The sequence below is a fragment of the Botryllus schlosseri genome, chromosome 9 (genome assembly GCF_051294905.1).
Source record: "Botryllus schlosseri isolate E-star chromosome 9, Bs_hap1, whole genome shotgun sequence".
Classification (NCBI taxonomy): Eukaryota; Metazoa; Chordata; class Ascidiacea; order Stolidobranchia; family Styelidae; genus Botryllus; species Botryllus schlosseri.
Window position 1 is genome coordinate 9,137,649 of NC_137244.1, and position 71,512 is coordinate 9,209,160.

Here is a 71,512-nt window from a genome sequence, read left to right on the forward strand (position 1 = left end):
GTATTCAGAGCAAATTAACACCGAAAACGTCGTTACATATAGCCTTCAAAATACATATAGGTTTAATTGTCCATGGACACCTAAATGACTGACACCGAATGTTCCTGTCTTGGCAATTAGAACCCCAGAAGACGAATTCCATCTGGCAGGGAAAAATTATATATCTGTAAAGAGATATCAACCTGAAATCGTGTGCGTCTTTTAGTTTAGTACGATTGGGTGACAGGGATATTCCTGCTGGGCGATATCCCCGTTGAGCGATTCTATATTTTTTGATATTGCAGACAGGGGGTCAGGAAATAACATTATGCAACGAAGTCATACCAACGGGTTCGCCCGCCCGAATATGTTTAATTATTAGTAACGCGCCCTACAGTTTCCAAGAAACCTCACAATGTTCACTTTAAGTTTTGATTAGTCTGCGCACACTCAACGACTCACTGCGCTGACCCTTGGACAACAGTGCGTAACGACTTAAAAAAGGTAATAACTCCGGATTTGTTGTGCGCAACGTAGATTTTCTGTGTGCAGAGACCGTGTCAGTACTGCGCACGTGCGCAGCTTAGAGGGCACATTGCACCTCACTCAGCTCTACCGGTAAATGTGTTTACGTGAACAGAGAGAGGATAAAAATTGATCTCAATTTACATGCAATTCCCGGTGATATTGACCAATTCAATCATTAATTAGTGAATTTTTTCGCACTTCGCGCGAATAGGCGAGAATAGCTGCCTCAGTAAATGGACACCCAATGTAGATACCTAATAGGCTATCAGCAAATAGCGGACAGCCTAATGGGGGTCTGGGAGTGAAGTCCCCCGGAAGTTTGGTTTATCACCCGATGGGGCCCAGGACCAACGTTTTTAGTTTGGGGGGGGGGCTGACGAAGTGCTGTTACGGCCCTGGTAACGAATAATTGTACTTGCGGGCACGCCCGAATATGTTTAATTAATAATTACGTGCCCTTTATTTTCCTATACAACAGCTCACTCAGTGCTACTGGTAAATCTGATTACGTGGGCTGAGAGGATAAAAAGTTTATATAGCGACTTATATATGTAATTACCACCTATTCATTCATGTATTATGGAAAATTTTGGTACTTAGGGCGACCAGGCCACACAAACTTTGCTGACCATCAAAAATCAAAATCACGATATGGGGTTCGTGGGGGCGAAGCACTCAGAAGTTCGGTTTATCACGCTATGGGTGCGCAAGGCAATCGTTTTTCGGGGGGTTAACGAAGTGCTGTTACGGCTCTCCCTCTTACTCATTGTCTTTATTACATTCCTTACAATATGAAGTTGGGGGGGGGCGCTGGAGCACGATAATTTTTGAAAGGGGGCGCTGGAAGAAAAAAGGTTAAGAACCACTGAGCTAGGCGCTCAGCATCCACGGATAGCATGGAGGAGAAAAAACGGTGGTGCAGACGAGGTGACCTTACCCAAAGGTCGTATCGCATCTCCGTCGTCTAAGCTTCTCGATGGTTCAGGCGAAAAATAATATAATCTCTCTCTCTCTGTGTCTATATCTCTTTTTTTAGTAGCCTATATATTACGCGATTCACGAGGCTAATATTCAATTCCATTGGCCACCCACACCTCAGTTGTCGTAACTGTGCGAATCGTGAAATTTTTTGAAAGGTAAATATATTTTGTAACCGATAATAGTACTTGCATGAATCACTCCATTTTCACTCCGCGGGATCAGATTTACAGGTAGAGTTGCTGATAGTCTTCGAAAATTGAGCAAAACACGTAGGCTACTTATTATTCGGAAAGACCGTGTTCATTGTTCATGCTTGAGGTTCCCGGAGGTTAACTTCGGGTGGTTTTACTGTTTTGATGCAATTATCGATTCTTATTTCGTGAAGTCGGGTTAAGACTGTCGCTACTCAAAAGATATTGATATAGCTCACACGAACTACCAAACCAAAATGCTCCTTTCCCTGAGACGCACGCCATTCGAATATCGGATTACTTCACAATTAGCATTATTTTGCTCGGAAGGTCGCTGGTACCGGTGTGCCCAAATTGCAGGGACAGAACTATTCGGCACAGGCTACTTTGGCGCCCGGATATCAGTATCGAAAGTTTCTCCCAACTCGCGTTGTTTTGAGGGTCAAGTTTTATCGATGCCGATCTCGTTGGTAATGCGGTTTACGGTGTCGCAGGTGCGCTGAATCGTCAAAGGTCATGGTGTGTTCTGGGGTAAACTTGACGGCCGGTGCCGAAATGTCTGATAGTCCATCAACAGCACGTTTCACACCCGTCGACTAAAACATCTCAACGGCCTCAAGCGTGCATTTTCCCTTTGTGAAGAAGACTAACCTCATTTCTGTAAATCATGTTTCATGTTTTATTATTCACTTACTTCTATTTTGTCTATGGGGATAGTGCCTGAAATAAAAATCAACACATCCATTGGCACTAAATCGCGCGAAGAAAATTTTCTAGTAGAAATCCGACTAAAATTCTTATGTTTCGTGTTTATTTGTGGAATAATTTTTGGCCTCAAATAACGTATAGTTTCACACTGCATCTCGTACCCCCCTACTTCGATGCCTCATACCCCCAAGAGGTCCGTGGACCCCTATTTAAAAGCCACTGATTTAAGAATTACTCATTCGATTTGTCAATGATATTAATGCAGTTATTCTTCGTTGTATTTTCTTCCACGTAAAACTTTGTGGTGTTATTTTATTCAAACAGTAAGTAGGCCTGCCAAGCCTGTGAATTTCATAAGTTTACGACAATACTTGTAATAAATTTAACATTTGAATATATCAATAACGGTGATGTTGAAAAGTCAGTTATAGGCTGCAAAATTCAAATAGATGTGAATTTGCATATCCCATGCCCGTGAAAAGCAAATGATACCGCGTTCCAATCGATATGATATTTCAATGTTGTTCTCAGACACAATTTACTTCGCAATTGGCCTTATTTAACACTCGCGACAATTTATATTATCCAGCAATTTCCGCGTCGGACCTAGGTCCGACAACTACAGACTGACGGTATCTGGATTCTCGGGGAATTTAAGCGGCGATTGTCTCAGACGTTTCAACAATAAAGAATTCTCCACGAAAGACGCCGATCACGATGGCCATTATAATAATAGTGCTTATGAGTACCAAGGAGGCGGGTGGTTTGGACATGCCTGTGCCAGCAGCGATCTGAATGGACTCTTCAACAAAACTGTACACCCGGCAATGTGGTGGGACACAACCATTGATGGTTCCTACAAGCGCCTCTTCCTGCGCTACTCGGAGATGAAGTTTCGAAGAATATTCTGAAACGAAAGATAGTATTCAAAATACGCTTCGCCTGAAAAATTCAATATAGGCCTAATGGACTATTGTAAATAAATTGACCATACCCATGAATTGTTGGCTATTCGCATTAGTATATATTTCTCGGCGTGACGTCACTTTGAATTACGATTCAAAATTGTAAACTTAAAGATATCTGCTCTGAGATTGGTTGTCACGAGTGTTTATTTCAAATGTATATATATGGGGTCATAGGCGCCAACTTTTATTTTTGCATGGGATGGCGGCTGGCGCAGCCAGGGGGTCGAAACCCCCTCCTTATGAGACGCAAAATCCCGTCTTTTTAAAATGACCATTATGACGCTAATATTCTGTTGCAATTCTACAAGTCGTATTATCAGTGTTACGCGGGACCGCGACCAATTTGCGAGATTCGTCTGTGCACATTTCCCAATGTAGCGCGACGCGATCTCCCGCTGAGATGATTGCGAAATTGGGTCATTGATTGCTGCGTGCTCGGCATTCGTCGCTAGACTGAGGCACTGAGCAGTAACATCATCATCATCATTGGTTTATTAGCAATTTTTATCAGTTCAATACACCACAAAAATGCGATACAATGAAAAGACAGGAAGATGTCGAAGCGACTTGGAGTAGTAGTCTATGGAATCAGACACCCACCTTGGTTTAGGCGATGTAAAGAGGAGGCATGCACACTGAATAAAAGTAAAGAAAATAGTATAGAAAAAGTAAGCGACAACAAATAGGGCGGCATGTCATTCTTAGTTAGCAGGAGGTTCTTTCCTTTTGCATTTATTTTAATTATACGCACCTTATCGGTATCATCCTTATCGCTGACGCCTTATCAATTACATTTCATTATCCTGACTCAGCTCTGAGTAGCCTAATCGTTTGATTACATTTCATTGACTTTCCTGTAGCCTATTCGCTGTTAGTCGCTCAAACCTTTGGTTCTTAACAGTCGCTTGAAACATTTTTCTGTGCTTGTAGTTTTCAGTACTCATGATTAGGAATAGTTCGAATACGTTCGAGTTTTTTTTAATTAAAGGCTATTCTACATATCAGGATTGAAACATGAATAGCTTGAGATTGTTGCTAATTACGTCGCTACCCTTGTCAAAGAACACCTCTTTACTGAACCAATTACCTGTTTAAAAGTAATTATAATTGTAATTATAATTGAAACATGCAAGGAAGTAATTGTAATTGTGATTGTAATTGAATAAAAATATTGTAATTGATCCAACTCTGTTGCACTCGTCCATCCGCATCACTACAATCAACGCGTAAGCTATCAATCACTCAATCAATCTCACGCTAGATACTCAGCGGACGAGTCAACACTAAACACGAGATACACAATGGCATAATGGACTAAAACTTAATATGTCTTGGTGTGTCGTGGCGTGGTAATGACCAACGCCGATATGCCCATTTCTATAAATCTTGCGCATTTTTTCTTGGGGATGAGTACCCAAAAATCAATATATTTGGCAGCATGAAATAACACCTAGAGCAGAAAAATTGAAAAAGATGCATAAATTTTCAAAAAATACTCTATAATTTATGCTAATTCACGAAATAATGTTAAGCCCCGTTCGAGCTCGCCCGTAACCATAGCAGTCTACTCATGACTTTCCGGCAATCCTAATTATAAACTCCAGCTCCAAGCCAAGCAAGTGTATTTTATCAATATAAATTTTATTTTTTGTCATAACTCGATTTCTTAATATTTGGGGGGACCGCAAAAAGGCTAACTGGGGGTCGCATGCAATGAAAATATTATATTCTGATAAGCTTGATCGACACCGGATGGACTGGTAACGAGTGCACACATATCGAACGTCAAACCATTAGCCATTTGGTCCAAATCGAATTGTTATTTATCATCACGTGGTTATATCCACCCATATTGCTCTTACTACAGCTACAGTAGGGTTGCCATACGTCCGGTATTTCCCGGACATGTCCGGAATTTCACTGTTCAGTGGCGTCCGGGAGGAATTTCTAAAATATGCCAAATGTCCAGAATTTTGACGTAGCCTCATAATTTTATCGTAAATCAACATAAAAACATTATTTTTGGGAATATTTATGCTGATGCGCGACATTATTCTTCGCGCTGCGCGCAATTTACTATCACATTTATTAATTTTAATATGGAGACTACCATCCTCGCCAAAAGTGCAATAAAATATAAATAAAAACAACCTTCATTTACTGGAATAAGTCTAATCGCAATTATACGAGAACGGTATATATTCCTAGAGATCGTTAAGGCTGTTTAAATTCTTTATTCAAAGATAGTGGTTCCAAACGTGGGGGTCGTTTGCCGTTATTCTGGGGTTCGCGAACATGTTGAAAGTAATCAACTTCCAAAATAGCCCGCGAGTGAGTTTGGGCAAAGGTGCTGACTTCTTTTAGTATTCAGCTTGTCAAATTTTGATCTGGGCCCCGGAACATTTTCAAATTGGAGATGGAATCGCGATCATAAAAGGTTGGAAACCACTGGATGTGCCGTGTTTATAAAGCTCCGTGGGGCGCACTGGCATAAGGCTGATAAACAATCTTATCGATGGGCCATGAACATGACTAACGATCGATGTACAATTACGCTCCCCGTATTTTCGAATTCATCATCCTCCACCAACTCTACCGCTAACTCTGATCATGTGGGCGGAGAGTAGTAAGAATATAGTAATATATGGAACAACCAATATTATTGACAGAATTCATTCAATGAACCCCCCCCCCCCCTACCCGAAAGTGGCATCGATTAACCTATGGTGGGCTCAAAATCATTGTTTATTTGGGCGGAAAGGGGACGAAAAAAGTGGTTTTGGTTCCGGTTACACAACACACAGCCACATACTCCAACCGGATCTGTGACCACCTCTGGTCTTAAGAGTAAAGCTTGGCTAGTGTGACGTCAAAACTCATTTTGAAATCCTCTAGTGGGCGCTAAAGAGTGTCCGGAATTTGGATTACAGAAATATGGTAACCCTAAGCTACGGTTAAATAATAATCGCACATTTAAAGATTGAATTGAGCTGTATAGCTTAATGTTAACGAGTACAGTGCCAGTGTTAAAACGTCGCATCAGAATTTTAATGGTGTACACAGCAATGGCTCGGAGTAAAGTGCGTTCTAGTGCGACTATGATGTTATCGACAATTGGCAAGTATTCATTGTGTCGTCACAAGCCGGCACGGCGGCCAATGGGTCGGAACTGATATTTTAGTCATCAACATCCCAAGTGTTGCGGCCATACTAATTTTATTTTTGGTTGGCCTTGCAAGTTCACAATATGAGCAATTCAATTTCGATAACACATAATTTCTATAATACAATGGGAAATTAGCTCGCGGGCTACTCAAAACCGTCTCGCGGGCCACATATGGCCCGCAGGCCACGGGTTGCCCACCCCTGATATAGACAGACACCTTCGATAGTTTTCAGAGCCGGAGCTGGAGCCGGAGCAGTAGTAATAATGCGGCTCCGGAGCTGGAGCCGGAGCTAATGTATGATAGAAGAAAGCTCCGGAGCCGGAGCAATGTAAATTTGCGGCTGCTCCAAAGCCCTGCTTCTACCGATTTCTTGCTGTATCGTTGGTGTATCACTGGTGAAAATTCTGTCTATCTAACTGGATAAATCGACTTCTTGTCTTCTAGAATCCCGGCTTTTGGATATTTTCATAGCTACATGAACGTTTGAAACTGATGTTTCGCAATCTAGCATTTACTTGTCATATCGTAATCTAGCATGTCCATGGCGTGTCCTAATCTGGAAAAGTGGACTCTGACTTTTTTTTAGTTTTAGAGCTGTTTTAGCATACCACCTTTGAAACCTTCTGGACTAAAGGCATGAAATACATGTTTAACTTTTAGAAGTAGTATTTGTATTTCACTTTTAATTCACAGTATCATATACTTTGAGTTATAGTTAATATCAGTTCTTTTGTCTGGATAACATACATGTTGAAGTATAAAAGCAAGTGTTGTAATGCCTTTAATTTCCGGAAATAAAGCTACATAATATGGTATTTTTAACGTTTACTAATCGCGCAAAGTGTTTACACCGTATCCTATATAACTTCTCCGTATTACTCTTCGACTAAACTACGGGCCTTATAATATGGGGGATGGCGCCGTACCATGCTATTTTCTAAAATGTTCTGTTCGAGAAAACAGAGGATTAGTATCGCATTTCAATATGAATACTATCATAATGGGAATGGATGCGTATGCTATCGAAAAGTGGATACCTGTTGGTATGCATCAATATAAATCAAGTTCGTCACCTTTCGCATAGCTCAATTTGCACCTTTTCACAATCCATGTGAACGAATTAGGATCGTTTTCACAACTACTTACTTACTTGAGTACTTTTAAAGTCAGTCAATTCTACTTCTACTTGAAGTAGTTTTAGGTTGCTTATGGAAGAAGTACTTCTACTCGTACTTGAGTAGATATTTTCGTCGCTACTTCTACTTCTACTTGAGTAGCTTTCTTGGCTACTTCGACCACCTCTGCTTAGAAACAGGCAACTGTTTATATGAAAAAAACTATATCTGGCCCTATGAAGAATTGCAGTGGTTACAATACGTATTATGGTGGAAAAAATTAAATTTTTTGTAGTTCAACGAGAGATACTTTCCTACATTCCTGGGAAGAAAGTGTAGGTCCTTATACCAAGAAGCCTGCAAAGGACGTTCAACAGCAGCAGTTGCAGGCTGACAACACTCAAGTTGTGCGTAGCCTACACTGCTGGTGACACACCGCGTTGCTTCATTCTGACAATGTTGTCTATCATCACAATTTTTCATCATGCGCTTCTTAATATAAGAATGATGCAATACCCAAGAAGTCTTTCTTTAGTTAGGATAGTGCGGTACGTTGACCATAACACCATGTCAACCTATTTGTCTTATTTGACTGTTTATCATTCACAATGAGCCGTCTACAACAGTAGGCCTATAAAGTAGGCTACAAGCTGTAAAATATCAAATGATAAGTTCACTGAAAGTGCAAAATCCACGAAACCAACGAAATGCAGACGTCAAAATTTGACCTTACGCTACAATTTTGACATGTCAAAAAAGAAACGCCCTACTTATTGAACAAAAACACCGATATGCTTAACTGAAATCAATTTCAGCATTTTAAATTGCTTTCTCAAGTGTTCTTCTAAAATTTCAAATCAGGTCGCGGGCCGCATGCTGCCCGTGTTTTGGTAACCGCTGGTATTGTGTAGAAGGGCCAAGCTCTCTGTACAGACATTTGCTACTCTCATCCTCATATGAATGAACTATGCCTTGATATCAACCGAACTTTGATTCAACGTCCAAGTTTTCGTGAATTCGGTAATTCTAACGTACGTGATTAAAAAAAACTGTGTCGCTATAATTCTAATTTTAATCCAATTTGGAAAGAACTGCGCAGCTGTAATCCTAATTATAAGCTAATTCGGAAATGCTGAATTTTTTTTCCAAATCTTGCGTTAGGCCAGTGGTTCCCAACCGGGGGGAATTTTGAAATTTTGAGGGGGCGATCTGGCTTTGGCGTTGTATCGGAAGATACACTGGGTTTGCAAGGTTTTCGGATTTTTATGGTATAGAACTGTTAAGTAGAAAAGTTCTTTACAATTGTTCGTTTCTTTGGCGGATTTTAGGATAGGTGTATGTTTAAATGCCTTCCGTAGATATTACACCCCCTGATAAAGTGAGGCTCGCGAGACGATTTCGTTGGGCCCGCGACAGCCTCTCGACCAAATTGCCACTAATCAGGGTTTAACCAAGTCACAAAGCTCCGAGTCACAAGTCAATCTCACTTTTATAGTTGTGACTCGAGTCAAGTCGAGTCATTTTCAATTCACCACCGAGTCAAGTCCGAGTCCAAGTCATAGAGCAGAGGTTCGAGTCCGAGTCATGGTATTATGACTCGAGTCCGAGTCCAAGTCATTGTGTTGACAGCTCAGTTTCCAGTTAAAGTCTTGTTGAACCCACTTTTATAACTCTGTTTGGTGATATCGAATGGTTCGCGTTGATAATATACTAATTTTTCTTACTTTTAACAGTTTCCGGTCGCATTTTAAAGTACCAGTCCCAATAGACGCAATCCCAAAAGGGTGGTTACTTAACTGTTATTCGAAATCACAATGAAATGTCGGTCTCTCGAGTCCAAGTCGAGTCAATACACAGAGTGACTCGAGACGAGTCATTTCCATATTCTGAGAAAATGACCCGAGTAAAGTCGAGTCATCAGAAAATCGTGACTCGAATCTGACTCAAGTAGAGTCATTACAACCCTGCTACTAAGCAGAAAAGTCAAGCCGAATTCAGCACAAGGCCGCTGGTGAAATTGTTCAACTTTTGAAGCCAAGAAATGAGCTAACGTGAAAAACATACCAAATTCATCGATTCAACTCAAGGCCATAGCAAGCGGACTTGCTGGTTTATTTTACGTCAGCGGCTACCCGACCGGAAAAAACAGGTCAAATCTAACTGTACTGTACCGAAGTGTAGTACGGTCTGCATTCGATATTGTTCGGACATATCTGAATATGTTTGGCCAATAATTAGTCAGTCAACAAATGGTTTTGCGTTAAAAAGCACCTTTTTAGTGACAGGCAACTCTTTCGTAGGGGGGAATTTTAGCTCAAATATCGGCCAAGGGGCCAGGAGACAAAAAAGGTTGGGAACCACTGCGTTAGGCAGTGGAACTATAACGACAGCACCTAGTGAGAAAAATCTTTTTGTAACACTAACTGAACGAGATTCACTGAATTTCACAATCAATGTCTATGGTGCTGTTAATTTTGCAAAAATCAGGATCCCAATCCCAACCATTCACGCGGCGTCATGTAGATCTGTTAGTTAGAACCGTTTTTATTCAAAATATATACAAAATGTTACGGGTAAACTCGTGCATTTACATAATCACCAAGGACACCACACAACACCTAGCTGCACCGTGACAGTTGTAGAAACGAGCGGTAAATTTTCATTTAAAGGTACTGATACATGCTCTCCAAAAGTAGTGAATACCAAATCATTACACAGGAAAATGGTTGAATCAATACTTTTTCATTTATGAACAAATGTGTGGATTACAACATCGTACAGCATCACAACAGATAACAAACAATATTCCAACTGCATTATGGACACTGTCGGATGAATATAATGTCCTTAAACAATATCTCAGCAACGCTTCAACAATATGGAACCGTTTCGGCCTAGCAGCTATGCGTTAAAAATGTCTCATCTCAAAAAGTCTACATAGTTCTTACGGAGGTAAATCGGGACACAGCATAAGTAATGATTCTTTGAAACGCAAAGGCACAAATCAATGGCGAATAGCAAGAGTTACAACGTACTAGATCACTTTTACTATGCAAGGATCCTCTACTTACGCGAAACGGACAAGCTCTTCTATGGGGTTCATGATCGGGACCGTTCAGAAAAATTTCTGGCCAAGTTGTTACATTCAAAGTCAAGAAGTGAGGGTCGAATTTTTGGAATAATGAAGATTCACACCTTCACACAAGGAGTAATATTATTAACAAAATGTAGTTTCAATACATTATTTCCATTGTTGGAGTCTAGAAATCTCGGTCACCCGTATCTTGGCATAATAAAATGTACAAGGCTACGAATATCATTGAATGACATTTCTGTCAATTAGTGATCGAGCCTAGCATTGGTCCCAAAGAGCTACAGTCCTGGTCCAAAAACAATGAATGATTTTGAATGACGTGGAAATGGGGACACACACATTTGAACTGTATTATTTTTATGATGCCACAATAGGTGGTGCTCAAGTACTCAAAGCTTAATACTCGACTCGGAATTAAAGCACCCACGTAGGCTACTCTTTTTTGCAAGCCCTACTCCACAGAATGTAAGCCGTCTTGCGAAGACGCTGGGACCTAATCCAACTACAACATTGTGCAATATTATCATCAAACAGGGAAATATGAGAAAAACCAGTTAACAAACTTTGCTCTTGAGCTACAGCAGATATGAATCCCATACGTTTCCGTCAATTGTTTTTACGTAAATCCCAATAGAGAGCATTAGTGATTAAAATAGCGAGATTTTAGCTTCTGTTAGGGATGTCCCAGTCAAATGAATGTTACGATTCAACCATGCTTAACATTGAGCGACTAGAAGGATTTACCGGTATGAGTATTTAGCTTGCTCAAAAAGAGTTAATTGTGAGGAACGTTGAAAAATACCAAGCATACATCTTGCGTCCGGGCAAAATTACAAAAATAGAAGCAGATCGCAAGTACCAACTACAATTCATCAAGATACATTTGCAATAATTCAGTGCACAGGGGTGTTCTCAACAAACCTATCCAGCATGATCTCACGGAGTTCCAGGTGGCAACGACCATAAAAAAACGCAATACTACATCTATAATGACCTGAGAATGCTTGTTCGTCAATTCATGGATAAAAATAAATCATCCCCACTATACCCAAACAATTCAATCTCGCAACATACATGAGCATATCGAATAAACAAGAAAATGGGGTGAAAGGTTACTCGTGTTACTCGAAATATCTGTGGCTTGAGCTCGTCCTAAATTATTAGGTTTTCATGATGACTGCTGGGGACTGTTGCTATATCGCGTTGCATTGTTCATTTTGCTCCGGGTATCTGCTTCAGTACCTGAACAACAACAAATAAAGCAATATTTCAAACCTGAATTTATTGGCAAGGCAGATGTAGAAGCTAGAATGATGCTACAAAAGTTCACATATATTATGCAATGTAATCTATGAACTATCGAGACGACAGATTTTGTGTCGTCAGGAGAGGCCATTCACACTTTTGTGTGTCTTGAGTCGGCTTTTATAAAATTCGCCAACCTAGTTTGTGTCAACAGATGTTCTTGTACCATCTAAAAATACTGCATTGAGCTCAAGTGATCTCTTTGCCTCAATTACTCGAAATTTCGTGCTGGTAACGTCATATTTGGTGATACCATTGTTGATGTATAGTTTTCTTTCCAATTCTCTAGTAGTTGCTGCTGATCAAACCTGACCAGTGTCGTCCGAAAATATTTAGGTTTACTTCAATATGAATATATTATTCATCATATGTTTTCGAGACTTATATCCAGACTGACATGGAAATGGGTTTAGGATCTGTACATGGGATCATCTTAATTTGACTAATTATTGTAACTACTGCAATCACAAGCACCTACTAAAGGTTAAGAATCAAGTCTACTAATAATTCAGCAATGGTTAAATTGATTCCATAACACAGCACATATCCGTTGTATGTGACATACGATGCATCACCAACAGAATAAGCTTCAGATAACCGACGATTTTAAATCATCAGATTATCACCCAGATTAAATCAGGGTTATACGGTACACGCAACTAAAGTTAATATAGATATTGGCATGGGTAAACAACTGAACAAGGCTTCATACTTCCTAGGATATCCACACAGTGCTACCAGTGCACAGTACTCGAGTGCCCCCAAGTAATCTGAACCAGATATAATGTCACGTTGAACGATCTAATACTGCAACAATCGCCTAGATCGCTGCCAAAAAATCATTACGTTAAATATAAGATATCATTCCAATACTTTTCAAGACAGACATACCCAACCACTATGCATGAGCTCACCACAAACTTTCCGTCAATCAAATGAATCCTGTTTTAAATGAGATTAACATTTCATTTAATGAAAGCGTTCACAGACTCCAACCAAATCCAACCCCGTAATGGATTTGCAAGCGACAAGTTACCATATTATTGAAGCTTGCAAATCAAATGATTGACGACGGTACAAGTAGCCTACCGTGCACGACTAACGCTTCAACAGTGAGTGCCTTATAATTTAATGCCAAACAAGAGCCTCTAAAATTTGTGGTAAAATCAAATGCTGAAATCTATAAACCATGTTTGAATATAGCAGCAACATACGTGTTAACATCACTTGAAAACAACAGTTACCTTGGACAAGTCAACCCCAGTGAGTGCCTGTACTGCAGGTGGCAGCTCGGAAAGCAGCTTTGTCACCTCGCTGGTCGTACGATCGGAATCGCCGAGCAGGACAATCTCGTCGATACGCGACAACGGTGCAGCAACCTCGGCCGCAATCTGTCAAGGCAGGACGTGAGTCAAGATAAGCAAAATCAGAGCACAGGAAGCGGAACTCGCTGTACGCCTACTCGCGTTTCACATAGTAGCCTCGAATAAACATGGTATTTGTCACGATGTTCTATCGCTACCGTTAAGTCACGTGTCCCGCTATGTGAACAAGTCAAAAAAGAAACATGCACAGGGTACTGATATATTCAAGGACGGTTGTGAGACGAGGAAATTTCTCGTTTCAATCCTCATTACGCCAAAAAGTTTACTGTGTGAGAACTAACTCAGTAAGATCACCGACGGCCTTAACCCTTTGCGACCGGCGGACTAGTATACTGGACCTCGATTGTTTAACACGGAGGAGTCGTTATTTATTCTAAGATAGCTCGACCTGCATTACTCTCTAAACCGTAACAATCGATTTATATGGATAGCTATTATGAATACGCATACATAAGACCATGTACAACCTATTATATCAATGTATATCCTGCTTGAAATGCAGATTGAACACGCAAAAACGTTTCCCGCAAAATTGAATTTGTAATGATGTTCGCGTGAATGAACGCCTGGAATATAAACCATTGTATCTTCCGTTCTAGACGTCATATAACCAATTACAGTTATCTTCTATGACTTGTTGTTGGTCATACTATTCTATGAAAGTCCTTATATCGAAGATTAGCACGTACAGATGCTTCAAATCGACGTGAAAGAAAGCAATACCTTATTACGTGAAAATCATGGCTGCGTAAGTTCATCCGACTCGTTGCGGCTTCAAACAGATGTACAATTGCTTCAGGCAATTGCAAATTGTACATATGGTTGGCCATTATCCTGGCATATTCATCAATATCCCTATCATGGGGTTTAGTATTGTATAACAAAGCCGACACCAGCCCTAACACTACACAAATGAGCGTGAGAGTTAGGCTATTTTGGTACCAGAGCCTGTAATAACAACATCATATAGAGGCAGTTATATATCTGTTTAGATGGCATACGAAGTTACTGTTGGCTTCTATGACTACTGTTGATCATACATGGAACATTTGCCGTGTAGAATACAGTTCAAATTGATGTGAAATAAAGCAATAATGTATCACATGAAATGACTTCTCGAGCGTATATGGGCACTGGGCAGTGTCGAATAAGCCAATATGTGTGTACTTACGAATCCGTTATGCAGTTGCAAGTTACATATAACAAATCACTGGGGTTGATACCACTTCAATAGCATAGAGATATATAAAATAGTTACTATGTTATGTAGAATTGGAAGTGAATTGCCTTCCGCGAGATTACGCGATTACGTAATCGATTACTCATCTGCGGCGGCCGCGTGATTCGTGCTTATCATGTCTAGTTGTCTACCTTTGCAAGATCGTAGCGCTGGGCTATGAAGCACTATAGTAGCGTGTAATGGAACGTAGAGATTCATGCGGAACGCAATCAGGTGGTCATATACCAAGAGAGGGCCTAAGTATGACGTCAGGAGATATAGAAGAACAAAATTTTATTTTATTTTCAAGAAATCGAGAACATTTTCTCGCACACCGCTATTCCCTCTGGCGTCTGAGCCGTAAGAGTATCTCAGACCGCTAGGCGGCTACTTCAGGTTTACGGCAATATATTGGGCGTTGATTTAAGTCATATGGATGACATTTTATCGTCTTTTTTGTGGATGCAGTAAAATTTTGATCAGTAGGCCGGCCGATTACAAAGGGTTAAATCACGTTATTCGACTCCTGACCCATTCGAGTCAAGTAGCAAAAGACGATTTTTTCGAGTGACGAAATGATACGCCACATCCCATCAAAGCTATATTATCAACATCAATTATAGAGTCGATGCATTTTCTCAATGTGGATGCCTGAAACCTCAACTGGCCGCATCACAATATGCAGAACATGAAGTACAAAGCTATGCAAGTCTGTAGAAATTAAATTTCTGCAAGTCGTGATCGAGCCAAGGCATTGTCACAATGTGAAATGAAACAGGCATGGCCGAACGACTGCCAAATAATATTTATGGAGTGTACAACTGTACAAATATTTTCTTTGTGGTCGCAAAAAAGGTATATATTTGAATTTTTCACATCATCCATAGTCTTGCGATGTCATAATGAGCGATACTCGGCTAACTCGAAGCAAAATACGCAATTCGGAACCAAAACACCCGCACACTCCATTTTGCCCGGACGTTGTGAACATTGATCAATCTACTATCAAGGTCACTATTTTTTTGGCTCAAACAGACGCCGATACGAATGCACTGCGGATATTCACTGTAAGGAATATTTTCACACAGGAAATTACGATGTATACATCGAAACAGCGACAGCGAAACTTACAGGAAGCTGTCGATCACTCAATACAGTGGTGTCAAGTCAACGATAGCGTCAGAGTACAATGATATCGATTACAGCGCGCAAAGTGCCACGCTTATTACCACGTAAACCAGCCTCCGAAAGGCGGCAAATTACCTTCGGCAGAGACTCCAAAATCAATGACATCAACGCAGCGTCTCCGTACTGCTTGTACGCAGATGCTTTCAATCTCATGCTTTCCGCCTCGGCTTTACCAACAGCCTCGATGGAAGAGGCTTCCGCGGCGCCCACGCGCTTAATCTTCTCGGCTTCCGCCTTGGCTTGCTCGACAGTCTTGGTTCTGTGCAAGAGATAATCATTCTTATTAAAACAAGCAACAATCCATACATCGCAGCCAGAGTCGGTAAAAGCAATCACAGATGTTAGTTAAGAAAAAGTAGGATATAAAAAGTGGACTTGTGCCTGGCACACCTCGCAACACCGGTTTCCAATTGAAATGAACCCGAATATTTTAGGCAGACACTCGTCATTGGTAATCATCAGCAGCTAGTAGTGAATTCAAAAGAAACATCGTATATCGACAATCGTATCGCAAAATGTGTGTCAACCAGCATGAAATGTGGAGTACGAGAGCGTTCAATGTACTATTTTTAGATGATACACAAACTTTTTTTGTTGACACAGCCTTGGCCGGTGTATTTTGACAAGACGACAGGGCCGTTCACACTTTCATTTGTGTGCCTTGGAGTCAACTTTTATCAAAATACAACAAAAAGAGTTCGTGTACCATCTAAAAATAGTACATTGAACACTCTCGTATTCGACATTTCATGCTGGTGACGTCATATTTCGTGATACGGTTGTTGATATACGATGTTTCTTTTGAATTCTCTACTAGTTGCTGACGATTACCCCGAACGAGTGTCAGCCGAAAATATTCGGGTTCATTTCAAGATGAATATACTATACAATATACAACAATATATATTGTATATTGAAGTTCTGTTCCTCTAAGAAGTTGTTCAAAACACAATTTCCGAACTACTTCACACACACAACTTCGACTTTTATTAAATAAGTAATAAAAAACAATATGGATGTGACTAGAGCCCAACTGATTATTATCGGTTTCCCAATAATATCGCTTTGACAGAAATACCAGTATTGGTCATTAGAGGTATGGAAGTATTGGCATGTTTCGGGGAGTCACAACGTAATAATACGGAGAACTAGTCAGAGAACTATAATCTGCGAATGCCAGACTGGGAATGCCAGACTGGGAATATTGACATATTACTTTATTGGATTAATTTATAGGTGTCCAGATGCAGCTTTTTTAGTATTTTGATGTCTATGTTCAAGCATAGCAACGGCTGTGAAGCTGTTTAAATAAATACTCCAAAGTTTGGGAAATGCGTGATAAGCAAGCAGCCATATCTTCTAAATATCGGCTGAATATATCGTGTTTTCTATTCATGCACTCGAAAAATCAAGTATTCTTTTGATACGACCTATCGCAACAACACAGATATTCGGATTGTCACAGTAGTACGCTAACACACAGGCATGTAAGACAAACATCGAAACAATATGATCCTTCATTGACTTATACAAGCACACACACGATCAGTGTATAACAGTGTGTCTACACTAGTATCATCAAATTCGCATGGATTTAATAAAGCTATGAGCACAATGTTTATTCGGCATGGTATCCAATTGAATTATAGGCTACAACAGATCGCCATATACATAGGCTACAGTCAATGAAATGCAGAGCTCAAATTTTGAATTATTAATGACTTCTGTTTGATTTCAACGACTACACATTGGTGTACCGCACTGCAATTTTGTATGCAAGGATGTAACCTGGTGACAAATGATGATTTGTACGCGAGCTGCAACTATTCTGTTAACTTTCGACGTCATTCGTTCATTACACCATAAATCATTGCGATGAACAACCGAATTTCAAAAATCAGGCACATTCATTGTGTTACCTGTGAAAATACTGAAAAGATATAGGGACACAAAAATAGCTTACATAAGGTTACGCGTGTCATGCAAGTATTGAAATCTAGATAGATTTGTGTCTAAGACCCAGGGCCAGAGGAATTCAATTATATGCAAGTCCACAATGGTATATTTTCTTTGAAGTGACACCCCGCGAAATAGGACAATACACAGGCCCAACAAGTTCATTTAGCATTAGGTACCGGTAGCCATAAAATACAGCTTTTTCAATATACCGGCAATTCCATAAGCTCAATACAAAAAGACAAACAGAAAATACTGAAATTGATGGACCACGAAGCACTGTGTTTTAACAAGACAAGTGCCAATCTTTTAGTGTCCAAGGAATAAAAAGCCCATGCTGATGCTAATTTACTAGACTAACACCAAAGGACGATAAACAGACCCACTTAATGTGGCCGCATAAAGTTTGATCTCGGCTGATGTGTTACATCATAATTGCCAGTGTGCAATGTTGTCATACTGCGTTTGTTGGAATGTCAGCTTCATCTTTCATATATAATGATAGATCAAGAGCTAGAGAAGCAAAAGTATGGAGGTATGTATAGGCAATTTAGGGCTGTTCAAAAATAACCGTTTTTCCTTAATCTTGCGGGCTACGTGATAAAATTTGAAAATTTTGAATTTGCCCGGAAACGCAAAAAAAAAAATTTTTTCAAATTTTTCTGCCAACCCCATGAAATTGTTGGGCGGTCTTCAAACACTATGCAAAACAAATTTGACTCAATTCCAAGCCGTAGAAGCGGAGTTATTCCCGTTTTTCGATGAAAATTCTTGGATTATCCACCGATCGAGGATAATCCCAGAATTATCAAAGAAAAACTGAAATAACTCCGCTTCTACGGCTTGGAATTGAGTCAAATTTGTTTTGCATAGTGTTTGAAGACAGCCCAACAATTTCATGGGGTTGGCAGAAAAATTTGAAAAAAATTTTTTTTTGCGTTTCTGGGCAAATTCAAAATTTTCAAACTCTACGAAAATCGCGAATATTGGTTAGAATGACTTCAAATTTGGTGTGCGTCGTTTTTTAAGGCAACCTAACGATTTATTCACGTAGCCCGCAAGATTAAGGAAAAAAGGTTATTTTTGAACAGCCCTAGGCATGCAACAAAGAGGAATGCGGACAGTATCGGTCGGAAGATGCCTAAATCGCTGGTCCCAAGATAGCAGAAAGGCCGTGCCCAAGAGATATTTGGACGTAGAAAAATATAATATTGCTGAAGTGGGAGTTACAGACCAGGGCAGGAGTACTCGAATCCAAATCGAGTTTTACCACCCCTTGCCACTGAGAATTGTACTATCAGCGAGAAGTATCATTCTGATACTCTCTTCCAACCATGGAACCATTGAAACCTCGATTGTTCGCATTAGAGTATATCAAGATGCAGGTTAATGGAAAAGACATCGATGTGCACTGCACTTTGTGCAGTCGTGATGGACTCACAACGTTGTGACAAAGTCCAATAAAATAAGCGCGGTCAAAAAAATGCCACATCATCTTCAATGCGGTAGCCTATATCACCGGCATCACTTTCTTTGCGCTCGCATAAGGTAAATATTTCAACTTTCCGTCTGGAACTTACTTCCGTCCTTCAGCGAGTGTCTCCACCTTGTACGCTTCGGCGTCGGCCGGTTTCCTCACGGTCGCCTCCAGCTCGCGGTCCTTCCTCTCGATTTCCTTGGCTTCGATCTCGATCTGCTTGTGGCGCTCCACGACCTGGATCTGGATTTCCTCGGCGCGGATACGCTGCTTCTCTTTGGCCGCTTGTAGTTGAAACGCCAGTTTTGCATCAGCTTGCTGTTGCAAAAGATGAGAATTGCCGGGAACTCACGACAAGAACGTTCGATTCGGTGCTTGGGAGAAGCCGACACCCTAAACTGAGACTTTACCAGCCATAAGTAGTGTTGCCAAATAATTTTGCTGAACGCTTGACACAACTGACCCAATCGCAGAGGTCGCTACTACTGTTACTGACAGTATGTGAGTAGAAGCAATGTTCTAAAACAGGGGTGTGCAATAGGGTGGAGTGAAAATGACTTTTTTTTAAATTAAAAAAAGGGAGTTATTAAATCCCGACAAATGACCTGAAACGAGATATGCAATTTTGCCCCCTTGCGTTCAGAAATTGGTGGGTTGTCGGCTGGAAAATGGGGGCAATCCCCTAAATTCAATTTTTATTGAAGTTTCAGGTCATTTGTTGATTTTAAGAACCCCCTTTTTTCGATTTGAAGAATAAGTCATTTCCACTCCACCCTAGTTTGCAACCAGAGATCGCCATAACGCCATAATATGTATATGCCTTCGCATGTGAATATTTTTGACGATATTTATTTAATAACCCGAGCTTGGCCTGATTTCATCAAAGCCATTGGTGATTGTAATCTGAAATCAAGTATATAATTTTATTGACAAGTCTCGCCATTACTGTTACCAGATCTTGATGAGATGGTGGGCCTTGCAACTACCAGAAAGCCCAATGTGCAGCCCAGTGTCTCGCTGCATTATTTATATCTGGATTGCCGAAATGGTTGCACAATACACAAAAAAGTATGAAAACAATACAAAACCTCAAAGGGTAGTTTTTTGCGGTGCTTGAAAATTTCTTACATGGATTGATTAGGTACAAACAGAGGCTTGTTCGGTTATCTCTGACTCGGACAGAGAGACATAAGACAAGGTACTCACGGCAGCATTGGTTTCTTTTAGGAACGACGCTTCAGCCATAAGGAATTCACGTTCGCAATCGGCGACTTTGGTCTGACAGCCGTACACCACATCCATTTTGGCTTTTTCGCATTCGGCTTCCTGCAATGACACATAATACATGGGCTGCATCTCACGTAGGCTGCTACCCCAAAACAGTGTGTCAACGAAGCAATTTAGCAGTAAATAAAAGCTTGCACTCGATAATGGTGAAAACCTGCCGATTTTGATGAGATTCAAATTGATACTGCTCAGAGTTCGCCATCAAATCCAAAAGGAATGTGCTTCATAGGGCTAGATTTATCGTTACTATATATTATTCAAAATCCTTGTGATCGAATCTTCTCTCCTAGTCTATGTTTTGACATGCCACAATGCGAATAGGTACATGCTATTCACTGCGACACAGATATCATCTTTAAAACAAGCCATGAGTGATCATTTTGGCTCAATCAATTCGATCGATACTATGAATATATGGTAGAGCGTTTCACCATGGTTACGCAATCAGACTTATTCGCACTAGGTATACGTTGTGGACTCTATGAGGAAGTAACCAAAACATGTACATTTTTACAAAAAGGTTATCTCGTCTTCTTGATTAGCTTATATACACGGTCGGTTGCTCTGCTCTCGTCTAGTTTCGTGGCATAGTTGGTTACACTTTGAAATTGTGAATCCGACGATATATTACTTGTTGGTTTTGCATCCCATTGAGGTCGTGTTTTACAGTTTGAAAAGTGAAATTTTTCAGCAAAACCCGCCGGTGGCAGCGGTTTAACCATGACAAACTTATACCAATTTTTTCCCGAATAAACGACCCCTATAGAAATTCCATGGACCCAAATTCATCTTAGAAGATGCCACAGAGCGTCTGAATAAATGCAATCTCATATAGTCATTGTTACTTACTCTAATTCCGGCATCTCGTTCCGCAAGGGCCACTCCAATATCTGCATCGCTGATCACGACGGCGGTCTGCGCCCGACCGATTGACGAAAGATAATCGACGTGGTCGCTGACGTCTTTGATGACAAAGCTCAGAATTTCGATCCCCATTCTACCCACGTCAGGAGCGGCGACTTCTCGGACTAGGGACGCGAATCGGTCGCGATCCTGGTAGATTTCCTCAACAGTCAGGGTGCCTGAATATAGGACTCTCAAATTTGCTTCGCTCAGGCTTCATCGTAAGACTGATCAGACGTTGAGAGTAGGAGAACAAACTAAACCCACGAGGCATAATCTAACGATTACGCTACGAGTAAAAAACTACTGGATATGCCATTGAATCTCATCCTTTTTGACCTCACGGACAACCCCTGATAGGGATAAATAGTTCTCGACAACCTAGCCCTAGATGTTGATGACTAAAAATAAGTATGCATTTCGGCCCAGGGCCAATATCCTATATATTGATGACCTTGTTTTCATCGTCAGCATCCAGAATCCTACTCAGAGTTTGGATGTTCGTAATTTTTTGTATGTCGACGGGACGGCAACCCGCATTACTTCGCGGGTTCGCATTCAAAATAGCACCATACATGAGATCCACTGGGACTAGAATTTGGCCGTAACATTCAGGTTCATTTCCCCTATAAATTGCTTTGTTTGGCAGTGAAGGCTCAGTGTCATCTGGCAACCCTGAGACAGAATTGGGCAGTGGACACTTTCTGGACATACTAAAATGTCGATTGCCTTTGAAGAGTGTAAACCCAATATTCTTCAGGCCAATTCGATAACTAACAAAGATATACAGAATATTAACTCACCAAGAATAGCACGGAGATGACCTTCTAAAGTTTGCAAAAGAACGCTCTCAATGTCTCTGACAGTTTTTCCCAAAAACTGCTCGCACGCAGAAGCCAAAAGATCCTTTTTCGTCATTACCTTGACCTGACACAACGCAATTTTCATCATGAAAGCTAAAACACCTTATATCATTCGTTAATGCAGATCGTGGTAGACTTACCTGGGCAACACCAGTCACTGTCAAGGGCACACCTTGCGCTGTTTCGACATTTTCGCACACCGGATTCAAGGTCATGACTTCTAAAGAAAGCCTGAAATCGGAAAATAAGCAGTCTTAACAAATAGTTGCAAGGTAATTTAACAAGAATTGCCCTACTGAATAGCCTATTAGCGCTTCGGGTTAGACACATCTACAATTCAACATAGATCCTACACAGAAGTCAACTGGACAGAATGAATGGTGTAATGTACATGTACAGCTGTAGGCCTGCATACTACTACTATTACTATACCTTAATAATGAAAACTGAATGGGATATGAAACAACATCAAATATTCAAATAGATTTGTCACTAGAAGAGTGTGAACTCAAAAATTAATAAAATCAACAGCCATTTTCATTAAAAAAGCTAAACTTACACTGGTCATTTATAGGAACTATCGAAAAAATAAAAACGAATTCGAAAAAGTGTAAAACCATATATTACTGGCCAGGATCTTACCAAGTAATTTAATCGTTCTTGGATGTTATGTTGCAGTGTTGCTGATCATTATGGTGATTCATTTCATTGGACTAGTGCAGTGTGAAGGAAAAGAAAAACAACAACGTCAATTAGTCATAATGGGTTTCCAGGGGTCAAGGATCACAGCACATCTGAGATTTTAAATATTGTGGACTCTCCAGCAACAAGCATTTGGATGACAAACCCCCAGTGGATAGTGACGATCATTTACATGACACTTACCAACTAATGAATGCCACGGTCATATTGTAAAAACTACTTATATCTGGTTACTTGACGGTCAACTAACTATTGGTTTTTTGAGTAGTTCTACTGCTACTTGCGGGTTTTGAAAATAATTTATTATAGAACAACCAGAAACCATGTGTCATTGTTTGGTCTGAATCGCGATACCGGTGTTCTATTGTGTGATGTTCTTGGACCGTCATTACTAGCTCAGAGTCATCACCACTAACAGCGGTGTACAAGGGGTGGGTTCAGGAGATGAAAATTCATCTATCTCAAACTCGAAACCACGTCCTTTTGAAATGCCGATTCTATCCCAAATATTTCTCAGCTCATTTCCAATTTAGTAATTCGCATTATCGGTGCTTAGTCATTTAATTGAGGATTTCTAAAGGTTGTTAGTTCTATTTCTAGTTGCGAGGTTTGAAAAGCGAGTACAGTAGATCTAGTTTTAGTTACGTACCAGCACATATTTTGAAAATCCAGTAGCTTGTACAGCACGGGCCACAGTATTCCAGAAATATTTAACAAAATCTCTCATCAGTTTACAAAGTTACAAGATTACAAGAAGCCTGTTCTCAAAAATGGCACTACAGGTTCACTAATTCCAATATAATGACTCGATGGCTAGTCAATACAAATTTCAAATTTATCAGTTGAGCTTGAGGAAGATTGTCCCGTAATGATGAGTAGCATCACCTTCCAACAACAAGGAAATTCTTATGATCATTCAGTCATGACATAAGTGAACTGGACTGTATCAAATGCTATTTCAGGCTATTCAACAAGATGAGATGGGTTGATTCATAGTGAATAGTTCACATTCCAGAATTGCAGGGGAAAGGACTATTTGATCTCACCTCTGTACCTCTGTGACAAGACAGCAGGCCCAAGCCCATCCTCCAATGACATATTTCTTATGATCTCCACCCCAGCAACCACCTAAAAATTTATAAATTGATTGTTATTAGAACATGACACAAAGTAGGCTATAGCCTACTTTGTCAAAGCAAAAAATAAAAAAAACTTACCAGATACAACCAAAGCTTCGTTTGGTCCGACAGTATGGCAGTTTCCCATGTTGCAATCCGAGAGTCAGACCAGCTACAAATACTCAACTTAACGCCAAAAGTATCTATTATCATATGGACGAAATAGGATAAGATATTCGGTGTTGAAATGATGAATGGTATAATGGTAAACTGATCATTCCAATTCATTCAGCATTCGGTATTCATCTACCAACGCATCAAAAACTGAAACTAGCAAATTTTTGTCTTCCCAGTGGTTTTCGTCATTGCAGACGGAATACTCATCACAATTTAATATCTTCATTAATTACTTGAAAACTATCTCATAGCATTAATGACAGCACGATATCATAATACTGACGAGGAAATTCTTGAAGTGCAAGTTATTCGGATCCTCACCAAAGTTCAATATTTTCAATGCTTTTAATGCTTCTTAATTGAAATTAAGCCTAAACCTTTAGCCTACCGCTTTATGAGATATTTCACATATAGCTACTTCCCCATATCATACGCCTTGAGACATTAATTTGCAAATTAGTCCAACTCCTAGCCACATTGCTGTGCTACAATAAGGGCAGCATCACTGCATGCTTGGCTGTAGTAGCTGGTAGGCAATCAAAGTATTTCTACTCAATATCTCAGTTGAAATTCTTGTGACAAAACACTGGATTATGGGTAAGTTACTGCGGTGAGCATGCATATATATATAGTGGCTGTTCAACAGTATTTAAAAAATGTGCTAGTCTAGTGGGACGAAGTGGCGCCATAATTAATAAGGGCATAATTTCGTATTATGGATTACAGACATAAGAGTAATACATAGAATCGATTCTATATTGATTATATGCATGAGATTTATGAACTGTCATTACTCGAATTCGTGTGCTGCATATTTCATCTCAAATCAATAGAAGACTGTTTAGGCTAATCAACATCTCATCGGATCATTTGAGGCAAATGTGAATACTGTCAGAGTGTCGGTCATATCCTGTGCAGCAATACAAGGAAAAGATAAATCTACCACTGCTTCCTGTTATTTGATAGGCCCTTGTATGAATACCAGATATACTGAACAAAAAAGAAAATTTACCATATTGCCAACAGTATCAACATAGGTGTATGAAATTGATTGCATCATAACGGGAAGATTATTATACCACTGCATACATTAACATTCATGTTTTCAATGTGGCATAGGACACACTTATATAGGCCTACAAAAATGACAATGGCGACTATTACAAATTGCATAAGGTATCATTATGTTCCCATAACACTATAACACTTACTAGCCCTACTCAAAACAACCTTAAGATAGTAATAAAATGTGTATGGTATGGCATATAGAAATATGTATATAATCAAAATATACGATGCCGCTACCGGCACTCGTTAGGAATGAATACTAGTACATCGAGCCGATCATAACAAATATATAGCTTAAATTAGAAGCAGGGAAGTACAGCGTATTCACACAATTTTAACACAATTTTACCACATTTACTGAGAATATATTATATGGAAAATACCCACTCGCTTATAAAAAGGTCATTCAGGATTATTAGGCAGCATGATTGAAAGCAAACAAAAGCAGAAAAACTACCCTGATTTCTTCCTAGATAGGCTTATTAGTTAACCTGCCTAATTAAATACACAGCAAGGATGCCATTGGCCCATTGCATACTGATCGAACTTAACTAATGCAAAGCATTATACCCTCTGGCAATAGGCTATCATGTGAAGAAAGATTTCATACTACTGTAGTCTTATAGTTGGGTATTTCCCTGTAACTAGAATCCAATCACTGTCAAATTTCGTGATTTGACACCACTACGTCATCTCGTTGAGCCGACATAAAATTCAGTGTGATAACGATAACAATATCACAATTTATTTGGGAATCGCACATCTGCAAACTAGTTCGCAACTTGGTAGTAGATTTTCCCTTCGAGAACACTACACTAATTTTGTTACATTCAACACGAATACAAATCGGACGCAACAACTTCATTGAATCGTTGTAGCGGCTCTCTTTTCATCTTAACAGCGTTCTGGTGAATGATTCAATTCATTTCATGACAGCACTGTTGGGACGACCGGCCGGAAACCTCGCACAGCCTTGCGCTCCACATCTACTTACTCAGATTCACAAAAACACTCATTCTATAAAATAGAAAACTCTAGTTGAGACAAATCAAAAAATATCAAACCAGCTCCCACTCACCGCCAAGTGTCACGATCAAAGATATTCAGATAAACCTCTTTTTGGTTAAATTAGTGTCAGTTTTCGAGTTAAGTTGCTCACATTTTTTCTTTGATGCATCCATACTTTTGACAACCAAATCATATTTTCAAACATATTGCTATACGGTTTATATAACAGTATGAATTGGTGTCTGTGGCGCTCACTATTACATGGCCTTTGTTGCATTGGATGACATACTTACTAAAAATATAAATATTCGTCTGGCTCGCAACAAGAGCTGTAAATTGATTTCGACTCATAGCAGTCGCCACAGATACTAATATTATCCTTAGAGTTGAGTTTATATTGCCTCAGAGGTATGATGAGACCGGTTGCACTAGCAACAGCACCATTCATGCGGATTTCATGTAGGCCTAATGAAGTACGAACTGTCACGCAGTTCTAGTCTCGTCATCGTACTTGAACTAAATTGAAACAGAAGATGAGAAAAATTAAAATCACGTAAAATTAATTGTGGAAAAGGTACATTTTGGCTTGAACACCTGATAAAGCGTTTCTCCCGAAGCCTATATTGTATCTCAAATAAAATTATGAAATTGAAAGTGGAGGTTAGGCCAAAGGTTGAACAAGGGTGTATTTAATTTGCCAATGTCACCAATGTTGCCGTGTATCCCTTTTGTCAATGTCGCCAATGCCGTCAATGCTGACAATGCCCACAATCAAAGTATTCACCCAGTAATTCACCGATAGGTGTTGCAACGGTGCCTACTGGAATCTCGGTTCGGTTCGCCTGATATAACGGGTGAGCAACGATGATTTTCCAAGTTAAAGTAATTTAATAAAAAATAATATAAAAATAAAACAAGGTGAGCACAGGACACAGATTGCATACAGGCAACTGTGGATTACACCATCTACGCTATCTCGCCACACAAATCATTTCTCTGTAGCCTATATCTTTACTCGGTTATGCCGCAAAAACATCAAGGACAAAAATTTATAACGTCGTAAAATCTTATCCCCTGGCTACACGCCTGCTACTAAAGTATAATAATGCAATATTTCGAATTGTAATCTAATTTGTGACCTTGGACTATACGCTCTTATTATAATTCTAATATTAATTCCAGTTTTATTTATTTCAGAATCGAATTTGGAAAACATTGTGTAGCTATAATTCTAATTGTAATGCACTCACATGGAATGGAAAGAGCAAAGCATAATAGATACACATTGACATTGGTGACAAACTGGGCGAATGCTTTGACTGTGGGCATTGATGACATTGACAAAATAGATACACGTCGACATTGACAAATTAAATAAACCTGTTAAACAATGAGTGAGAAGCTAACAGTCTGATCTCAACATACTGATATTGTCAAGGTCTAATGAACCAAAAAAGGAGAATGATCCAGCTGCGCCCCAGACTGGAAACAGTGGTTGTTTTCAGCAATAAATGATATACATATGTGACACTAGTGACAGAAGGCTTTCTTGCATAAAATAAATACGTAATTGAACGGAAAATTGCGTGTTGGCATTACGTTACCATCAGGTGACGATTATATAGCCTACCGCTGACGAGTGTCGGCCGAAAATGTTTTGGTTCATTTCCATATGAATATATACCCTTCAATTAAATATCGCGGTTCTATATCCGCCTCTCATCAAGCTTGAAGTCTCGAAGACTCTGCACTACAAAAAAAATTAGACAAATTTGGTCTTAATGTCTCAAATCGATTTTTTAGCAGAAAAAGTCTTAAAGACCAATAAGTCTTAACAAGTACTTTCTGGGTTCATGCCACATAATGCCACATAATACTGACATGTAATATTCAGAACAATATATATACGGTTGTGTGAGTCAAAACTAGCATTTGTGGTGAGTGGGTAAAACGAGACCAAAAAAACTGCAAAATTCGTCTTGAAAACAAGACCAAAAAACTGAAGCATCAAAAATTATCTCAATAAGCTAGCTGTGTCTGTAAAGTCCTTGGCGCAGTATTGACCCATGGTCTCTATCACTCTTCCCCGTCACTCAGAACCTAACACTGAAAAGGGTGCCCCCTAAGCACTGCTTCTATTATCGATCAAGCTGGGTCTTACTTTTGAGACAGAAAGTACTTGGTAAGACAATCTGGTCTTTAAGACTTTTTTTTTCTAAATAGCCTAATCGATTTAAGACCAAATTTGTCTGATTTCATGCTCTTGGCATATGTCAACTATCCTGTCTCATTTTTAAGACCACGAACAACGTTGTTTCTTGATTAGCGAAATCCGTCTTAGAAACAAGACCAAAAATGCTGACGCATCAAAAACTGCCTCAAAGAGCTAGTTATGTCTTATGCTCTTGGCCCATGTCAACTTTCCGGTCTCATTTTTAAGACCACAAACCATGTTATTTCTTGATTAACGAAATTCTTCTTAAAAACAAGACCAAAAAAACGGATGAATCAAAAACTGTCTCAATAAGCACAATATGTCTTATAAGATGCGCTGTATTGGTCTGATTTTTAAGACGGAATGATTGTGACAATTTTATATGGACTTTAAAAGCTGAATCAGTCTTAATTTTAAGACCTCACTTCATCAGCTAGACTGAAATTGCTGAAAATCAGACCAAATCATCCTCATGTCTTACATTTGAGACCAAATTTGTCTAATTTTTTTTTGTAGTGTGGAAACTATCTATCTTTACAATGCAAGATAAACCACTTTCAGAGATTATTCAATAAGGACATTAGAGAAGATTTATAAAATTCCTAAATCATACGAGATATTATAAAGTTGAAGTGAAATTCGAGCTATTGTTGTTCGACTGGCACGAGTCCCGTCTGCACACTTTAGAAAAACGAATAAATGCATCAATGATATATATATCAGCAGACCCAGACCGCAGTCATACACCGACACGCCACTATTAGAAGACTAAGGGGTTAAAACATCGCACCAGTATTAAATTTACTGAATTACAAGTACCCGAACGGTATGTCATTAAAGTAATCATGAAAGCATAGGCAGTCACATAGCTGCAAGTTGGAAGTCTCAACTCTCAAGCCTGCATAACTTAAGATTGCAAATTCCATACACATGAAATTAAATTGATACGTGAGAAAGGAGACAGAAAATGATATGATCGTGCAGAATACCTAACAATGCCTGACAATACATTATGGCCGACTCGAAATAATAGGTTCCGAAATTAACAAACTGGCAAACTGACAAATCAACGTGAACTTGCAGTTACCCAACCCCTCAACGAGACGAGAGGGATAGGCTTAAAATTATTTGGAAAATAGCGCCAGCTTACGGAAAATTTTAATGAACAAACTTCAGCAGGAGCAATGATATTGAGCAGGATCGATTGATGAATAACAAATTTCCAAACAAAGTTGCGCAATGAAGTTTTCTGTAATGCAGTAGAGGACGTATCTCAGTCATTTGTTTGCTGATTTAGAAACCACACCATGCCCAAGATACTTGGGACTCTACGAAGTGAACTATTCATTGAACACAATGATATATATACTATACAATGATTGGAATCGGTTTCGTACTATTACCATAGCCTATGCCAGTGCTTTTCAACCTTTTTGAGCTTCATTCGCACTTTTTTTGTAAAATAAATTTCATTCGCACAAACTAACCGAATATTGTTATACGAATGAAGATGAAAATACAACATTTATTTGCTCAGATGTGCAACAAATTGGCTACTATGTATCTGAAGCAATCAAGTGTCTCAAGGCTACAATTTTCGCTCGTTTTGATTTCAACTATTTCACAAAAATACTTCTACCAGTGCTTGGATGGCCTGGTCTTAAAACAGGTATCACTGTAACAGTGTGGCTACCGACCTCGATGGCACCATGTAACAGTGAGCTGTTTTACCGAACTCAATGGCACCATGTAACAGTTAGGCTGTGTCGTACTGGAGCAGTGATAGCGGAACGACTTGCTTGTAGCTTGCTGTCTTTGGCGTTGGCGACTTCTCAACTCGCAGTACACTCGGTATGGATGTATTGCAGTAAAAAGAGACGTGCGTCAGGTAGCGTAGTAAAAATGAGTCTCTACACGTGCGAAAGAGGCCGGCGCTTATACCCGAGCAGTACGGGGAAAAAAGGTATAGACAGCGACGCCCTCGCAGTGTGCAATCGGTGATCAACTCGCGTAATAAGTAAAAGGATCATAATGGTAATTAGGCCATACGAGACAAAGGATTACGATCCGGAACATTGTGCAATCGCGTGTGTGGGTCACATGGAAATTACAGTACAACGAGCAAAGTATGTAGTAATCGTAACAGATACCTGGCGTTATCTAGGGACGTTACGTTAAGGACCAGCTGTCTGCCACACCGTCCCCCCTTGAGAGGGAGCGGAACTAGGTGACGTGGAAGAGTCGGTATCTGCTGCGAACGGAGCCACATGTGAGGATGTAAAGTGAATTTAAAAAAAATACAAAAACATGCAGTTGTGAATGGTTGATATAGGTGTACCGAGTGAGTTTTATATTATTACAATACATTACTAGCCTAAAAAAAGTAGGCTATGCAGAAACAACAATAAAGAGGTAATCACCCACGCAAGGGTGGCGATACGATAGTTAAATCGATCGCGCCGCGCGTGTGGGCAAGGCTCTTAAAAAGATCATAACAAGTAAATCACCCACGCAGGGGTGGCAATACGATGGTTAAATCGATCGTGCCGCGCGTGGGGGCAAGGTTCGTACAAAGTCACCATGCCGAGTGACTAATGAGTCAATATGTGGAGGACCCTCGACGGTACGTGCTGGGATGCTGGGATGGGCTGGATCGGGGGTTGGTGACGCTACCAAGCCACGGCGTGTGGCGTCATATTTGCGTGCGTGTAGACGTGGACGTTGGATGATCGATGAGCCCGGTTTGAAATTGAATGACGGGCCACGGCGTCGAAACCGTGGTGGTTCGTGCCAGCTGTGTTGCTCCGTTGCCCTGTGTATGAGCGGTTGCGAGTCGGGGGCGAACGTGGAGTCGTAGCTGGTTGAAGTCGTGCGTTTGAGACATGGCCGTGAACTGCATCGTTCGGCTGTCGTTCGCGAATCAATATAGAGGTTGTGTCCGTCCGTCACGCTGTATGAGTGGTAGCCAGAATTGACCGATCGCAGTTCAATGTCCGGTGGCCCAAGCATCCGAAGTCATCGTCAAATGAGCGGCGTACCGTCGTCCGGGTCGGGAATTGCGCGAGTAGGCTGAAAACAAGCTAGGCGCCAGCATAATGTGATAAAAAACGGTCTAACGATTGCTAAGCCTAGACGAAGTACAGAACATACGGTAAATAAAACAATGTAATTACTATAGCCAATAACCACAATCCAGGCGGGGGTATGTAATAAACGGGAGTGAAGGCAGTGCCCAGCGTAGGACAGGATGCTGTGGCCGTTGGTTCGCCCGATTCGGATCGACCGATGATGAGTGGTGTAAGCCTACTGAAATGATGCAAGTGACAAATGCGTTACTCGCGGTTTGTGTCGCGTACGAAGGACAAATCTCGCCACATGGCATAAATTAGGGTGTTATCGCATGAAGATGACCCTAACGACGATTCGAAGTAGCGCGTGCAATTGTAACTGTGGTAGTCATGCTATAATGATGCATGTTTTTTTTTTTTTTTTGAAGGTATAGCACTGTGCCGACCGATATCGTAAAGAAGCGGCCACTGTATGTATAATGTGTATACGCAGTGTTGTCAGTGGTAGAGGAACCCATCCATCACACCTGTTCGCGAAATGGGGGTGCAAAGGTGAACATTCTTATCGGGCGATAAATGAACATTATATAACCGGAACACGACAATATTCAATGAATTCAGATGTGAGTCTAACTCAGGGGTGGGCAAACTTCTGAGCTCGCGGGCCGCATTCAACATCTGAATCCATTCGCGGGCCGCACTATATAAAATTGGGATTAAAAACCAAATTGCAATATTGGTATTTGATTATATAGTGAGGACAGAGAGATGATATATGTGCCAAACATTGCTTTTGATGATATCGTACACGCGTCAGAAACATAGTGGCGAGATTTCATAGGCTGGTCGACCTGAATAACCAATTTGTCAAAACTTTCGAGATGAAAGTCGGTTGTCTCGATTCTTGGAACAGGATTTAAATTTAAATCTGTGAGCACTGAGCAGCGATCTGTTCATAGATTTAGCAATTCCAATTTTGGTTCAGTTTCAGGACACACAATGCTAACAGCATCATACCCATCTTCAAACACGCTTCTACTATGTGTAGATAAAATATGAATACCGCAATTCTACGCATACAGAAAACAAATCTACGTAAGACACGCGCTAATCGTTTTTTCTTCATAAGCAATTCACTGAAATATTTAAAACTGGAGTGGCCAATCTGAAATCACACTCGTGAATCGAATTATGTCAATCTCCTATAGGATTTCTGTGATGTTTAGCAGTTGAAACCTTTCAAACTGAGTGGGCCTTGAAATCGGGCTGTGGCGCCACAAATTAAACATAAACAATGATATAGGAAGTATTTTACCTTAGAATAGCGGTTCTCAAACTTCTTAAGACATGCCCTCCTAATGATGATGAAAGATTTGGGCCCCCTTATCGTCATATCACAAAACGCAACCATGATGCTAGCAAACCCAATGGATAGTTTGGTGGCATGGAAAGTTACGACTGTGGATAATATATCTTTTAATCTGAAATTCCGACTATATACAGAGCAATAAACGTGAATTGGCTGTAAATCGCGCGGAGCGCGCAAATTTTTTTCAGTTGAGCTCAGATTCGCATCCTCGTCAGATGCTTTCACGCCACCAATGTGGGCGCGCCCCCACAGTTTGAGAACCACTGCATTAGAATTATCATGGTGAAATATACTAAGAAAAAGTTTGACTCAAGTCCCTGCATTATGTCGATTTTTAGAACGCATTTTTCAATATTTTTAATAAGTTTCATTAGACTCTCGCGGGCCGCACAGAACGGTGTTGCGGGCCGCATGCGGCCCGCGGGCCGTAGTTTGCCCACCCCTGGTCTAACTGTACCAAATCCTTCCACCGACTCCATGCGACCCCTGATCCACCGCTCACGGAAGATGCATTTCCACGCCGGTTTCGTCGTATCCGCCAGCAGATACTCCGAAACCGCGCAATGGCCGCGGCGAAATTTAACGACTAGAAAAATGGCCAGACTGCCTTTAGGCCGTGCGCGGGTAGATCGGGGCCACACGTGCACGCATAAATCTGAAGAGTCATCGGAGCCAGAGTGTTCACTCTTACTAATCAATGAAGATATGCCGAGTGTCCCAGAGCACTAGATGGATCCTCAAAGGTGTCGTGAGCCAAGTTCAAGCGTATGAACAGACGGAGCTCGAAAGACAGTCCTTGTACTTAGGCAGCGCTAGTTACCCGACCAGGTTACGTCACGATAATACTAAGATTCGAAGAGAGAGCAAGACGCAACGGGAGATTTGATACAACCATCAAGTGGAAGTGACCCCGTGGCTAATGGATAATTAGTGATTGCTGGGAAAACTGGCTGTTCACTGTTCAGGCGACTAGGGCGAAAACAATGAAAGCAAAAAAAAGAGAGAGCACGTAGGAATGAGATTATACATGCCGTCCTAATTACTTGGCTTGAAAATGGCGAGCATGCAAAATATAGAAGTATCTAGCGAATCCATAAGGGGAACGTTCGTGCCAGCAGCTTTGTTATGAATAGTAGTTATGGCCTCTGGATTGTCGTTACCAGCCATAGAAACTGTTTAAATATATGCACGTGCACACTACAATGTTGAATGGCAATGATAGGATTGAAAATAAGAACGGCGAGTAAATAGCTGCAATATACAAAAGTCATTTGGAAAAACTGTTTTGGCGCCTAGCCTATAATCAACGATCGAAAATATGAACAGGTTACCGGGGAGGTGAAGGTGATGATCCCGTGGCTCCTGAAGTCGATGGCGAACGTACGGTCTTGCAATATCCCGAGGCTTTGTGAGTTACCGAACTCGAGGCAACATGTAACAGTGTGGCTACCGACCTCGATGGCACCATGTAACAGTGAGCTGTTTTACCGAACTCAATGGCACCATGTAACAGTTAGGCTGTGTCGTACTGGAGCAGTGATAGCGGAACGACTTGCTTGTAGCTTGCTGTCTTTGGCGTTGGCGACTTCTCAACTCGCAGTACACTCGGTATGGATGTATTGCAGTAAAAAGAGACGTGCGTCAGGTAGCGTAGTAAAAATGAGTCTCTACACGTGCGAAAGAGGCCGGCGCTTATACCCGAGCAGTACGGGGAAAAAAGGTATAGACAGCGACGCCCTCGCAGTGTACAATTGGTGATCAACTCGCGTAATAAGTAAAAGGATCATAATGGTAATTAGGCCATACGAGACAAAGGATTACGATCCGGAACATTGTGCAATCGCGTGTGTGGGTCACATGGAAATTACAGTACAACGAGCAAAGTATGTAGTAATCGTAACAGATACCTGGCGTTATCTAGGGACGTTACGTTAAGGACCAGCGGTCTGCCACAATCACCAAGACGTGACCCGCGAGTTAATATTTTGCAGCCCGCGATCTGATTTCAGATTTCGGAAGAACGCCCAATACTGAAATTCATTTCAGTTGAAAAATATTGTTGACGTTGTTCAAAATATGCTATTGTCCTGTGCCGAACACCACTACTCAGCTGATACCTCGGCGTTGGTATTATAACATTCCATGGAGGAAGAATTAGCTGATATGAATTGCCAATGGGCATGGGCATATTGCCCTGACGCACAATGGCGGTGACACTGCCAATACCGAAACGATTAGAAAATGACTTAGGGCCTCGCCATAAGAGCAAGCTTCACGAGAAGATAGTTTTTCAGCAAATACCGTGTGTAGCTAACACCAATTTCCATTCTTTATTCATTGAAAAATGTGGTCTGGTATCGTGCGCGGATCATATTTCAAAATAAAATGAAAGTGATTATAATGATATTTTGTTGCTTTTGTATTAGTTATAAGAAAATATTTTTCTTTCGTGGTTACTATGCCCATCGCCCATGTCAGAAAGCACGACGCTGTACTGACGCGGTGTATAGCTGTGTGGTCTATTTCAATCTCGATACTGAATTCATGCGACCAAAATTTGTAAGTGGCCTGCGAGCCGTTTTGAGTTGGCGGCCTCTGTCTCTAAGTCTTCTCTGTACGCCTATCCAACATACAGCGCATTTTTCACCAGTTAAAAATGCTTGCTGGAAGAAATCGATTTTGAGAGCTGACAAAAAGGTCTTGGAGGATCCAGTATGTAGATAGAGTGAAAAACCCATCTGTTTGTGTTGAGGCTTTCGCCTATGTCTTGGAGAATGAGGTCAAAACGATCAAGGAGAGTAGGGATATTAGAGCTACCTTACGCTACGTTGCTCCAACATTTTTTTTCCATTTCCCATTTACTGTCTCGCGAGTATGTGGGAAGAACAAATATACTCAAGATACTGTGTGTTTTGCTCTTTAGATCAATCTAACTTCAGAATTCATGACAGTTTAATAACGTTAAAGGAGCCTTTTAGAATACCACCAAAATCGGAGTTTTTCTGGCATCTCACGACCCGAGCCGCACCCATGAAAAGAAATTCATATAGTATGCTATGATTTGATGGATAAGCATAACATACAGAATGGGCAATTCTATCCAACACAGCTCTACAAAATATGTCTGACACGCTCGATTTCAAATTAGGGTGAATTAAATTCCTCTGCGTGTCACAGTTTTGGCACCGCATTTTATCAGCCGTTTGTTGGCCAAAACTTTATGTCTTCATGTGACCGGACGCAGAAGGGGTTGGCCTCGAAATGAATGAGTATCATAGACCCGAACTCACTCGTTGCACATCCCTATAGTCCCTAGTCCCCGTCGCTCATCCCAACGGTCTTCAACCATGTGTTCCAGAAGAACCAGTCGGACAAATCTTATCATTATTTTCATGATAAAGCCATATTTTCTGCGGGTCTCGCTTATTCGCTCCAGTACCCAACACTATGACCCTAGATTTGTACAAACTATCGCAGGATTTTTGAAATAAATCCAACAAATATCACATATTTAGAGATATAGTTCTGGCACCGTATCGACCCAAAATTATAGCCTTTGCGGTCTATACTTTAATAACCCTTGGAAGGGTTGCGTTACAACAACTTGCAAATTGGAGTCTGTAAGGATGGTATTTACTGCCCCCGTGCCTCGGACTAATCGAACAGGTATTACGAAAGTATGCTGATGATTGTTTAGCAAAAGTAAGCAGAAAGTCAATTTGGCGTCATTTTTTCAGTCTGTCGCAGGGTCAGACGGGCTGATATACTGTATGTCTGCCACTACACCAGCTTCCAATCCAGGCTTTTGGTTACGTAATAATTATAGTGCAAAAATATCAATTCAGTACGGCTTGTGAGAGCTACGACTAGTGGTGCGTCGTAAGTTAAAAAAGTTTTTACAATCGCGTCGCAGCTATGGAAGTTACACTGCCCTAAATTCCTCATTCGGTTTATTTGAATTATTCCAGGCCAGAAAAATCAACAATTGTTATTCACGATTTTCATTCGCACTCATCCGGGAATTTCATTCGCACCGTTCGCACAACCTTCGTCATTCGCACTCATAAGGGATTTTCATTCGCACTGTTCGCACCATGTCCGTCATTCGCACTGCAATTTTTTTCATTCGCACAAGTGCGAACGTCACACAGGTTGAAAAGCACTGGCCTATGCTATTACCGAGAATGCTATTACCGAGATGGACATTACCGAGAACGCTATTACCGAGAATGGACATTACCGAGAACGGACATTACCGAGAATGGACAATGCCGAGAACGGACATTACCGAGAATGGACATTGCCGAGAATGGCGAATGCCAAGAATCTTGCTTACTGTAACCATAGCCTTTACAAAGTTGTAAAGGCTATGCTGTAACTATAGAATGTGACGGGTCCATATACTTTGTGAATGTCGGCAATGTCGGCAATGTCGGCAATGTCGCGCAATGTCGGCAATGTCTGCAATGCAGGTACAATATACGAACTTATACCGTGCAATATAGATATATAAAAATAATTATAACTGATATTATACTTGACAGATAGCAATGTCGATGATGTTGCCGCAATGTCGATAATACCAGCGCAATGTCGACAATGCCGGCGCAAAGTCGATAATTCGGCGCCATGCCAGCAATGTCGCCGTAATGTAGGTACAATATACGAATTATCCCTTACAATATAGGCCTACTTATTTCCAAAACTTTTCAGTAAATATGGCTCATGTGCAGGCCGTGTTATTTTTGGCATATGCCAAAACTGCCAAAAATAACTTATTTTTGGCATTTTTCGATTTTTATTTTTGGCAGTTTTGGCATCGTCCTCTAAATAGATAGTTTCAGCCTCGAATTAGTCACAAAAACGCTTTATTTGGGCTAGTTTGTCCAAAGACACCACAAAATGTGCAGCATCCACGTATAATCAGTGCCAACGAACAATAATAAGAAGAAAAAACCTAACGATTTCATAGGTTAATAATATCAAACAAAACCACAAAATGTGCAGTATCCATCGGAATCGGTGCCAATGAGCAAAAAAAAAGAAAGGAAAGCCTAACAAACACGCTCAACAGCTGATTGTTACAGCTGTTGAATAGACTTGAATCGTTTGCACTGTAACAGTGCTTCCAAACTCATGTCAGCTAAGTTTCTCCTAAATTCATTTCTCGCCCAGCCAATCTGGGAAATATCGGCTTCAACAGTAGCCGTTGAGGGAAAGCCAGTCATCCACAAAAGGTTTTCAGAGCTTCAAAATCTTTGGAGGGCCGAACCGGCTTCCATGCATCATGAAAAGAGATCACTACGCCAGTGCCATCGATCTCATCGCGGAATGAATTTTCTTCCCGATCCTTTTCCAGGAGTTTCCTGCGTTGTCTCTCAACACATTCTATTTAGTAGCCCGACTATCATTTCTCCTTCAGTCTACCGATATATTTTCGGAGGACTTTTGTCACTTCAGGAGGCTTTAATATTACCAACTCGCATGGAAGAATCCTGGGAAGGTTAGATTGTTTAAGAACATTGACGCAACAAGACTGTCTGGCAAAACGAGACTATATGCACTGGTATGCAGCTCAGAAATAGCCAGACAGTTTGTTGCGTCACCACGTTCAACTCGATCGCGATGCAAAAATCGTGGTTGATTTCGGGGGTTCCAGTTCCATGAGCAGAATATAATTTATATTTTAATAATCAGTACTGCGGCAGCTTCTCATTGATACCCGTTTCATCAAATTTAGCGCTCGACAAGCTGGTCAAAAATGGTCGTAAAATTGCCTTTGGACAAATGGAAAGTATGACGTAAACCAAATGCAGTCAGCCGTTCAAGCTCGTTGTACCCACACCATTTAGGACACCATGCTTTCACCCCTAATGGGTGGGCTGGACCCAGATTAAGAAACCTGCCTTCCACAAACGCTCTTCTCGCTTGTAAAGCAGTCATGTTAACACAACACCATGAACAAAATGCACTATTTTGCAGGCCGTGTTATTTTTGGCATATGCCAAAAATTGCTTATTTTTGGCATTTTCAAATTTTTATTTTTGGCAGTTTTGGCATCTGGCTCCTGAAATGCCAAAAATAACACGGCCTGCTCATGTGGGTATCAGACATGGGGTAATCGTGATTAGTAATCGTAATAGATTACGACGATTACAGCGTTTTCAAGTAATCGTAATCGCAACCAAACCACGTTGAATACACCCGATCTCGTCTGTTGTCGTTTATCACCTGTAAATTTTAAAACATAGGAATTTCACATTACATCCCCACCCAATACCATAGATATATATATTGTAAGGTATAAGTTCGCATATTGTACCTACATTGCGGCGATATTGCTGACATTGCGCCGAATTATCGACATTGCGCTGCGCCGGCATGGTCGACATTGCGACAACATCATCGACATTGCTATCTGCCAAGTATAATATCAGTTATAATTATTTGGATATAAGTATATTGCACGGTATAAGTTTGTATATTGTACCTACATTGCAGACGTTGCGCGACATTGCCGACATTGTCGACATAGCCGGTATCGGTCTATGTTGATTTTGATTGTGTTGAATACCGAGATGAGCAACTAGCTTTCGAAGTGTATATCTTGATGATGTCATCTAACACTGCAGCAAGTTTCAGGATTGCCACTAACTGATTAGGGTGGCAATTTAGTTATCGAAGTCGAGTATATAGGTGCGCGCAGCCTAGCGCGTAACGAATTTTTCGCAAAAGCGGGTATCGGTCTAGGTGGATTTTGATTGTGTTGCATACCCAGATGAGCGACTAGCTTCCGAATTGTATATTTTGATGATGTCATCTAACACTGTAGCAAGTTTCAAGATTACCACTAACTGATTAGTCTCGTAATTTCGTTGTCAAAGTCGAGTATCTATAAGTGTGATATGCCATTTAACCTAAGGCAAATTGTTCGATTGTTACGCTGCGATTGACCAAAGCCGCTAGATTCAGTCGAGCGTGACCTAACAATGGGTAACGAGAGTTTCCGTTCCATAGTCACATTCTATACCAGGCCTGGGCAAAGTGCGGCCCGCGAAGCCATTCTGTGCGGCCCGCGAAAGGTTACTTGGAATTCTTAACATAAAACCTGCTTTTTGAATGTTGAAGCGTGGACTAAAACCATCACATAGGCTGTATCAACTAAACAGACAATTTGTCGACTTTAAAACCTGCTCATTAATATGCCAGGATTGCGCTGCCAACATACCTCGCCTGCATAATCCAAACTCAAAATAAAGGCAATAGGGCAAAGTATGAGTAGCAATAAAAGACACAAGAAATCACTATTTCCATATAGTTCAGGTCAAACCTCCTTTGTTGCCATTGTCGCATTACGATTTATACGGTAGTGTTAAGTTAGGCGCTTCCAAATCTCTAATTCGTAAAACAAGTCAATCGGTGCTCGCGATTATTATTATATGACCCATTATATATATCAATCATAAAGGCTGAACGGGCATGTCAAAAAAGTAAGCCGAAAGCTGAAATTCAGAGAAGGTTAGAGCTCTAAATATTTGTATACTGGAGTTAGGGGTAAACCTCTGCTTTCAGATTTTGCCAAGCATGTCGCCGAGATTAAGGATTTTAATTGTGACAAAAACACGAAACACTCGGTCTAGAGAGGGCGAATTTCAGAAAAACTGCAAGCTTCGCTCAACATCAAGGCTATTACAGCTGCACACTGCTCGGAAAGCAGCAACCGAGACAATAAACACTGTGCTATGTAGTATACATTTCAGTGCAGCGGTTCTCGAACTGCATCTAAAGAGGGGCGCAAAGCCGAAGTTAAAAGAAGAAATTTTCGCGCTTCGCGCGACTTTTCCGGATTTTATGGTATTATAGTTATGGCTTTGTGTATTGTCCGACTTTGATGTTATAGAATTTTCTCATCATCAGCCCTAACCTTCCATGTAAACAAACCATCCGTCGGGATTGCTAGCATTCTCGTTGCTCTTTTTAACATTTTGTGATATCATGATAGGGGGGAGGGAATATAAAAAGTTTTCACTATCATAAAGGGAATCGTGCCTAAAATAGTTTGAGAACCACTGTCTTAGTGTATTAATGAAAAAACGTGGAGAGGGGTTTAAATAGAGGTAAAATGTATATGTTCAACACTGTTTCGACTCATGACGGCAAATAGATAATATTTTTACTTAACCGCCCTTTGCTCATTTCCTAATACATTAACATATTCGCTGAGCAGCATTAATAACAATCTAATTTCGAAGTGTAATTTCTATACGCTGGAAAATAGAGCTAACATCTTTCACTCGGCCCGCCAACGAATTCCTACTTTTCATTTGGCCCGCAGAGGGAAAAAAATTGCCCACCCCTGTTCTATACTGTAACTGACGTTGCCGTGAAATTTATACCTGAGAATCGATACCGAATGTGACAACGCCGTGATGCACACACACGACCTGATCTAATTGAATAACATGCCTGCATTGCATATATTGCATTCTCGGTAATGTCCATTCTCGGTGGTGTCCATTCTCGGTAATGTGCATTCTCGGTATTGTCCATTCTCGGTAATGTCCATTCTCGGTATTGACCTCCTCGGTAATAGCATTCTCGGTATTGACCATTAGAGAGAAAGAGAGAGAATTCTTTATTTGTCAACCATGAAATATAGTATAGGCAATATCCACATTCCACAAACATTCATGTCCAATATTATACATTTTTTTAAATATTTTCCTAACTATATTTTACACGGTATAGACTGGGAGACCCGATATGACCGAAGTCTTCTAGGCCGGAGTCACCCAATGACCATGTTTGGAAACTCCAGTGAGCTCTGCGTTTGAGCGCGTCGCGAGTCATGCTTCACCAGCGGTATAAAATCGATGTAAACAAACGGTTCGTCAGCAATCTTTCTTCAGGAACTGGCGTTAACGCAGTGAAAAGTTTTTTATCGAGACCTTTGTTGCAGGTGAAATTATGTGCATACTGTACCGGTTTTGGCCACTACCGGTAGCATGGCTTAATATTCAGACGAAACTGATGTACCAGTGTGCCTAGGTGATGAACATTGCGATCGGAGGTGGTCTCGCAGTATCGAATAACAGTGGATACTTCATCGTACGAGGTAGAGTTGGGATCAGGTCACTATCTTCAAGTCGTGGCAAATTTTTAATCAAGTCAGGAAGTAATTTTTAAATTTTTCAAGTCAATTCAGGCAAGTCCTAAAACTGACTTTGAAGTCAGGCCTTCTGAAGTTGTGAAAGTAGGCAAAACCTACTTGAGGACTTCGCAAAAAGCATCACGTTTTTGAAGTAATAATAGTCATTATTCCTTTGTTACGGAGATTCATCTTGTGATTCGAATGCTCCTATATATAAATCGGAATATTTTTGTTTGATACTTATCAGGAGTAATCGTCATCAGCTTTTAGATACAGTATACAATTGACTAACAGATGTATACAAAGTCTATAGCCTAACTTATTTCTTCATCCTACTCGAGTACTTTTCAGACCATTCATTTTCTGCTTCGACAAGTAGATTTCAATATCCAATTGACTAACAAACGTCTGCAAAATCTGGTCTTAACTTACTTTTTCAAACTACTTCATGAGTACAATTTACCATGAGATGATTGTATATCTTATAAGTGTATGTATGCGCAAGAGCAACCCACAATAGGTAGAAAGTTCCTGCCACCCTCCATTTCAGGTTTGATAGACTTGTGCACAGCCAATGATATATAAATGATTGTTCACAGCATATACTTTGCATAGTCATTTAATTGTACTGTTGTCCATGTCCAGTTTGTCAACTCTAACAATCATAGTTGACTTGCAAGATGGTGACTTCGAAGAATGGGACGGAATAGAGACTGTCCAACAATCCCCTTCACTCAACAAATTTCCGGACTTAGACATCATCATCTATTCCTTCAACAGCCGAGGTGATCATGGAAGAAGTTGATCAAATCCGACCGTCATAACAATGTGTCATCGGATGGGTATTACAGAAGCAGGATTTTGAACAGCTTAAATACCTCACCTCTTCATGGATTCCTAAATGCGCTGATACTAGTCGTAACTAAATTTCAATGAGGATGTCAACACCATAATATCATTGAGAATTTTATACAGGGTATAGATATTTCATTTACTATAACTCTTAAACACTGCATAAACAACTTTTGTTATGTCAGACTTGTTGTCATCTAAATTCAGAATAACAAGAACCAAAATCCTAGTCAAGGGAAAGCATTTAAGTCAAGTCAATATGTAGCAAAAAGGGATTTTCATGTTTATGCAAATTACAATCTCAGATATAGCCTACCTATGTTTAATCCATTCGATGAATGTACTGTGTGCATCTATTTTTGTTGTAATTTATGAAACTGTGCTTTGCTATTATGAACAATCGAATAACTATGCCTACTAGTTGATAGCGTCAATGTTTTTTGTCACGTAACAAAAATATATATTCTCAAATGTTATTTTTTCGAGCTTTCTTATTCTCTCTTAATGACAATAACAGTACCGTACTGCAGTTGGATGGTAGAGCAGTGATTTTACATGACGTTGAGCATCGGAGGGCATTGAAGCATCAAGTACCATGGCATATGAACACTAGTATGTTTCCAGCCTCTTTAGAAATCAATTATTCTTTAAAAATTACCATATCGCAGGTAAGGCCAGATTTCCTGATCAGGCTAAAAATGATTCTAATAACAGATCAAGACTCAATCTCTTGGTGATAATGAGATAGTCTGCTCGATGGATTGGCAAAAATGTCCGTATCAAATTTATCATTGTTGTTGTTTTCTTGTCTCCTTGATAAGCTTCCCTGCTCACGAATTTCGTTGCAGTTTCTTCGGCATAAGAATATCTCCAGTTTTGCAGTAGCGGCATATCTTTTTCCAGCTAGTACAAGTGAAGCAATATTATCTGTAATGCAATATGGCTTAAAATGGCAGTTGTAGTTGAATTGGTTGTCGTATTCACAAGGCACACAAAATTATCCGCAGATTGCATTGTAGTGTCCACTGTCCATCTCCTCACCTCTCGCACTCTAATAATATGCATGGTCTTTCAGCAAGACTATTTTTCTCTGCATCAATCGAACCAATGAGTATCAATCCAACCCGGCACCAATCGTCAAAGTATTATTCATTTTGACTACAATCTTTGGAAATATCTCAATGCCTGAAGCAGAGTGGAACATAACATGGTTGCCTCTCATGGACTGCCCGGCGTGCCAGAATCCCATAAGATAATGATTTGCACTTTTATTAAGATCTCTAAATTCTTTTCAATTTCCTCGCGGTTGTGGGTTGCTTTGCGGCTGTTTCAATCCACGAACAATCTTTTCTTGAAAGTTAGAATGGACTACAATTTTTGAATTGGTTAATAACGGTCCTGTAAAAAATTTATGCATTAGACCAGTGCTTTTCAACCTTTTTGAGCTCCGTTCGCACTTTTTTTGTAAAATAATTTTCATTCGCACGACTAATCGAAAATTGTTATACAAAAAGAAGATGAGGATAGGCCTACTTAATGATATTTTGTTCAGATGTGCCATAAATTGGCTGCTATGTAGCTTAAGCTATCAAGTGTATCATTAAAAAGACAACTTTTTTCGCACGTTTTTCTTTCAATTATTTCCAAAAACCCTTCTCGGCCAACCAATGTTGTTGGGAATTTGTACAAGAACGTCTACTAGTGCTTGGATGGTCAGGTCTTAAAATCTGTTCTGCACTACAATCCAAAATACAGCGTATTTTTCGCGAGAGAAAAATGTCTGCTGGCAGAAATCGTTTTAGAGAGCTGACACAAAGGTCCCGCGACGCTCCAGTTTGTCGAAAGGATGAAAAACCAACATATTTGTGTTGAGGCTTTTGCCTAAGGTCTTAGGAACATAAGGTGCAAAACGATCAAGGAGAGTAGGCCCATTAGAGCTCGCTACCTGATGATACGTTGCTCCAACTTCTGTCTCGCAAATTTATGAGAAGAGCAAATAACCCAGGATACTGTGTGTTCTACTCTTTAGCTCCATCTAACTTGAGAATTCATGACAGTTTAATAACGGTAAAGCAGCTTTTAGACTACCACCAAAATCTGAGTTTTTGCGGCATCTCGCGACCTGAGCCTCACCCGTGAAAAGGAATTTATTTTTAATATTACAGTTGTCTGCTACGATTTTACGGGCATGTATGACATACAGAACGAGCGTACGACAATTCCATCCAACACAGCTCTACAAAACATGTTTGACGCACGCGATTTCAAATTAGCGAGAATTAAATGCCTATGCGTATCGCAATTGTACTACTGTCTACCTACTCAGATTGCAAGAACGGCATATCCAATCTATCTCAAAAGGTTTGGCTATCCGGCATCGGTCAGTTTTTAGACCGAGGTTTTGTCGGCGCTTATGTTTTCGTCACCGCATTTTATCAGAGGTTTGTTCGCCAAAACTTTACGTCTTCATGTGCCCCGACGCAGAAGGAATTGGCCTCGAAATGAATGAGTCTCATAGGCCTGAACTGGCTCGTTGCACACCCCTACACTAGTTCATCCCAATGGTCTTCGACCATGTTTTCCAGAAGAAGAAAAAACAGTCGGACAAATCTTATCATGAATTCTCATTAATAGCCATATTTAATGCGCGTCTGGCTTATTGGCTACAGTACCCACCACAGTGATCTTGGATATGTAAAAACGATTGCAGGATTTTTTGTAATAAAGTCAATGAATATTACCTACATATTAACAGATAGCTCTGGCATCATGTCGACCCAAAATTATACACTTTGCATCCCATACTTAATAACCCTTGAAGGGGTAAAAATTTGCGTTACAGTAACTTGCAAATGTGAGTCTGTAATGATGGTATTTATTAATATCCTTGTACCTCGCACTAATCGAGCAGTTATTACGAAATATGATGATTGTTTAGCGACAGAAAGCAGAAAGTCAATTTGACGTCATTTTTTCAGCCTGTGGCAGGCTCAGAAGACTGATACACTGTATGTCTGTCACTATAGACTAGAGATCTCTATACTGCCACTACACCAGCTTCCAAACCAGGTTTTCGTTACGTAATAATTATAGTGCGGGGATATTAATTCACTACGATTTGTGAGAGCTACGCTTAGTGGTGCGTCACGTATTACGTTTTTACAATTGCGTCGGAACTGCAAATGTTACACTGATCTTAAATTCCCTATTAGGTTTATTTGAAAAGTTAGCTATCAATCACAATTTTCATACGCACTTGATCCAGATTTTCATTCGCACCATTCGCACCACCTTCGTCGTTCGCACTTGATCCGGATTTTCATTCGCACTATTCGCACCACCTTGGTCATTCGCACTGCGATTTTTCTCATTCGCACAAGTGCGAACCGTCACACAGGTTGAAAAGCACTGCATTAGACATTTACAGAATGGGAATTTGTTATGTCACAGTTTTGCCAGTCAACTACAATTGAAATCAACGTAAATATTCAAGCCGTCAAGTATTTTCCGTATTACCGCATATGCAATATATATGAGCAATGAGCATATTCAAGAGAAAGATTTTGCATTGGAGGATTGTGGAGTTACATTGCTGGAAAAATAACCTGGGTATTTGAGGCAGCAGTACATACAAATGCAAGTTGATGCTCATGCTCAGGTCATAAAGCGTGATGCAAATAGCGAAAAGTTATGAAGGTTATACATAAAATAGCCTACCATAGACGTACACACTATACAATGATAAAGGTTACAAAATCATTTCCTAACCTCTCAATGAATAAGACGCCATAGAATATTGCTCGCAAATGCATAAATCATCTATTTTGTACAATCCTTCCAGCTATCAATCTTAACGAGATAGTGTAATGGTTATGCGTCCGGCTTCTCGAGCGGTAGGTCGGGGGGGGGGGGGGGCGCAGACTAGATGACCTCATGGGGCCGTATCGCAACTCCGTCGTCAAAGCATCTCGATGGTGCAGGCGAAAAAGAATATAATCTCTCTCTCTCTCCTTGTTAATTTTCAAGGTTTACAGGCAATTCATGGGGAACACTTCACAACGTGTAGTTTATATCGAAGAAGTGCCAAAACGTTTACCAGGTATATTTTGAATAAATGGGCAATGGGCATTGGTAGACATTTTCGGACACCCCGGTGTGAAAGATTCAACTATTGAGAGGAGTACGACAGATCACGCCAGGTCCATGTGAACAATATACCAACTATGGAATGATTATCCTCCGTTTCATTCTAGTGCATTGTTTTGCCGATTGAATATTGTTTGGAACAATGACGATTCTCATCATTGATTTAGATTTAAAGGCCTGACCCGGTAAAAAGTTATATAAGTTAGCATTTTAGCAATCAGCACAATGATAGTTTTCGGTTAGTTCCGATTTTATATTATGAAGGTACAATCACTATATTGATACTATAGTTGCCAGTGAACTCGGCCCTTGGTGAATTCGGCCCCACAATATACTATTAAAAACAACTTAGTTGCTCACACAAATATCGTAATCAACCCTTCTCTTTTAAAAAATCAGGTGACGTAAATGCTGCCAGAAAATTTTCAAATCCTCTTTTATAACAATCCTTCTAGGTTCTGCACATTTATATTGACGCTCACCCACAGTATCTATTAATTTTTTAGGCTGTGTCGTACATGCATGGTTGCAACCGATGCTAAAATGCCTCGCAGCTAGTCGGTACTTTGATAAATGTGCATTGTTATCAGTTATATTACATTCTAGTATGCAGCACTACCTCACTGTGCTCAAGAAACCAACAAAAACTAAACCGATTGGGGAAAATCAGTGAATTAGTACGCCAATAAGCCGTAAGGTCGATTGCAGCACTCCACTACAGTCGACATACACAATCCCGTACCTCTGGTCAAGCATATCCCGCGACGGACTGATTTCGCCGGGAATCTATCTTATAGCGTTGAGGGGCGTGGCAGTTTCCAATCATTGCATATATATCATTGGTATTGACCGGACACCATTGGAAACTGCCACGCCACTAACGCTATAAGATAGGTTCCCGGCGAAATCAGTCCGTCGCGGGATATGCTTGACCAGAGGTACGGGATTGTGTATGTCGACTGTAGTGGAGTGCTGCAATCAACCTTGCTGGCATACTAATTCACTGATTTTCCCAATTGGTTTAGTTTTTGTTGGTGTCTTGAGCATAGTGAGGCAGTGCTGCATACTAGGATGTAATATAACTTTAACAATGCACACTTATCAAAGTACCGACAAGCTGCGAGGGATTTTAGCATCGGTTGCAACCATGCATTTACGACACAGCCTAAAAAATTAATAGATACTGTGGGTGAGCGTCAATATAGATGTGCAGAACCTGGAAGGATTGTTAAAAGAGGATTTGAAAATTTTCTGGCAGCATTTACGTTACCTGATTTTTTAAAAGAGAAGGGTTGATTACGATAATTGTGTGAGCAACTAAGTTGTTTTATACAGTATACATTGTAATATTGTTGGGCCGAATTCACCAAGGGCCGAGTTCACACCGGGGTGTCCGAAAACGTCTACCAATGCCCATTTATTCAAAATATACCTGGTAAACGTTTTGGCACTTCTTCGATATAAACTACACGTCGTGAAGTGTTCCCCATGAATTGCCTGTAAACCTTGAAAATTAACAAGGAGTACTCGTTAAGATTGATAGCTGGAAGGATTGTACAAAATAGATGATTTATGCATTTGCGAGCAATATTCTGTGGTGTATTATTCATTGAAAGGTTAGGAAATGATTTTGTAACCTTCATCATTGTATAGTGTGTACGTCTATGGTATTTTATGTATAACCTTCATACCTTTTCGCTATTTGCACCACGCTTTATGACCTGAACATGAGCATCAACTTGCATTTGTATGTAGGCTACTGCTGCCTCAAATACCCAGGTTATTTTTCCAGCAATGTAACTCCACAATCCTCCAATGCAAAATCTCTCTCTCGAATATGCTCGTTGGTCATGTATATTGCATATGCGGTAATACGGAAAATACTTGACGCCTTGAATATTTAACTGTGATTTCAATTGTAGTTGACTGGCAAAACTGTGACATAAAAAATTCCCATTCTGTAAATGTCTAATGTATAAATTTTTTACAGGACCGTTATTGACCAATTCAAAAATTGTAGTCCATTCTAACTTTCAAGAAAAGATTGTTCGTGTATTGAAACAGCCGCAAAGCAACCCATTCAACGAAATATATTGGTATAATGCCATCTTAATAATAGTCAATAAGGAGTTGGTAGACCTTAAGTAATTCCCTGAACTGAGACCTGATAAGACATTTGTGAGTCGTTTATTTGTCGTGTGAATGATAGATAAGAAGTATAAATCGTACGATGTTTGGTGCATGTAATACCACGTAGAGACGTTGATGCATTCGTTGGTGATTATTAGCTGGTGAGGAAGTCGATATACATGCATGATTATGAGCCGGTTCGGAAGTCGATAGACGTTTATAAGTGCTTCGCTAATTGCGAGAAAGATAGATTGCATTTTGAACCGTACGTGATATTCAATAAAGTTACAAGTCGGGGAGACGGAAACAAAATATATTCGTCAGTGTGATCCATCGAATACGTGTGCAATAGACAGGCCTGGTGGTACGTCAGCCAACAAGGTCGTACGGCGTGGGTTACGCCGGTCGTCGAACGGAAGAAGAAACACGCAGCGAATTGTAAACGCAACCTTCTTGGAGTCAATAATACATCTTGGAGTCAGATATACAATTATACAACTACAAACGTTCGCTCTGCGTTAAAACCCACAACCGCGAGGAAATTGAAAAGAATTTAGGGATCTTAATAAAAGTGCAAATCATTATCTTATGGGATTCTGGCACGTCGGGCAGTCCATGAGAAGCAACCATGTCATGTTCCACTCTGCTTCAGACATTGAGATATTTCCAAAGATTGTAGTCAAAATGAATAATACTTTGACGATTGGTGCCGGATTGGATTGATACTCATTGGATCGATTGATGCAGAGAAAACTAGTCTTGCTGAAAGACTATGCATATTATTAGAGTGCGAGAGGTGAGGAGATGGACTTAACAATGCAATCTGTGGATAATTTTGTGCGCCCTGTGAATACGACAACCAAGTTCAACTACAACTGCCAGTTTAAGCCATATTGCATTACAGATAATATTGCTTCACTTGTACTAGCTGGAAAAGATATGCCGCTAATGCAAAACTTGAGATATTCTTATGCTGCAGAAACAGCAACGAAATTCGTGAGCAGGGAAGCTTATCAAGGAGACAAGAAAACAACAACAATGATAAATTTGATACGGACATTTTTGCCAATCCATCGAGCAGACTACCTCATTATCACCAAGAGATTGAGTCTTCATCCGATATTGGAATCATTTTTAGCCTGATCAGGAAATCTGGCCGTACCTGCGATATGGTAATTTTCAAAGAATAATTGATTTCTAAAGAAGCTTGAAACATACTAGTGTTCAAATGCCATGGTACTTGATTCTTCAATGCCCTCTGATGCTCAACATCATGTAAAATCGCTGCTCTACCATCCAACTGCAGTCCTGTTATTGTCATTAAGAGAGAATAAGAAAGCTCGAAAAAATAACATTTGAGAATATATATTTTTGTTACGTGACAAGAAACATTGACGTTATCAACTATTATGTACAGTTATTCGATTGTTCATAATAGCACAGCACAGTTTCATTAATTACAACAAAAATAGATGCACAGTGCACACAGTACATTTATCGAATGGCTTAAACATATGTATATCTGAGATTGTAATTCGCATAAACATGAAAATCCCTTTTTGCTACATATTGACTTGACTTGAATGACAACAAGTCTGACATAATAACAAAAGTTGTTTATGCAGTTTTTAAGTGTTAGGCTACAGTAAATGAAACATCTATACCCTGTATAAAATTCTCAATGATGTTATGGTGTTGGCATCCTCATTGAAATTTAGTCACTACTAGTATCAGGGCATTTACGAGGCCATGAAGAGGTGAGGTATTTAAGCTGTTCGAAATCCTGCTTCTGTAATACCCATCCGATGACACTTTGTTATGACGCTCCGATTTGATCAACTTCTTCCATGATCACCTCGACTGTTGAAGGAATAGATGGTGATGTGTAAGTCCGGAAATTTGTTGAGTGAAAGGGATTGTTGGACAGTCTCTATTCCGTCCCATTCTTCGAAGTCACCATCTTGCAAGTCAACTATGATCGTCAGAGTTGACAAACTGGACAAGGACAACATTACAATTAAATGACTATGCAAAGTATATGCTGTGAACAATCATTTATATATCATTGGCTGTGCACAAGTCTATCAAACCTGAAATGGACAGTGGCAGGAACTTTGTACCTATTGTGGGTCGATCTTGCGCGCACATGCACTTATAAGATATACCATCACATCATGATAAATTGTACTCCTAAAGTAGTTTGAAAAAGTAGGTTAAGACCAGATTTTACAAACCTTTGTTAGTCAATTGGATATTGAAATCTACTTGTTGAAGCAGAAAATGAACGGTCTTAAAAGTACGCAAGTAGTTTGAAGAAATAAGTTGGACCAGACTTTGTATACATTTGTTAGTCAATTGTATACTGTATCTACAAGCTGCTGACGATTACTCCTGACGAGGATCAAACGAAAATATTCGGATTTATTCAATTGTATGTAGGAGCATTCGAATCACAAGATGAATCTTCGTAACAAAGGAATAATGACTATTATTACTTCAAAAACGTGATGCTTTTTGCGAAGTCCTCAAGTTGGTTTTGCCTACTTTCACAACTTCAGAAGGCCTGACTTCAGAGTCAGTTTTAGAACCTGCCTGAATTGACTTGAAAATTTTTACAAATGACTTATTGAACTGATTAAAAATTTGCAATGACTCAAAGATAGCGACCTCATCCCAACTCTACCTCGTTCTATCCACCGTGATTTGCTAATGCGAGACCACCTCCGATCACAATGTTCATCACGTAGGCACACTGGTACATCAGTTTCGTCTGAATATTAAGCCATGCTGCTGGTAGTGGCCAAAACCTGTACTGTACAGTATGCACAGTGCACACATTTCACCTGCAACACAGGTCTCGATAGAAAACTTCATTACGTTAACGCCAGTTCCTGAAGAAAGATTGCTGACGAACCGTTTGTTTACATCGATTTTATACCGCTGGTGAAGCATGACTCGCGGCGCGCTCAAACGCAGAGCTCACTGGAGTTTCCAATCATTGTATATATATCATTGATTGAACACCAATGATATATGTACTATATATCAATCAGTCAATCAGTTTTAATAATATTTTCATCGTTTCAGAAATACCACAAAACTGCGATACAATGAAAAGATAGGAGTGTGTCGAAACAACTTGGAGTAGTCTTTAAGATCAGACACCCACCTTGGCTTAGGCGAACTAAAGAAGAGGCATGCACACTGAATGAATAGTAATGCAGAGAATATATAAGACGCAAGCGAAAAAATGAGGTGGAATGTGGCGGAAGGCGAGGTCGATGTTAGATCGTGGTCCGGTAATCCTGAAGGCTGGCTAGTATTCATTTAAAAGAAATTGCTTGTATTTCGACTTGAATACGGACATGCTCGACGACAGTCGGATAGCCGGCGAGATGCTGTTCCACAATCGGGGTCCGTCATACTTGATAGAGCAATGTGTTTTCTTGTATTTCGTCCTGATCATATTGTAATTGTTCTTCGTAGACGCGCGTGTGTTGTACTTGTGCGCTTTTGACTCCGAGGTGAAGTAGTCGTTGAAATTTGAGGGATTTTGACCGCAATGGAACTGATACATAAACTTGGAAGTTTCTAGCTTTCTCATAATATCTTCTGTGTAGAACACCTATATCTCATTGCTGAACAACGAACAAACTTAGCTCAGAATTTTCAAGATTTTTGAAATTGCTTTGATTGACGGATTTAGAAGTAATCTTCCTCCGAAAAATAGCAGGAATTTTTTGTATCCGAAAATTCAAATGTTTCAACCGGAGCCGGATAAATTCGCTCATCTCTGGTCCTAATCCGAGCCACATGCAAGTTTCGTTTACCACGTGAGACGTTGTCGAAAGTCTTCTCAGCGATCAGTGTTCCGTTTCAAATCCCACCGTACGGTTACAATCTTTACTTCTCAGAGACGAAAAAACATTTGGAATCATGTAAGTACATGTGATTTGTTTTCTGTAGGTGTCTAAGCCTATGCGTACAGAAGTGTTGGTTTGCACCTGTGTGCCGTGCCGTGAAGTACTGTGGTGTATAGAACTGAGCGGTTGTCGAGATTGGTGTGTATGGATGAGTTTGAACTCGCCAGCTCTGTTACTGTATGACTTCTTGGTGGCTGCGCTTGAAATGTTAGGAACCCCTACTCTCGGGCCTGTTCCATCTAACAACGTGAAGTTATCCACTAATTGGTGCCGAGGACTAGGAAATGTGGTCTTGCATGTATTATACAGGATTCCGCGCATGTCAATATATGGCGTGAGCGGCCAGACAACATGCAACATCGAAGCTATCCAAAAACCAATGTCGCTGATGTACCACAGTAGCTGTGACGCTGATTGGGTTGCAACAGTCCACCACACCTATGGAAAAATTGCTTCAACTATTATATACATGATATTTCATCGATCAATTTTAATCCCAGGTTAATGTCATCGTCTGCTACATGGTCAATGTATCTCACTGATGATTTAGGACTGATTAGAAAAACTGGGGTCTGGTCTACTTTGCTGCACCCTCTCACCCTGCAAGCATCGGGCCCAACAGATTGAAAATTTGTCTGTCAAGTATAATACATGTAAAGGTCAGTAATGGATTTTGCTCGCTCACTCTGATTTCTCATCGATGTAGGATGATCTGGGGGGTTGAACTCCCCCAGCTCTCATCTTTGCGGTGCTGGAGCGTCCGTTAATGGCGTATATTCTGCGCCGCGGCGTCGTATATTAATCTGGAGCCCCGAGTTTTCGGTGCGGCCTCGGGTTATCGCATATTCCTTGAACTTTCTGTAGTCCCTAGAGGGCGGTAACCAGGGAGAAAAGCCATGTGATGAACAGTATCATGTCAAGTCGAATCTTGTCGGCTGTTGTGAGTGAATTGTTATTATCCTATAACTCTGTTCCAGGTTTTTGATATCCTGCTCTGCTGCTGCTTGATGCTGGCTCTGGAGAGGTGAGTGATTCATTCTTTCATTTGGCGTTTTTATCGACATCTCTTGCTCACTCACATCGATGTAAGATGATCTGGGGGGTTGAACTCCCCCAGCTCTCATCTGTGCGGTGCTGGAGCACCCTCTTGTGGTGTATATTCTAAGCCGCGGCGTCGTATATGAATCTGGAGCCCCGAATTTTCGGAGCGGCGTCAGATTATCGCATATTCCTTGAACTTTCCATAGCTCCTAGTGGGCAGTAACTGGAGAGAAAAGCCATGCGGTGAACATCGACTTGTAGGCCGTGATTAGATAATAAGAATCCTGTGACAGGCTCTGTTCTGCTCACGTGCAATTTTGTGGCGATTTTAGTCGCATTTTTAGTTACAGGGCTTAGACATGATAATGAGGGAAAAGACAATGGATTTTAGTGAGAATGTCCAATACTTGCTAAATTCCATTTCTTGAACAGTCTTCTTAGAGTGCCAACAACAAAGACAATCAATTCGGCATGCCTGTTGACTATGTGGTTTGGTGTGGTTGCAAAATTATGCATCGACCTATTTCAATCGAATGTCACTAGCTTGTAATATTTGATGAATGAAAATCTTGGATGACTTGATTTGGGACTCAGCTTGCAGATCCCAACACTGACTCTGTTGTTGAAGTTGTTGACAACATACTTATTTACCAGGTGTACAAAGTCTCAACGTGTGGTGACCTAGCACGACAAGTTACTGGGAAACTTACTGGCATCCCACTTGCCGGAACAAAGCACTTGATGAAAACTAGGTTCTGACCACAACTGGCGTCTTGCTGATACGATAATTTAAACTTGGTGAGTGCTCTTTCCAATACTGGCATAGCCAGCAGAATCTGTGATGATGAGCAGAGTTATTTGTTCCTAATAATCGTGTTGACAGACTAGAGTCCCTGAGCAGATGTGATTTTCCGAGATGGTTGCTTTGGTTTTGTGCTCATTGACAATCAAGGTCGCTGTTGGCAGGTGAACGTCGCTGCAAAACATGGAAAGGAGTCGAGAATACCTTCAATGAGCGAAAAAATTGAAAGAAGGCACAGCAACGGGATTGTCTTGACAAGTGATACAAAACAACAGGTTAGCTTTATTGCCATACTAACTGCACGCTCTTGGTGTGGAGAGTTCTGCAATCCTCAATGAGGTGATCGCTTCATGAACCGTTGTCGAATTCCAATGTTTCATATGTTGTCAATACCTGCTTCATTTTCAGACGGTACAATCCAGCAAGATACCTTTGTCTGGAGCTGCTGTGGAAGCAGTCGGACGCTTTTTGAACTCTGAATGTCCAAAGCGACGTGTCTGGTCCAGCTTGGTATTTGTTCTGTACCCGATTGATTTATGGAGCTCCTTGCAGAGAATAAAATCCTTCTGTGTTCAACTGGAATGTAGCATTTTGAGTGGTATTAGTTCATCCACGTCAATGCAATGTGGATTGTAGCGGTTCGTCGTGAAAGGGTACAATTGTGATTTCACATTGCAGTTCCGAGATCTGGGGGAGAGGTGACGAGGTAGATATGTACCTTATATAAGCAGTGATTGTGAAGCTGACAAATTTCGCGTTAAATATTGGGGCAAACATCACGAACTACTACTGCAAATGTTGAAGTCGAATAGTTAATCGGACAACAAACACTTCGTGATATTGGGCCGCTTGCGTGTTCGAAAAAGTTGAAAGTAAGTCCGCATTGTTTCTGACAGTCACAATTTGAAGAAGAAAACTAATCCTGTCAATCAATATGGCTGGTTAGAAATTTGTTGCAGCAATGGTTGACGCAATCGGCTCGGAATATCACGCGTGCGTTAGAGATGGGGAATTTGGTAGGGATGGCGTGAACGCGAGGTTCGTGTTCTGTGTGTGAATAGGGTTGACCTATTTTGAGATCCGATGAAGAGGACAAACTATCAGCAATTCTGAAAGCTGTAGTACCGGCTAAGGAAACTGGTGAATTTGAAAACTTTTCTTCCGTAACTTCTGTGACGAAAAAATCTCGACTTGACTCCCGAAAACAAACATTTTTTACGATATTTATGTTGCGCTGGCTAAAAAAAGGTCGTCATTTTGATTGACTCCTGCATTACCCACTTCTCTACGATTCTCCCTAGAAGTCGACTTTATCATGGCATTTTAATACTTCTGAAAAAAGATGACATTTAGGTTAGGGTTACCATATTTTGTGGCATAAATTCCTGGCGCTCGTTAGCGCCCACTAGCGGATTGCAAAACAAGGTCGATCAGTATGACGTTACACCAGCAAAGCTTATTCCCTATCGACAAGAGGTGTTCATGATCCGGTTCAGGAGTATGTATTTGTATGTTGTAAGCTGTAACGCGGTTCGAACCAACATTTTTTTCGTCCCCTCCCGCCCGAATAAACACTGATCTTGGGCCCACTGTAGGGTAATCGATGTAACTTCTGGGGACTTACTATATGTATCTGGTTTCTGTATGCATCTGGACGTCTATTGAATTGAATGAATTATGTCAATAATATTGGTTATTCCATACATTACTATATAATTTTGATGCACTTTCCGCCCACATGATCAGAGTCACCGGTAGAGCTGGTGGAGGATGATGACTTCGAAAATGCAGGGAGAGTAATTGTACATTGTACAATACATCTTCAAGTCATGTCGCCCCGATACGATATTCATCAGAATAATGCCGGTGCGCATTGCGCACCACTGAGCTATATATACATAGGCTTACCATATTTTGGAAATCTAAAAGGGGGACACTTTTCCTAGGCTTGCAAAACTGGAGAAGAATTCTCAGAAACCGGTGAATTTATCCCACTTTCTGATCGGTTGACTAAAAAATAAAAAAATAAATAAAAAAAAAAGGTCTTCTCTCCGCTCAGAGCTCAAAAATACCGTTTTTCTCCCCGCATTGCTAGGTGGTTGACTAAAAAAAAAAAAAGGTCATCTTTCCGCTCAGAGCTCAAATATCCGTTTTTCACTCCGAAATACCCGCCGGCCTTAAAAAGCGGGACGTTTGGCTGACTGGTCGGGACGCCGGGACAAGACGTCAAAAAGCGGGACGTATGGTAAGCCTATATATACATCGAACGTCTGGTTGCTTCCAACCTTAATTCGTCGCAGTGGAATCAAAGTGACTTATGTCCAATTTTCAAATTTTGAAGGTCCATTATTAAAACTTGAAAATAATCAAGTCTTTAAAAAAAGTTCAATATTTGTCGGCCATATCTTGGCCATGGTTATGTCTGTTTCATTAATTTAAAGTTAATCAGGGCAAATATATGGCTGAAAGAAGACGAGAACTTTACGTAAAGTCAAGTTTCTCAAAATGTGTAAAATGGACATAAAGTCACTTTGATTTCACTGCGGCGTTATATAGTGTAGGGTTGCTGTACGTACGGAATTTCCCGGACATGTCCGGAATTTCACTGTTCAAACTAGCGTCCGGGAGGAATTTCTAAACTATGCCAAATGTCCGGAATTTTGAAGACTTGACATAGGCTCATAATTGTTTCGTGAATTAACATGAAAACATTATTATTTAGAATATTTATGCTGATGCATGATATTTTTTTCGTGCTGCGCGCGATTGACTATCACAATTATTGATTTTAATATGGGGACTATGCCACCCTCGCAAAAAGTGTAATAAAATATATGTTATTATATTTATATATAAATAAAAACAACCTTCATTTACTGGAATAAGCCTAATTGTAATCGCAATTATAGGAGAACAGTTTATTCCTAGAGATCGTTAAGGCTGTTTAAATGCTTTATTCAATAAGATATAGTGGTTCCAAACTTGGCGACCGTTTGCCTTTATTCTGGGGTTCGCGAATATGTTGAACGTAATCAGCTTCCAAAATAGCCCGCGAATAAGTCTGGGCAAAGGTGCTGACTTCTTTTAGTAATCAGCTCGTCCAATTTTGATCCGCGCCACGGAACATTTTCACATTGTAGATGGAGTCGTGACCATAAGAGGTTTGAAACCACTGAGTGTGGAGTGTTTATAACGCTGCGTGGTGCGCACCGGCATAAGGCATATAAACCATCTTATCGGTGGGACATGAACATGACTTAACGATGTACAATTACGCTCCCTGTGTTTTTGAAAGCTCTCCCGCTAACTCTGATCATGTGGGCGGAGGGTAGTAACTATAGTAATTATATAGTAATATATGGAACAACCAATATTATTGACAGGATTAATTCAAAACATTTAACGACCAGATGCATATAGAAACCAGATTCAGATAGCAAGCCCCCCGCCATCCCCCCAGAAGTTGCATCAATTACCCTATTGTGGGCTAAAAATCATAGGGTTAAAAATCATTGTTTGTTTGGGTGGGAAGGGGCTGAAAAATGTGGTTCCGGTTCCGGTTACACGACACATACTCCTGAACCGGATCGTGACCACCTCTGGTCTATGAGCAAATCTTTGCTAGTGTGACGTCATAACTCATTTTTCAATCGTCTAGTGGGCGCTAAAGAATGTCCGGAATATGTGTCACAGAAATATGGTAACCCTAATATAGTGGCGACCCATTTCCAATTTGAAAATGTTCCGTGTGATCCAGCTTACAATTTGATAAGCTGATTACTAATAAAAAGTCGGCCGCTCTGCCCAGGCTTACTCACGGCCTATTTTGGAAGCTGATTACGTTCAACATCCTCGCGAACCCCAAAATAAAGGCATGCGAACCCCAGGTTTCGAACCACTATCTTTGAATAAAGCACCTAAACGGCCTAAACAGACTCTAGGAATATACCGTTATCCTATAGCTGCGATTGCAATTAGACTTATTTCTGTAAATGAAGGTTATTTTCACTTATTTTATTTGATTGCAGTTTTGCGAGGGTAGTAATCCCCATATGAAAATCAAAACATCCTATTCTAAATCGCGCGCAGCGCGAAGACAAATTTCATGTAGCATTACTCAGTCCAAAAATGATATTGTTTATTTTGATTTGCGAAAATATTATGAGCTTACTTCAAGCCATCAAAATTCCGGACATTTAGGCATATTTTAGAAATTCCTCCCAGACGCAGATTTAACATTGAACTTCCGGACATGTCCTGGAAATTTCGGACGTATGGCAACCCTAATTTAGGTGCCCTGCCACCAGTTGGTCGCATAAGTATTTCAGGTGGGTAGCAAGATATTTTAAATGTTACAGTTTCCTATTCAATACGCCAAGCACCTTACCTTTTCGCGGTTAGGCGAGCAAATCCACATTCTCATCCTCTATGCTTCCCAACCGGTGGGTACTGGGTAGCGAAGCTAATCCTGGTGGATCGCGATGAATGTCTAAATGTCACGGCTTTTATTCAATTTGCTAAAAATGCTAAACAACTAATCCGGGGCCTACGATAACTTATCGTAGGCCCCGCCTAATTTTCTTGGGATTAGACGGGCTCGGCCCTTTCTCCTCCTGTGACGGTTTGTGTCTATCAATTGTCAAACACGTACAGTCAATCTTCCACTTCCATATTTTTATAATTCCTGCCAAGTGAAAAGTCTGATTTTACAGAGTACGAGAGATAAAGTGGGCCCATTTGGTTTCAACTTTAAATACAGAAAACATTCACGGAACGATTATACTTCGACAGTTATAAAACATCGTCACAGACACACATGAAGTGAATTTAAACAAATCACAACAGGTTGGTTGGGCTACTTGTTGACGCGGTCGAGCGCCCGAATTCTCTGCTGTGCGTTAGTATCCCGGATAGCTAAATTACCATGGAGCAGAGGTGAGATTGAAGCATCGTTGAATCACGGTTAAAAAATAAGAGATTTCAATATATTATACACCTGGGAAAGATGACAACCAAAATAGATGACTTGAAACAATTTATATAGAATGTGTGGAGTCATGCGACTTGTTTGAGCCATGCGCAATGAGTTGAACAAGTCGACTCAATCCTAAAACTGAGTCAAGTCATGTTACGAAAATATTGCGACTCAAGTCGCGTCAATAAATCCCTGCGGCATTGGACGGGTGCGATTTCCACACATGCATATTTGTTGGTTGGCAGCAGGGTTGCATTTACAACAAAAATCAATTTAAAACAAACATGTTTAAAACAAGGACCTTATTCTAAACATGTTTTTTTTTATGTTTTTTTTATTAGATCATGACGTCACGAATATCCAATTGTGACGTCATAATGATTTGACATTGACAATTGGAAATATTGGGTAAATACTAGCAGGGCTTTGGAGCCGGAGCCCCGGAGCCGTGCATTTTTACGGGAGCTGGAGCCGGAGCTCTACATAAAATTCAGCCGGAGCCGGAGCTGGAGCCAGTTATTTGAGGGGTAGCTCCGGCTCCGACGTATTTCATAAGATGCTATTATATATGCAACAACGATATCTGCTGAGTTCACATAATTCAACAGCAGGCCTACGCGAAATTAAGAATCTTTTCCTCTTTGGCGCTACCTTTTCCGACTAACCATGTTCCTGTGGATTTAACAGCAGAGCAGTCATATGTTCAATGTTCAATTTTCATAGATAAGTGCCGAACCTCGGTATGCGAAATATGCCTGTGAATATTGTGGCTATTCGGCATACCAGCAATTTCATCATCAGCACAACCTTGTTGGCCAATTGTATACGGTTTGAAAATAATGATCACTATGTATTATGCGAAATGGGAGAGAGGATAAAAACGTGATTTCGTTGCTCATGTCGATATGACGAGCACGAGCCGAGAAATTCCATCTCATCGTTGCTATGAATCGGATGAGCAAATACTCGTTCTTTCGTGATAGTTGTTTAATCGGGCCGCGAAATTGGACAGTGTTATTCAGTATGCAATTATGCATGCTAATTGGAATTCATTACTGCGCATCATCGTCATTCACTCCTGTAAGGATTTTCGAGCGTAAATAGGGGATGGCAGAAGAGTAGCCCAAAACCCCACGATATTTTATGTTGGAGACAAATTACTGATTTGATACGCGATTTCCAATTTGTAATCATCTGTTTCGTTAATTCATTCTCGATGTCTGCTTGATACTCTAGTATTCCCGGATTATCGCGCACTGTGACTTGTAAATGTGCAATGTGCATACTGCATAGTTTAATTCGTTATGGGCATGGCGCAATGTGTATGGCACAGTGTTTAATTCGATTATTCGATTTGTTTCAACCGGAAAATATTATATTCAGATAAACTTGATCGACACCGGATGGACTGGTAACGAATGCACCAATATCGAACGTCAAACCATTGGCCATTTGGTACAAATCGAATTTCTATTGATCACGTCGTTATAGGCTATACACCCATATTGCTCTTACTACAGCTACAGTTGCATAATAATCGCACATTTAAAAATTGAATTGAGCTGTATGGCTTAATGTTAACGAGTACAGTGCCAGTAGTAAAACGCCGCATCAGAATTTTAATGCTGTACACAGCAAAGGCACGGAGTAAAGTGTGTTCTAGTGCAACTATCATGTTATCGATAATTGACAAGTATTCATTATGTCGTCACAAGCCGGTACGGTGGCACCCTTAGGGATGGTGTGAACCTCTGAAAGGTTCAGGTTCGTGTGAACGCGAACCTTTTTGAAAGGTTCTGTGTGAACGCGAACGTGAACCTCATGACATCACGTGACGTCATATTGCTGATTTCAGCCGTACATTTCAGTGAAGTGATAGCTTATATTATTGACCACATAATGCCACAATGCAGAAGTACATACTGACGTTTCAAACGACGCCAAATGTATCAACTGGGGCAATCAAATGATATAATAGTCCCATAAAATCAATATCTTTCGTCGCTTTGCCAACAATTTCGACGAGGACTTGCAAGGAAATATACGCCTCAACGGTCTAGGCCAGACCGTACAATGTATTCGGCGTCTGAGTATTGATATTGCTTGATATTGAGCGGAGTGTAAAACGGTTTTCTGTGCTGGCTACCGATATTACCCCATCAAAAATGTATACAGCAGTAGGCAACACCCCAATCGCACGGAATTTTTTAATGATACAATAAACATATGAAATCAAGATTGACCCGATACGCCTGATAAAAATTTTACATTAGACAACGACATCAATTTCAGTGGTTGGTTGAATAAGCATCATTCGCCAACAACTTTTACATGCTACATGTAGTGTATTTCACTCTTGATATTGTGTGACTGCGGGTCAAACTCACAGCAGAGAGTCACTAGATATTCACAAATGGAAAGCTGAATATTTCGAACAAACTTCTGTAACAAAACAAGTAAAATATTTGAGATTGGCGGGTGCATGCCCGTTTGGTGATGTTTATTTTTATGCTGCCAGCGCCATGCATAGAATGGTGCGAAGTTGAAATGCAAAGAATTTCAACGAAAGACATTATGATGACGTGAAAAATGGTGATATATGACAAGGTTCACAGTCCAGAACCTACCAAGGTTCGTTTGTAAACGTGAGCCTCCAAATTTATGAGGTTCACACACAGAACGTGAACGTGAACCTCACGTTCACACCATCCCTAGCACCTATGTCTTCGTTGCTGCATCCGATGTTACTGACGGCTGACAGACTCTCTAGATTACTATAGATAACTAACCTACGGGTAAATTAGTAATCTATATGGACCAGGGGTGGCCAACCTTTTCGGCTAAAGGGCCACATGAAATTGACGAACGAGTGCGCTGCGCACTAGCCGCGCCAGGCGCGTAAAATTTTCAAACTTATTTGGGTATTACTTGGGTATATTGCGGGTCGACTGTAAACCGCCCGTTGGGCTCAGTTTGCAAGGACAGGACTCGGCATCTGAACATATCGATATCGAAGATTTCCGCTAATATACGACAATCATTTTGTGCCATACATCTCATCGTTGACGATCTTTCTGCGAGCGCCAACGCGAAAATACTTCCTCAATCGGCTAAATCAGGCGTTTTTTCATATTCGGGTGGGGGTAGGCTACAAAAAAAGAAATCGCGTGACAATTAAACACGCGAAGCGTGAAGAAAAATTTTACCACTATTTTAGTTTATTGTAATGTACAGGATTTACTAAAAATGTGACTGGATCTGCCAATGCGTCGAAACTGATATTTTAGTCATCAACATCCCAAGTGTCAGACCAATCATATTTTTGGTTGGCCTTGCAAGTTCACAATCTGAGCAATTCAATTTCGATAATATAGCGGGAAATTAGCTCGCGGGCTACTCAAAACCTTCTCGCGGGCCACATATGGCCCGCAGGCCGCGGGTTGCCCACCCCGGATATGGACAGACACCTTCGATAGTTTTCGGAGTAGGAGCCGGAGCCGGAGCAGTGGTAATAATGCGGCTCCGGAGCGGGAGCCGGAGCTAATGTATGATAGAAGAAAGCTCCGGAGCTGGAGCAATGCAAATTTACGGCTGCTCCAAAGCCCTGATACTAGGGATGGTGTGAACGTGAGGTTCACGTTGGCGTTCTGTGTGTGAACCTTGGAAATTTAGAGGGTCGCGTTCACAAAAGAACCTTGGTAGGTTTTGCACTGTGAACCTTTTTCATATATTACAATTTTCACTTCATTATAACATCTTTGGTTCATATTTATTGCATTTCAACTGCGGGCCACTCTATGCATGGCGCTGTCAGCATTAAAAATCAACACTAAACGAGTATGCACCTTGACAATCTTAAAATTTTTACTTGCTTTGTAACAAAAGTTTGCTCGAAATATCCAGCTTTCCGTTTGTGAAGACTTATTGAATCTCTGTTTTGAGTTTGACCCGCACTCACACAACATCACGAGCGAAATACGTCAGCGAATGATGCTTATTCAACCAATCAATGAGATTGATATCGTTTCCAGATGAAGAAAATCTAGCAGGCGTACGGGGTCAATTTTGACTTCATAACTTTACTGCATCATTAAAACCAAATCCGTGCGATTGAGGTGTTGGCTACTGCTGTATCGTGTATAACTTGTTAATGGGGTAATGAGAAACCGGTTTTACACTCAACTCAATATCAATGTAGCGATACTCAGACGCCGAATACATTGTCCGGTCTGGCCTCGACCGTCACGGCGTAAGCTTATATTCCCTGGTAAGTCCTCGTCGAAATTCTTGGCAAAGCGACGGATGATATTGATTTTATGGGAGAATTATATCCTTTAATTGCCTAAGTTGATACATTTAGCGACGGTTAAAACGCCAATATGTACTTCGGCATTGTGGCATTATGTGGCCCGAGTCGTCGCTAGGTATCGTGTACATTAAGGATATTACTTCATTGAAAGATAGGGCTGGAATTAGCAATAAGACGTCATGTGACGTCATGAGGTTCACGTTCGTGTTCACACAGAACCTTTCAAAAAGGTTCGCGTTCACACGAACATGAACCTTTCAAAGGTTCACACCATCCCTAGTAAATACAGCTCATTTGACGAAATATCTGTACTATAACTGTTGAACCGAATATTTTGGGGGTTCCAACCATGATCCAATATCGATATACGTCAGCTAAATCGGGTGGCAAGTGTCCGTAGGCTCATGCAACATGTTTTTTGGGAAGTAGGCTATTTACACAATTACGGAATGATTTTACAACTTAAAAAAAACACCATTTTTTTAAAGGCCTTTGTTTAAAACACTATTTAAAACATGTTTTAGGCAAAGTGTTTTAAAACACCGTTTGTTTTATATGTAGCCCTAGTTGGCAGCGAATTTGAGTATTTGATTGTAAAGATAAGTATACCGGTTCTTCGACCGCTAACACATTCGCGAAAGCCGTGTGCATGGTTAATTGATACTTTAAATAACTAGAGTCGGAATGAGTAATCGATTTTCTGACCGACTGTAGATAAGGATAATATAACCTATTTGGTTGTAATTAACCTGGCCCGACCCGCTTCTATGAAACCAACGTATGTCTCGCGCATCGCAAATTCTCTTGAGGCGAATGCCAAGCAGAACTGAATCCTTATCCCGCACACGAGAAAAACATTTTGGTATGGGAGCTATAAATACATCAAATCAATATATCGACTGGATTGCCTTGGATATTTTTCTGTCTCTCTGGTATAATCTAATCATGATGGGTTTTTTGATCATACATAGCAAGGAAAGCAAAGTAAATGTAGGGTCGGTTTTCAAGGAAGAAGCTACGAAATACGCTTTCATCATGATAGCTAGGTTTGCATTTAAAACAAAGATGGTTTAAAACACTTTGTTTAAAACATATTTTAAACAACAACAACGACAACAACAATCATTGATTGGGTTAAAATTTTCATCTGGACAAGTTACACACAATGAACAATGCGATAAGACACAATGCGATGTAACGAACATAGGAGGATGTCGCACGACACGTATCAGTAGCGATCCTTTACGCTAACATCCACCTCGGCCTAGAGTGCCAGATGTCACAGTTCTTTTCGATGTTGATCTATTTTTGAAGCCGCGGTCTTTTCTACTAGTTCTTTCCATTCCTTGTGAATGCTTTCTTTCTTCGGGTCTTTTTTCTGGGCATTTTTGTCGCCGTAAGAACGGCGACAGCGGAGGAAGAGGAGCCCAGATGAACCTCCGATGGGAATCGAACCCAGTCCACCGTCTTGGTAGGCGCTTATCGTTACCACTACGCTATCTCCCCCGCAAACAAATGTCTTTTTGAATGACACAAAATCATGCTTTTTTCTAAACGTTGTATAATTATGCCATAATTGTGTAAATTCTTTTATAGGAGACTTGTAGTATGAGCCTATAACGGATGTTTTGCACCAAATATACTCGGCTTATACGATGTGGAGTGACTGGAACGCTCGAAATCGTTGTCGGTTCAACATTTATAGCAAGTAGATATGTATCATTGATATGGAATGGGTGCATGTTCTAATGATGATGACCACCGATATTAAAAATGCTATATAACGACGGAGTTCTGGTTAAAGATACTTTTAGTCTGTTTATGACAGTGCTCGGGAGCCATTTACGTCGAAGGAGCCCTATTTACCCAATATTTTCAATTGTCATTGGTAATCCACTGTGACGTGAAAAAGATTCATGACGTCATTGCTACAAATACATTTTAAACAAGGGCCATGTTTTAAACATGCTTGTTTTGAATTGACTTTTATTTTAAATGCAACCTTAATGACACCACAATATTTGGTTGTCACAGTTCTTTCGGTGCCACCGTCGTGGTTTGAAATGGCGAAGACCGTACTGGGTCGTACGTATAGCGATTGCCGAGACGCGTTAAAACTACTTCAAGTAAATTAGGGCAACCATATTTGCAGATCCGAAAAAGAGGACCAATTTTTTTCAAGTTTCAATTTCAGACATAAAACGGGGAATTTCTACAGATAACTGTGATTCTAGGTGAGCTGACCTCTTTTAGTCAAAATTTTCAGCAGTTCAAGAAAAACCCGGTTTTCCCGTGTAGCTTGTGTCGGGTTGACTTTTTGTAATATTCGCTGTCTAATCGCATGAAACTAGAAGGGAAAACAGGGGACGGCATGCGAAAAAAAATGACATTTAGGCGTCTTTGGAGGACATTATACTTTCCTTGAAAAAATAGGACAAATCCTCTAAAAAGAGGACATATGGTTTCCCTAAGTAAGGAGTTTCGAAAAGTAGATCTGTTTGACGGTTCGCATACTTTTGGCGGACCGGACACGTGGTTTGTTAGCCTGTCTGTTTTCGCAATTGCGAGATTCGGGACTGACACAAAATGGCTAATGTTAGAAATAGTTCCACTCTTGGAATATATCAGCAGTTAATCTGATGTTTATTCCGCACAGAAAGTCGCGCTAAAACTACTTCATAATTTTCAAAATCCAAAGTGACAACAGGAAGAAGTTTAACCTCGAAACTGTTAAAGTATGGAAGTATAGTATAAAAATAACCACAGTAGTACTATTAGGAAAAACATATACTTGAGCACCTCGGTGAAATCAAGGGATTTCGTCACTGACCTTCTGCAGTACATTATGGGTGTATAGTAGGTTAGATTAGGATTATTCTGTTTCATGTGTATAGTTTTCTTGTATTTATGCTAAATGCCCGACAGATGACAGTGACAATGATATTGCTCATGGTCTCGTCTGTATTCAGGGTCGTAATCAAGTAACAATGTTAGGGGTCACAAGTCAGTCACACTTTTGTAGTCTTGACTCGAGTCTAAGCCTAGTCGTTTTCAATTCACAACCGATTTAAGTCCGAGTCCAAGTCGGCGAGCAGAGGGTCGAGTCCGAGTCATATTGTTATGACTCGAGTCCCAGTCCAATTCATGGTGTTGTTGGTTCAGTTTCGAGTTAAAGTTAAACCCACATTGTACAGCTCTGCTTGGTGATATCGCATACTTCGCATTCATAATATACTAATTTCCCTCACTTTTAACAGATTCTGGTAACATTTTCAAGTGAACGTACTATACAACAGACTAAATACCAATAGTGTGGTAGCTTCACTATTCTTCGAAATTACAATGAAATGTCGGATTGGCCGTTCGAGTCTCAAGTCATTTGACTTGGTCCAAGTCATGCTCAATTATTCGAGTACAAGTCGTGTCAATACACATAGATTGACTCAAGTCGAGTAGAGTCATTTTCAATATTTTGAGAAAATTACTCGACTTAAGTCAACTGACCAAAAAAATCGCGACTAGAGTCTATGAGTCGAGTCATTACATCCCTGTCTGTATTTTTCGGCGGTTTTCTTTTGCGAGCATCCTTCATTGATAACCATTTCTCTTAATCTTTGTTTTTTTGTAGAGACATCGTACGAAAAGGCGGCAGAAGTAAGTAAGAAATCGAGTCGAAATATGATGGCGTGTCGTCATATGAGCAAACATTTGGTTTCAGGATTTTTATTTCTTTTTTAAACAATCATGACAATTACTAGGCAGGGGAGTAGCGTAGTGGTGACGATAAGCGCCTACCGAGCAGGCGGACCTGGTTCGATTCACGTCGGAGGTTCATTTGGGCCCCTCTTCCCCCGAAGAGGCCCAGAAAAAAGACCCGAAGAAAGAAAGCACTCACAAGGAATGGAAAGAGCTAGTAGAAAGGGCCGCGGATTCAAAAAGATCAACATCGAAAAAGACATCAGGCACTCTAGGCCAGTGGTTCCCAACCTTTTTCGTCTCGTGGCCCCCTTGGCCGATATTTTAGCTGAAATTCCCCCCTATGAAAAATTTGCCTGTGACTGAAAAAGGTGCTTTTTAACGCACAACCATTTGTTGACTGAGCAATTACTGGACAATCATATTCAGATATGTCGAATGCGGACCGCACTACACTGTGGTAAAGTACAGCTAAATTTGATCTGTTTTTTTTTCGGTCGAGTAGCCGCTGACGAAAAATAAATCACCAAGTCCGCTTGCTATGGCCTTGGGCTGAATCGATGAATTTTCTATGTCTACACATTAGCTCATATGTTGGCTTAAATAGATAAACAATTTCACCAGCGGCCTTTTGCTGAATTCGACTTGAGTTTTTGCTGCTTAGTAGCAATTTGGTCGAGAGGCTGTAGCGGACCCAACTAAATCGTCTCGCGAGCCTCACTTTATTAAGGGGTGTAATATCTATGGAAGGCATTTAAACATACACCCAGCTGAAAATTCGCCAAAGAAAAATACAATTGTAAAGAATTAGTTTCTACAAAACAGTTCTACCATAAAAATCTAAAAACCTTGTGAACCCAGTTTGTTTGTTTTGAGGTGTTCATAGTGTGTGTTGACTACTATGGTCATTTACACCAGGCCAATTTCCTTCATTTTTTTTATTCCGTAGCGACCGACATATAGCACGGACCACTTCTAGGCTATAATAAGACACCGCTTACACGGATGAGATGGAAGGAGGAGCCTAGACCAACCCCCAACACTTAGGTAGGAATTCTGGAGTCGACCTCGGTCGAACTCGAACCCAGAACCCATTGGTGTTGTAGCTGTTGAGTTTACCACTGCGTAGCTGTTGAGTTTACCACTGCGCTATCTCACCACAAATTGTGAACCCAGTGTATCTTCCGATACAACGCCAAAGCCAGATTCCCCCCTAAAAATTTCAAAATTCCCCCCAAGGGGGGAATTCCCCCTGGTTGGGAACCACTGGCTTAAATAGATAAACAATTTCACCAGCGGCCTTTTACTGAATTCGACTTGAGTTTTTGCTGCTTAGTAGCAATTTGGTCGAGAGGCTGTAGCGGACCCAACTAAATCGTCTCGCGAGCCTCACTTTATTAAGGGGTGTAATATCTATGGAAGGCATTTAAACATACACCCAGCTGAAAATTCGCCAAAGAAAAATACAATTGTAAAGAATTAGTTTCTACAAAACAGTTCTACCATAAAAATCTAAAAACCTTGTGAACCCAGTTTGTTCGTTTTGAGGTGTTCATAGTGTGTGTTGACTACTATGGTCATTTACACCAGGCCAATTTCCTTCATTTTTTTTATTCCGTAGCGACCGACATATAGCACGGACCACTTCTAGGCTATAATAAGACACCGCTTACACGGATGAGATGGAAGGAGGAGCCTAGACCAACCCCCAACACTTAGGTAGGAATTCTGGAGTCGACCTCGGTCGAACTCGAACCCAGAACCCATTGGTGTTGTAGCTGTTGAGTTTACCACTGCGTAGCTGTTGAGTTTACCACTGCGCTATCTCACCACAAATTGTGAACCCAGTGTATCTTCCGATACAACGCCAAAGCCAGATTCCCCCCTAAAAATTTCAAAATTCCCCCCAAGGGGGGAATTCCCCCCTGGTTGGGAACCACTGCTCTAGGCCGAGGTGGATGTTTGAGTAAAGGATCGCTACTGATGCGTGTCGTTCGACATCCTCCTATCCGTTCGTTACATTGCATTGTGTCTTATCGCATTGTACATTGTATGTGTAGCTTGTTCAGATGAAAATTATAACCCAATGTATTGTATTGTACTATGAAATTGAAAGTGGTGACCTCCGTGCAGATGACTTGTCGTTTGAACTTTATACAGCATTTTAATGTCTATTCTTGCGCGGTGCGCACTGCGCAGTCATTCTCCGTGCCCTTTAACCGCACGCTGCGTAAACTGTGGCACGTCACCGAGAATGACGGTGTCAGAATATAATGATCCTGCTCATCGCCGTCAAAAACCCGATTTACTATTATACGAAAGAACAATGTGACATCGAAGACTGAACTTTGACACACTTTTGTGGAATGCGCTCTTATTGCAACATAAGAACAGGAAAGCCACTATGAATGTCGGTGCTGGCCAAGACCGTTAATAGAAGTTGAGGCAATCGTCCTGATACATTACGCTCGGAGTTATAACGAAAATGGTTATCCATCCATGTAAAATTGTTGCGAAAGATCTATTTATTACGACATCAGCTGTAATCGTCTAATGAACTCATCAGGTCGAGTTTTATGTTATAGCGCTGGGAGTTGTTGAAAAGGAGTAAACAAATGTAGACATTCCGCGTTCGTTCGGTCCATACCGATTATAATAACTGTAAAATATGATTCTAAAATCCTTCACATGTATCGTTGAATTGCAATTTGCCAGCTACACAAGCTACAAAATGAGTCCAACGCGTCAAACTGTGCGAAGTTTGAATTAGATGCGGCCTCAATGTGCTGTGCGGTCTTCCAGAAGGTGCTTCTGTAGGTCATCCAGGTCATAAGATACATCAACGGTAGTAAAGACGCTTAAAGAACGCAATAGTAGTAGGCTATGTTTTACAAACACTGCATACGTCAAGTCACACATGTTCCAGTTAATTTTGCCATCAATGAACAGGAACAAGCAAGCAATAGATTCGGCTTACCAGGCTCGGCTTGTGGATCGTACATTCGTGTGGCCCTGGAGGTACCCTTATGGCTTTACAGCAATACCTGTTTGAATCTCTCAGAACATGCGCCTTGACCAATACGGGCACAAATCAAGAAGACCGGAGTTTTGTAACCAGGCCATATCCAACAGAGATAGATACTTAGAGATAGGGTTACCATACGTCATCTTTTAAGAAGATTTGTCCTCGTGTTGACTTTTTTAAAGTGTCCTCGGAGGACGCCCAAATGTCCTCTTTTTTGAGATTTTGTCCTCTTTTTAGAGAATTTTGGTTAAATATAGGGCAAAATTCGACAGAGATACATCAAATCTGCACTGAAGTACCGCTCCGGCGGCTATTCCGGGAGCTGTGCCGGAAAGCTGACCTTTTTTTAGTCAACCGCCTGATGATGTGAAAGAGAAAACTGTATTTTTGGGGTTGAGCCAAAAAGTTGACCTTTTTTTTAGT

At 40.6% G+C, this 71,512-nt stretch overlaps 1 protein-coding gene, 1 long non-coding RNA gene and 2 other non-coding genes across 4 annotated transcripts; 3 read left to right on the top strand and 1 right to left on the bottom strand.

Moving 5' to 3' along the window:
- Positions 1-10,157: 10,157 nt before the first annotated feature.
- Positions 10,158-24,391, bottom strand: LOC145445962 (flotillin-2-like). The gene is made up of 10 exons (XM_080324131.1): positions 24,234-24,391; positions 24,063-24,144; positions 22,455-22,545; positions 22,255-22,378; positions 21,398-21,630; positions 20,468-20,587; positions 19,365-19,579; positions 15,904-16,087; positions 13,281-13,427; positions 10,158-11,973 (listed from the first exon to the last, which is right to left on the bottom strand). The coding sequence occupies exons 1-10, from the start codon at positions 24,280-24,282 to the stop codon at positions 11,944-11,946; spliced, it is 1,275 nt and encodes a 424-aa protein (XP_080180257.1). The 5' UTR covers positions 24,283-24,391; the 3' UTR covers positions 10,158-11,943.
- Positions 24,392-52,551: 28,160 nt separating this feature from the next.
- On the top strand, positions 52,552-55,660 carry LOC145446841 (uncharacterized). The gene is made up of 6 exons (XR_013917368.1): positions 52,552-53,256; positions 53,742-53,900; positions 54,219-54,265; positions 54,937-55,080; positions 55,249-55,359; positions 55,493-55,660. It is a non-coding gene; the product is annotated as an uncharacterized LOC145446841 (long non-coding RNA).
- Positions 53,939-54,152, top strand: LOC145447456 (small nucleolar RNA SNORA73 family). Its single transcript, XR_013917599.1, has one exon. It is a non-coding gene; the product is annotated as a small nucleolar RNA SNORA73 family (small nucleolar RNA).
- Positions 54,322-54,535, top strand: LOC145447455 (small nucleolar RNA SNORA73 family). Its single transcript, XR_013917598.1, has one exon. It is a non-coding gene; the product is annotated as a small nucleolar RNA SNORA73 family (small nucleolar RNA).
- Positions 55,661-71,512: the final 15,852 nt, after the last annotated feature.

Coding starts and splice junctions, on each gene's coding strand:
- LOC145445962 (XM_080324131.1), bottom strand. CDS start 24,282: ATGGGAAACTGCCATACTGTCGGACCAAACGAAGCTTTGGTTGTATCT. Junction 21,631..22,254: donor TCATCTCCGTGCTATTCTTG/GTGAGTTAATAT, acceptor TCCTATATTCAG/GCACCCTGACTGTTGAGGAA. Junction 13,428..15,903: donor TTTTGGAGTCTCTGCCGAAG/GTAATTTGCCGC, acceptor CTGCCTTGACAG/ATTGCGGCCGAGGTTGCTGC.